The 71,641-nt window shown below is 46.8% G+C and overlaps 2 protein-coding genes, 2 long non-coding RNA genes and 1 pseudogene across 8 annotated transcripts; 3 read left to right on the plus strand and 2 right to left on the minus strand.

The window, feature by feature from the left end:
• Positions 1–7,463: 7,463 nt before the first annotated feature.
• On the minus strand, positions 7,464–12,104 carry LOC148378428 (uncharacterized). 2 transcript variants are annotated; one of them, XR_015855885.1, is made up of 6 exons: positions 11,754–12,104; positions 11,530–11,572; positions 11,329–11,406; positions 9,594–9,764; positions 9,393–9,470; positions 7,464–7,548 (listed from the first exon to the last, which is right to left on the minus strand). It is a non-coding gene; the product is annotated as an uncharacterized LOC148378428 (long non-coding RNA). The 2 variants fall into 2 exon arrangements; XR_015855884.1 differs by having other exon boundaries at positions 11,530–11,576.
• A 1,534-nt stretch (positions 12,105–13,638) lies between these two features.
• On the minus strand, positions 13,639–26,102 carry LOC148378429 (janus kinase and microtubule-interacting protein 3-like; annotated as a pseudogene). Its single transcript, XR_015855873.1, has 20 exons — positions 26,013–26,102; positions 22,436–22,465; positions 22,078–22,245; positions 21,889–21,965; positions 21,247–21,423; positions 18,655–18,897; positions 18,299–18,508; positions 16,099–16,239; positions 15,858–15,962; positions 15,600–15,711; positions 15,402–15,485; positions 15,119–15,181; positions 14,934–15,032; positions 14,731–14,828; positions 14,595–14,649; positions 14,409–14,474; positions 14,279–14,347; positions 14,125–14,202; positions 13,835–14,068; positions 13,639–13,755 (listed from the first exon to the last, which is right to left on the minus strand). The product of XR_015855873.1 is annotated as a janus kinase and microtubule-interacting protein 3-like (transcript).
• Positions 26,103–33,371: 7,269 nt separating this feature from the next.
• LOC148378430 (uncharacterized) lies at positions 33,372–35,476 on the plus strand. 2 transcript variants are annotated; one of them, XR_015855882.1, is made up of 4 exons: positions 33,423–33,518; positions 33,631–33,707; positions 34,175–34,351; positions 34,434–35,476. It is a non-coding gene; the product is annotated as an uncharacterized LOC148378430 (long non-coding RNA). The 2 variants fall into 2 exon arrangements; XR_015855881.1 differs by having other exon boundaries at positions 33,372–33,518; positions 34,175–35,476.
• A 2,410-nt stretch (positions 35,477–37,886) lies between these two features.
• On the plus strand, positions 37,887–40,692 carry LOC148378431 (janus kinase and microtubule-interacting protein 3-like). The gene is made up of 7 exons (XM_088367895.1): positions 37,887–38,000; positions 38,232–39,348; positions 39,433–39,503; positions 39,640–39,744; positions 39,889–40,200; positions 40,418–40,480; positions 40,567–40,692. Exons 5-7 carry the CDS (start codon positions 40,132–40,134, stop codon positions 40,690–40,692), a joined length of 258 nt encoding a protein of 85 aa, XP_088224021.1. The 5' UTR covers positions 37,887–38,000; positions 38,232–39,348; positions 39,433–39,503; positions 39,640–39,744; positions 39,889–40,131.
• A 19,380-nt stretch (positions 40,693–60,072) lies between these two features.
• Positions 60,073–63,306, plus strand: LOC148378432 (janus kinase and microtubule-interacting protein 3-like). Of its 2 annotated transcripts, XR_015855877.1 has the most exons (7): positions 60,073–60,186; positions 60,418–61,534; positions 61,619–61,689; positions 61,826–61,930; positions 62,075–62,386; positions 62,611–62,673; positions 62,760–63,306. XR_015855877.1 is itself a non-coding variant. In XM_088367905.1 (6 exons), the coding sequence occupies exons 4-6, from the start codon at positions 62,318–62,320 to the stop codon at positions 62,883–62,885; spliced, it is 258 nt and encodes an 85-aa protein (XP_088224031.1). In that variant the 5' UTR covers positions 60,073–60,186; positions 60,418–61,689; positions 61,826–61,930; positions 62,075–62,317; the 3' UTR covers positions 62,886–63,306. The 2 variants fall into 2 exon arrangements, 1 of the variants encoding a protein (XP_088224031.1); XM_088367905.1 differs by having other exon boundaries at positions 60,418–61,689.
• The last annotated feature ends 8,335 nt before the right edge of the window (positions 63,307–71,641 follow it).

The following is a 71,641-nucleotide window of genomic DNA, read 5'->3' on the forward strand; positions in this document are numbered from 1 at the left end:
CAACGGAGCGCCGCGACGCTTACTGGGGACAAGCTACACAATACGGTAGCGGCCGCATCGAAGCCCGACGTGGCGTGCGGATAGTCAGACACGGATAGAGCGGATCACCTTGTCCATGGAGCCGTCCCTCAGGCTGAGGACCAAGGCATTCAGTCGCTGGATCTCTCCATCTTTGATTTTGATCACTCTCATCAGCTCCATTTCATGCTGCCGCAGTAATGTCTCCCTGGTAATGGCTAACTCTTTCTGCTTCTCCTCATGGAGTTTGCTTTTGAGTTCCGTCATGGCGGCGGTGGCACGGTGGTGCTCCGCCCGCAGGTCCTGACTTCTCTCTCTCTCCAGGACAGCTGACATGACATGACTTAGACTTAGACAAACTTTATTGTCATCTTGTCTGCACATGGTGCATACAAAACGAAATTCCGTTGCATACGTCTTACAACAAAGTAGTGATATTGCAGTTGAATAGAAGTAACATATCCTATGAAAATATATATATATACATATATACTATATATATATATATATATATATTAAAAATAAGTATAAAGTGCAGCAGTGATAATTATGCAATAGTGCAAGTAGGCAAAACAGTATTCAAGAGTGTGCAGAGGAATGCTAAACCATGTATTAAACTTCTATTTAAAGGGTTTATACAAGTTCAGTAAAGTTGGTAGTGCGAGATAGTGCAAGATAGAGGTCCGTAGTGTCATAAAGTACAGTTCTGTGAATGTGTGATGCAGAGTTCAGTTTAGAGCTCAACAGTTCTAGTGTTCAACAGTCTGATGACAGCAGGGAAAAAGCTGTTGCAGAACCTGGTGGACCTGCAGCGGATGCTGCAAACCTCTTCCCAGAGGGCAGCAGGGAGAACAGTCCATGGTGGGGGTGTGATGGGTCATTGATGATGTTACGGGCACGGGACATGCAGCGCTGAGATGAAATGTCCTGAATGGAGGGAAGAGGAGCCCCTATGATCCTCTCTGCTGTCCTCACCACTCTCCTCACGTTCTTCCAATCGGAGGCGGTGCAGCCTCCACACCACACAGAGAGACAGCTTGTCAGAATGCTCTCTATGGTGCTCCTGTAGAACGTCCTCATGATGGGTGGGGGCAGGTGGGCTCTCCTCATCCTCCGCAGGAAGTACAAGCGCTTCTGTGCCCTCTTGACCAGTGCCGTAGTGTTCATAGTCCAGGTGAGGTCTTCTGTGATGTGGACCCCCAGGAATTTGGTGGTGCTGACCACCTCCACAGCTGAGCTGTTGATGATCAGTGGAGCGTGGTGAGGCTGTTTTTTCCTGAAGTCGACGATGATCTCCTTCATCTTCTCCTCATTCAGGATCAGGCTGTTTTCTCTGCACCAGCCCACCAGCTGCTCCACCTCCTCTCTGTAGTCCAGGTCGTTGTTGTCTCTGATGAGCCCCACCACCGTTGTGTCGTCTGCTGACTTCACGATGTGATTGGTGGTGAACCTGAGGACGCAGTCGTGTGTCATCAGGGTGCACAGCAGGGGGCTCAGGACGCAGCCCTGAAGGGAGCCTGTGCTGAGGGTGATGACATCAGAGGTGTTCTGTCCGACCCGGACTGACTGAGGTCTGTTGGTGAGGAAGTCTAGCAGCCAGTTGCGAAGGGGGGTGTTGAAGCCCAGGTGTTCCAATTTTCCTACCAGATGCTGTGGGATGATGGTGTTAAACGCTGAGCTGAAGTCCAGGAACAGCCTCCGCACATGGGTGTTCTTCTCCTCCAGGTGAGCCAGGCTCAGGTGAAGAACGGAGGAGATGGCGTCCTGAGTGGAGCGGTTTTGCCGGTCGGCAAACTGGAACGAGTCAAATAATAGGGGGAGTCTGGAAACGATGTGACCTTTAAGCAGCCTTTCGAAGCACTTCATCATAACCGGAGTCAGTGCAACAGGCCGGTAATCATTAAATGAGGTGATTTGAGGTTTCTTCGGCACCGGAATGATGGAGTCAGTCTTAAAGCACGCCGGCACTGTGGCTTGGCCCAGCGAGGTGTTAAAAATGTCTGTGATGACCCCAGCCAGATGACTTGCACATTCCCTGAACACACGCCCAGGAATGTTGTCGGGGCCAGGGGCCTTACAGGGGTTGACTCTCCTCAGGGTCTTCAACACATCGGCGGAGTCAAGGCAGAGTACCTCCTCTTCCTGATGGGGGACAGTTTTAACTGCTGGAGTGCCGTTTAGTGCCTCGAACCTCCCAAAGAAGTTATTTAGACCATTTAGAAAGTCAGCATCAACTACACCCACCGGGGGGGGGGAGGGTGAGTTGTAGTCTGTAATCGCCCGTATGCCTTGCCACATACTCCTGATGTTTTTGACGTCGTGGAAACGATCCTGAAATTTTCGACTGCGGTCTCGCTTCGCTATCCTGATGGCACGGTTCAAGTTGGCTCTCGCTGTCCTCAGTGTCTCCTTGTCGCCAGACTTGAAGGCAGAGTTCCGCGCTCGTAGCGTTTGACGTACCTCCTCAGTCATCCAGGGTCGTTGGTTGCCCCGGGTGATGATATTCTTAGTGGTGCTGACGTCCTCGGTGCATTTGTTGATGTAGGCTGACACAGTCATGGCACACGCATGTCTAATCTACATCGGGAAAACTGGGAGGGAGGGAGGCAGGCAGGGAGGCAGGCAGGGAGGCAGGCAGGGAGGCAGGCAGTGTCTGTCTGTTGAGGTTTTCACCTTGTTCTTCTCCTGCTGAAGTTCTAACTGGACGTCCATCAGTTTGGTTCTCAGCTCGTCATTGGCGGCCTGAAGGGCGTCCGTTCGCTCCGCCTTGGCCCGCCCTGCCGGAGCTCGTTTGGACATCTCTTACTCGAGTCTCGCCCGGTCGTCAGTCAGAGATCACAACATTTGTACCTGGAGAGCACAAACGCAGCGCTGTTTTCCACTGGCTTCGAACTCAACTTCAATCGGTACCGTAACTTACAACATCATAAACATAGAACTAGCTTGACTTATTCATTGAATAAATGGATTTGGTTCTTCAAAACTGCATCACGCAACATAGCGTGACCGAGACGGCCGTTATCCACCTGCGTGAAGTTATTTGGTGAAATGAATGAGATGTTTAAGACACCATCGTTCTGTCTCTATGTAGATGAAGGTAAATAATCGATTGCTGAAGGTCCAAAGGTGTTGTGATAAACAAATAAACATATTAGTGATTAGTGACATATTTGTGATAAACATATTAGGCAGGATAATCACATATGTTAACGTGACTGCCCACACTGTATTTATTTATGGTTATTTGTTAAATCGAGTACTGTTAGACATGAAATAGGAAGTGTTTAACATAAATGGAAGACGAAAGGGGTACTCACCATTGTAGCTCCTGCTGGTCAATGATACGAGCCTCTTCTTGCAGTGGAAAACATACAGCCAACAAACACCGTGGAACCTAAAGGAATGAAATTAAACATTAACATTTAGCCTCAACCAACATTCACAGATACAACGCAACGCAAACTACACAAACGTAAATCTTTTTAAACACAATGAGTTGTACTTACCGTGTACGCTCTAGACGGTCCACTTGCAAGCGGAAAATAAAGATATTTCTGTTGATAATCGTCGTGTTTGTATCCGGTGTCTCGCTCAAGGCCATTGCGCCCACAGATTTGAATTTTGGCGAGAGTTCAGCCTATTGACGTCATTTCCGCGGTGTAATACCCGCATATCTGAAACGGCAAAGTTAAGAGTAGAGTTAAATAAAGTTTTTAGTCAACGCAATAATTTACAACCGTTGACCAGTCGAAATAATCGTCGAAATTTGGCGTCTGTGGCTGGAAGCAGACGCCGAGTTCGACATTCCTCCCAAACGCCACACTCCCTTGCTTTTCAGGGCTAAAAAAAAACAGTTGTAATTACCTTGTACGCTCTAGACGGTCAAGTTGCAAGCTGAAAACAAAAATATTTGCCTTGTTAGTCATCGTGTTACTAACAGCTGTGTCTTGTTTGCCAGAACTGCCGCTTTCCTACTTCCTGTTGCAAGCCACGCCCACGGATTATAATTTTGCCGTGAGTTCCGCCTATTGACGTCATGTCCGCGTCACATGACTGCGACGTAATATTATCTAAAACTGTTTGTGCGGTATTGTGTTGTTCTGTGCGGTATTGTGTTATTCTGTGTGGCGTCGTGTTGTTCTGTGCGGCGTCGTGTTGTTCAGTGCGACGTCGTGTTGTTCAGTGCGGCATGGTGTTGTTCAGTGCGGCATGGTGTTGTTCAGTGCGGCATGGTGTTGTTCAGTGCGGCATAATGTTGTTCAGTGCGGCATAATGTTGTTCAGTGCGGCATGGTGTTGTTCAGTGCGGGATGGTGTTGTTCAGTGCAGGATGGTGTTGTTCAGTGCGGCATGGTGTTGTTCAGTGCGGAATGGTGTTGTTCAGTGCGGCATGGTGTTGTTCAGTGCGGCATGGTGTTGTTCAGTGCAGGATGGTGTTGTTCAATGCGGGATCGTGTTGTTCAGTGCGGCATGGTGTTGTTCAGTGCGGCATGGTGTTGTTCAGTGCGGCATAATGTTGTTCAGTGCGGCATGGTGTTGTTCAGTGCGGCATGGTGTTGTTCAGTGCGGCATGGTGTTGTTCAGTGCGGCATGGTGTTGTTCAGTGCGGCATAATGTTGTCCAGTGCGCCATAATGTTGTTCAGTGCGGCATGGTGTTGTTTAGTGCGGGATGGTGTTGTTCAGTGCAGGATGGTGTTGTTCAGTGCGGCATGGTGTTGTTCAATGCGGCATGGTGTTGTTCAGTGCGGGATGGTGTTGTTCAGTGCGGAATGGTGTTGTTCAGTGCGGCATAATGTTGTTCAGTGCGGCATGGTGTTGTTCAGTGCGGCATGGTGTTGTTCAGTGCGGCATGGTGTTGTTCAGTGCGGCATGGTGTTGTTCAGTGCGGAATGGTGTTGTTCAGTGCGGCATGGTGTTGTTCAGTGCGGGATGGTGTTCAATGCGGGATCGTGTTGTTCAGTGCGGGGTGGTGTTGTTCAGTGCAGGATGGTGTTGTTCAGTGCAGGATGGTGTTGTTCAGTGCGGCATGGTGTTGTTCAATGCAGGATCGTGTTGTTCAGTGCAGCATAATGTTGTTCAGTGCAGCATGGTGTTGTTCAGTGCGGCATGGTGTTGTTCAATGCGGCATGGTGTTGTTCAGTGCGGGATGGTGTTGTTCAGTGCGGCATGGTGTTTTTCAGTGCGGCATAATGTTGTTCAGTGCGGCATGGTGTTGTTCAGTGCGGCATGGTGTTGTTCAGTGCGACATAATGTTGTTCAGTGCGGCATAATGTTGTTCAGTGCGGCATGGTGTTGTTCAGTGCGGCATGGTGTTGTTCAGTGCGGCATGGTGTTGTTCAGTGCGGCATGGTGTTGTTCAGTGCAGGATGGTGTTGTTCAGTGCAGGATGGTGTTGTTCAATGCGGCATGGTGTTGTTCAGTGCGGGATGGTGTTGTTCAGTGCAGGATGGTGTTGTTCAGTGCGGCATGGTGTTGTTCAGTGCGGAATGGTGTTGTTCAGTGCGGCATGGTGTTGTTCAGTGCGGCATGGTGTTGTTCAGTGCAGGATGGTGTTGTTCAATGCGGGATGGTGTTGTTCAGTGCGGGATGGTGTTGTTCAGTGCAGGATGGTGTTGTTCAGTGCGGCATGGTGTTGTTCAATGCGGCATGGTGTTGTTCAGTGCAGGATGGTGTTGTTCAGTGCGGCATGGTGTTGTTCAATGCGGCATGGTGTTGTTCAATGCGGCATGGTGTTGTTCAGTGCGGCATGGTGTTGTTCAATGCGGCATGGTGTTGTTCAGTGCGGCATGGTGTTGTTCAGTGCAGCGTAATGTTGTTCAGTGCGGCATGGTGTTGTTCAGTGCGGAATGGTGTTGTTCAGTGCGGCATGGTGTTGTTCAGTGCAGGATGGTGTTGTTCAGTGCGGCATGGTGTTGCTCAGTGCGGCATGGTGTTGTTCAGTGCGGGATGGTGTTGTTCATTGCGGCATGGTGTTGTTCAGTGCGGCATGGTGTTGTTCAGTGCGGCATGGTGTTGTTCAGTGCGGCATAATGTTGTTCAGTGCGCCATAATGTTGTTCAGTGCGGCATGGTGTTGTTCAGTGCGGGATGGTGTTGTTCAGTGCAGGATGGTGTTGTTCAGTGCGGCATGGTGTTGTTCAATGCGGGATCGTGTTGTTCAGTGCGGCATGGTGTTGTTCAGTGCGGCATGGTGTTGTTCAGTGCGGCATGGTGTTGTTCAGTGCGGCATGGTGTTGTTCAGTGCGGCATAATGTTGTTCAGTGCGGCATAATGTTGTTCAGTGCGGCATAATGTTGTTCAGTGCGGGATGGTGTTGTTCAGTGCGGGATGGTGTTGTTCATTGCGGCATGGTGTTGTTCAGTGCGGCATGGTGTTGTTCAGTGCGGCATGGTGTTGTTCAGTGCGGGATGGTGTTGTTCAGTGCAGGATGGTGTTGTTCAGTGCGGCATGGTGTTGTTCAGTGCGGCATGGTGTTGTTCATTTCGGCATAATGTTGTTCAGTGCGGCATAATGTTGTTTAGTGCGGCATGGTGTTGTTCAGTGCGGGATGGTGTTGTTCAGTGCGTTATAATGTTGTTCAGTGCGGCATGGTGTTGTTCAGTGCGGCATGGTGTTGTTCAGTGCGGCATGGTGTTGTTCAGTGCGGCATAATGTTGTTCAGTGCGGCATAATGTTGTTCAGTGCGGCATGGTGTTGTTCAGTGCGGGATGGTGTTGTTCAGTGCGGGATGGTGTTGTTCAGTGCGGCATGGTGTTCAATGCGGAATGGTGTTGTTCAGTGCAGGATGGTGTTGTTCAGTGCGGCATGGTGTTGTTCAGTGCGGCATAATGTTGTTCAGTGCGGCATGGTGTTGTTCAGTGCGGCATGGTGTTGTTCAGTGTGGCATGGTGTTGTTCAGTGCGGCATAATGTTGTTCAGTGCGGCATGGTGTTGTTCAGTGCGGCATGGTGTTGTTCAGTGCGGCATAATGTTCAGTGCGGCATAATGTTGTTCAGTGCGGCATGGTGTTGTTCAGTGCGGGATGGTGTTGTTCAGTGCAGGATGGTGTTGTTCAGTGCGGCATGGTGTTCAGTGCGGGATGGTGTCTTTCAGTGCGGCATGGTGTCGTTCAGTGCGGCATGGTGTCTTTCAGTGCGGCATGGTGTCGTTCAGTGAGGCATGGTGTTGTTCAGTGCGGCATGGTGTTGTTTAGTGCGGCATGGTGTTGTTCAGTGCGGGATGGTGTTGTTCAGTGTGGCATGGTGTTCAGTGCGGCATGGTGTTGTTCAGTGCGGTATCGTGTTGTTCAGTGCGGTATCGTGTTTCTCAGTGCGGTATCGTGTTGTTCAGTGCAGTATCGTTGTGTTGTTCGTATTGTGTTTAACACTTAGCCTCTAACACTTAGCCTCTAACACTTAGCCTCTAGCATCTAGAAGGTAAATAAATAGGAAGGAAGGACTCACCGGTGACGTCTTCGCCCACGTCCAAGCGTTGTACTTTGTATTTTCATCCTTCTGACAGTGGAAAACATAGCCAACAAACACCGTGGAACCTAAACGAATGAAAGAAAACTATCATTTGGCCACAACCAACATTCACAGATACAACACAATGTGACGTGCGGGGTTGAGGTTAAAGGTTGAGTGAAGGGCCCTCGTTTTAAACTACTTTTTTGAAAAGGATTGGGAACAAGTAAGACGTATTTAATTTATTTAATGGGAAGTAGTAAGAGCTATTGAATTTAATCTATGTATTATATTCTATTGTATTGTATTCTGTTGTATTCTTTTGGATTGTATTCACACTAACCCCACTAAAACTTCAGCCCACAAAAACTCGCCTCTGGCGCCTAGCCTCTGGCACTTAGCCTCTAACACTTAGCCTTTAACACTTAGCCTTTAACACTTAGCCTTTAACACTTAGCCTAGAAGGTGAATAAATAGGGTTAAAGGTTGAGTGAAGGGACCTCGTTTTAAACTACTTTTTTGTAAAGGAGTGGGAACAAGTAAGACGTATTTAATTTATTTAATGGGAAGTAGTAAGACTTATTAAATTTATTTAATCTACTTTTCTTCCCAGGCAAAATTTGATGTGCTGCAATTCCAAATTTCCAAAGTGAATGAAGGAATGAAGTCCTTTAAATTATGATTTTGTATAAATACTAGGCATTAACACAAAATCGACGGCACAAAATGGGCAGACTTTACTTGTTTGAAAAGGACTGGTTACAAGACAGACTTTTTTAATTTATTTAATGGGAAGAAGACTTATTTAGTTTAATTGATCTATTTTTGTTCCCTGCCAAAATTCGATTTGCTGCAATTCCAAATTTCCAAAGTGAATGAAGGAAAGAAATCGTTTAAATTATGATTTAGTTTAAATACTAGGCATAGACACAAAATCTACGGCACAAAATGGGCAGACTTTACTTGTTTGAAGAGGACTGGTTACAAGACAGACTTTTCTGATTTATTTAATGGGAAGAAGACTTATTTAGTTTATTTAATCTATTTTTGTTCCCTGGCAAAATTGGATTTGCTGAAATTGTATTTTGCCAAATCTTGCCTTGAGACCTGATAGGAAGTATTAAACGCTTAGTTAAATCAATACAAGTTGGTAATAAGAGCGAGTAATGTTGGTTGAACCGATGAATGAAGGTTGAAAGCAATTTAAATTATGACTTTGTATAAATACTAGATATTAACAGAACATCTACTGCGCGAAATGGGCAGAGTTTACTTGTTTGAGAAGGAGTGGCTTATTCAAAACTAAGATTTATTTAATCTGTTTGTTCCCAGGCAAAATTGGATGTGATGCAATTCCAAATTTCACCACATGATGGTGCCCAATTTTGACTTCATAGGACATATTAAACACTTAGCTTGTTATTATGTTCAAGGTAATCAGATTTGTTTATTATTCTAATGGCCTCTTCAAAACTATTCTGGATTACTACTTTGGATCTATTCTACATTACTTGGCAACAACATACTCTGTAACAGATTAGGCAGTATAATCATATCTGTTAACTTGAGAGTGCCCACACTCAATCTACTTATCGTGATGTGTTAAATCAATTACTGTTAGACATTATTTGTCTGATAATCTACCAAATCTTTGAATTGAAGAATTTGTGATTTAATTAATAGCTTGTTGTTATGTTAAGGGTAATCAGACTTGTATATAATTCTAATGGCCTTCTTTTGAAAACTATTCTGAATTACAACTTTGGATCTTATATTACTTTGCAACAATCTACTCCGTGACAGATTAGGCAGTATAATCACATATGTTAACTTCAGTGCCCACACTGTATTTATTTATGGTTATTTGTTAAATCAAGTACTGTTAGACATGAAATAGGAAGTGTTTAACATAAATGTTATGGCTACTCACCATTGTAGCTCGCTCCTGGTCAATGATACGAGCCTCTTCTTGCAGTGGAAAACTTGCAGCCAACAAACACCGTGGAACCTAAAGGAATGAAATTAAACATTAACATTTCGCCTCGACCAATTTTCACACGTACAACGCAACGCGGCTACACTTCTGCTATTACAAACGTAAATCTCCTTAAACACAATGAGTGTTACTTACCGTGTACGCTCTAGACGGTCCAGTTGCAAGCAGAAAATAAAGATATTTCTGTTGATAATCGTCGCTGCTCAGTGGCTCACGGCCATCGCGCCAACAGATTTGAATTTTGGCGGAGGTTCGGGCAATTACGTCATATCCGCGGCATTTGACTGCGACGTAATACCCGCTTATCTGAAACGGCAGTTAAAAGTAGAGTTACATCAAGTTTTCTTGGAACCTAAACGAATGAAAGAAAACTATCATTTGGCCACAACCAACATTCACAGATACAACACAACGTGCGGGGTTGAGGTTAAAGATTGAGTGAAGGGCCCTCGTTTTAAACTACTGTTTTGAAAAGGAGTGGGAACAAGTAAGACGTATTTAATTTATTTAATGGGAAGTAGTAAGACTTATTAAATTTATTTAATCTACTTTTCTTCCCAGGCAAAATTTGATGTGCTGCAATTCCAAATTTCCAAAGTGAATGAAGGAATGAAGTCCTTTAAATTATGATTTTGTATAAATACTAGGCATTAACACAAAATCGACGGCACAAAATGGGCAGACTTTACTTGTTTGAAAAGGACTGGTTACAAGACAGACTTTTTTAATTTATTTAATGGGAAGAAGACTTATTTAGTTTAATTGATCTATTTTTGTTCCCTGCCAAAATTCGATTTGCTGCAATTCCAAATTTCCAAAGTGAATGAAGGAAAGAAGTCGTTTAAATTATGATTTTGTTTAAATACTAGGCATAGACACAAAATCTACGGCACAAAATGGGCAGACTTTACTTGTTTGAAGAGGACTGGTTACAAGACAGACTTTTCTGATTTATTTAATGGGAAGAGGACTTATTTAGTTTATTTAATCTATTTTTGTTCCCTGGCAAAATTGGATTTGCTGAAATTGTATTTTGCCAAATCTCGATTTGAGACCTGATAGGAAGTATTAAACGCTTAGTTAAATCAATACAAGTTGGTAATAAGAGCGAGTAATGTTGGTTGAACCGATGAATGAAGGTTGAAAGCAATTTAAATTATGACTTTGTATAAATGCTAGATATTAACAGAACATCTACTGCGCAAAATGGGCAGAGTTTACTTGTTTGAGAAGGAGTGGCTTATTCAAAACTAAGATTTATGTAATCTGTTTGTTCCCAGGCAAAATTGGATGTGATGCAATTCCAAATTTCACCACATGATGGTGCCCAATTTTGACTTCATAGGACATATTAAACACTTAGCTTGTTATTATGTTCAAGGTAATCAGATTTGTTTATCATTCTAATGGCCTCTTCAAAACTATTCTGGATTACTACTTTGGATCTATTCTACATTACTTGGCAACAACATACTCTGTAACAGATTAGGCAGTATAATCACATATGTTAACTTGAGAGTGCCCACACTCAATCTACTTATCGTGATGTGTTAAATCAATTACTGTTAGACATTATTTGTCTGATAATCTACCAAATCTTTGAATTGAAGAATTTGTGATTTAATTAATAGCTTGTTCAGGGTAATCAGACTTGTATATAATTCTAATGGCCTTCTTTTGAAAACTATTCTGAATTACAACTTTGGATCTTATATTACTTTGCAACAATCTACTCGGTGACAGATTAGGCAGTATAATCACATATGTTAACTTCAGTGCCCACACTGTATTTATTTATGGTTATTTGTTAAATCAAGTACTGTTAGACATGAAATAGGAAGTGTTTAACATAAATGTTATGGCTACTCACCATTGTAGCTCGCTCCTGGTCAATGATATGAGCCTCTTCTTGCAGTGGAAAACTTGCAGCCAACAAACACCGTGGAACCTAAAGGAATGAAATTAAACATTAACATTTCGCCCGGACCAACATTCACACGTACAACGCAACGCGGCTACACTTCTGCTATTACAAACGTAAATCTCCTTAAACACAACGAGTGTTACTTACCGTGTACGCTCTAGGCAAAATTGGATGTGATGCAATTCCAAATCTATCTGAAACGGCAGTTAAAAGTAGAGTTACATCAAGTTTTCTTTTTTAATCAACACAATCATTTACAACCGTTGACCAGAAAGAATCGTCGAAATTCGACGTCCCCCACAAACGCCACGCTCACTCGCTTTTCAGGGCAACAAAAGTACTTCTTTTTAAAAACGATGAGTTGTACTTACCGTGTACGCTCTGGACGGTCCAGTTGCAAGCAGAAAATAAAAATATTTCTCTTGTTAGTCGTATGTTACCATCCGCTGTGTCTTTGTCAACATCGCCGCCATTTTCCTACTTCCTGCTGCGAGCCACGCCCACGTATTTAAATTTGGGCGGAAGCTCTTTCCATTGGCGTCGTTTTCGCGTATAGCAAATCCGATTGGTTGGGAAGGGGGCACGGTTATGCAGCCGAGGAGTCCTGTGATCGGTGGGATGTAAAGTAGGCGTCGACGTCACGTCCGCGTCACGTGACCACGACGTGGCAGACGTCAAATAGCAACCGCTGTTTTGTTTAGTAGACTTACAGTTGTTATGCATTGACATAATGGCGCACACACCAAATAGATTTAAATAAATTAAATAATTCTTCTGCCCACTCTCTTTTAAACAAGTTAACTCTCCCCGCGGATTTGAATTCCGGCGAAAGTTACGCCCATCGACGTCACGTATGTCACGTGACCACGACGTGGCAGATGTCATATAGCAACCGCTGTTTTGTTTAGTAGATTTACAGTTGTTATGCATTGGCATAATGGTGTGCACTCAAAATAGATTTAAATAAATTAAATATTTCTTCTGCCTACTCCCTTTTAAACAAGTTAACTCTGCCCACGTCCATTGACGTCTTGTCTGCGTCACGTGACCACGACGTAGCGACGTCATATAGTAACCGCTGTTTTGACCAGTAGACTTAGTTATTATGCGTTGACATAATGGCGCACTGGTTAGCATGGCCACCTCTTAAGCATGATGATGCGGGTTCGACGCCTGATCAATGTTAGCATGGAGTGAGCTGAAGTGCATGGCGCTGAAGATTTGAATCTTTGAAATGCGCTGAGGTCTGACATATCAGGCAGAATGGTTTGCCATCACGTTCAACAAAAAATAGAAACTTTCCCACTCTGATTAAAACGTCCTGTGTTCATCTACGTATTTTCGTTTTGCTGTGCATCTTTTCCCTGCCATTTCGAGAGCCCAATTGACACTCATAGTTTAAAGAAATGTGTTTGCCCATCCTACTTTGTGGAATTTCACCACATGCGCTTTTGACCAAAATACCAAATTGAACTCAAGTGAAGCCAACACGCACAACCCCCCCCCCCCCCCCCCCCCCCCCCCACACACACACACACACAAATGTTGATATGAACATAGAAGAGCCGCATGCGGTTCGGGAGTTGCGGCTTGGCCAAACCTGTACTATACAACTTTATTTGTATAAAATTTTCACAACAGCTGTCACACAAACAAAGCGGGAAAAACCGAAGACGTGCGTGTTCCGCCCACGCTGGATTTATTTGCACCTTTGAAAAGACACCGTATTGCCGCAGATGTGGCAAAGAGTACTTTTGGGCATCTGAGACGGAAGGATGTCCAAAGCATCACGTCACCTGCTCTGGTAGGCATGGTGGTGGGACGTTGAGGTCAACCGCTTTGGGGTTGGCTGACTCTTTGATCGCAGGATGCCACACACTTGAAGACAGAAGCAGAAAAGCAGAGCTAAATGCAAAATGTACTCACCGGTGACTCCAATTTTTTTCCCCCCTGAAGAAACAGCTGGACGGGTGGCCCCGGCTGGCCAGTGGGACTCTTGTTATTCTGACCCTTTTTAGTGCGCGTTTGGGGCAACAACCGTTTTTTGTGGCGCTCTCTTCTGGTTCAAAAGTGCCCTGCATGTGAATTTGCTTTTCCTGCCTTCTGATTGGATGAGCGCCGGTGTGACGCGGTGCCTCTGTCACCGTGGCGGGGGGTATACGTTGGCATCGGAGCGTCTGCCAACGTCTGAGACCGGCTGGCAGTGTATCGGAGGTGTCGAGTGCGGTGCCGCTGGAGCTCACTCACCAGCTGGTGTTAGGGCCACAGAATGAAGGCCAAGGAGAAGAATAGAAAGAGAAACAGAAACTTCTCCTCCAATTGTTTGATTTGTCTCTTCTGAGCTTCGATGAATTCTTTCAGCTCTTTGTTCCTCTAGGACGGACAAATGGAAAGTGGCATTCAAAAGCCAGTAAGCGTGCAAGTAAGTGCCGGGCTGGCTTTGGGCCCTTACCTGTTGCGCGCTGTGCAGCAGATCCATTCTCTCTTGGAGGATGCAAGCGTCGCGCTCCCTCAACTCGCACATCAGGGCTCGCTTCCATTGGTCCACGGCGCTCCTAAGCTCTTCTCTCTGATCCGCCGTCAGCACGTCATTCACGCCAGCGTGGCTGGCTTTTTCGCCGTCCGTGGCGGGGCAGTCCCGCTGCGGTAGCGCCTCGTACAACATGGCCTCCAGCTCCAGGATCCTCTGGGCCGCAATCCTCGTCCATCAGTGGTCCGGCGGGAGATTTGAGGGCGGCTTACCTTATGAGCCTGGTCCATGGAACACTTCCTGAAGTCCAACTCTTCATCCAGGTAGCCCTTCTGCTTGCAGAACATATCCTAGCACAGCTCAAGGTCAGAATTGTTGGGGCACATTGCCGGAGTTCCCCTTGGCTGATGTCGCGTGTCTGTCTACCTTCTCACTTTCAATGTCCAACATCTTCTGTTGAAGTGCTGACTTGGTCACTTTGATGTATTCTAACCACTGAGGAAAGGCTGCTGTCACATAAGCAGAATGCGAGAGCGTGCGTGGACGTGCGCGTTACCTTCTCGGCTAGGGTGAGAAGGGTCCTGGCGTGAATCACGACCACCTGCTCCTCGTTGGTGAGATTCTGCAAGAGCCCAAAGGCACAGCGTCAACAAGCTTCTTTCAGCGCAAAGCCTTCCAAAAGTCACATTTGAGCCGCCGAGTCTCGTGGAGTGCGAACATAAGGAGTTCGACATACACTTACGGCGTTATAGCCCAGGATGTCCAGCTTCTTCATCAGATCACTGATGACGATGTCCGGGGGAAAGGCGCAAGGAGCAATGTAAGGTGTTCTGGGACCTCGGGTTAAGGTTAGGGTTGCGAGGGACGCCTTACGTACGCTCACGCCCTCGGCCTCGCAGTAGATCTGCAAAGGGCTGAGGCCGTCTGGGAAACGGACTTGCAGAAACTTCAAGACGGGGGAGCGCCACTCCCTCTCCTGAAAGGCAGAGGCATGCATCCGTCCGTCCGTCCGTCCGTCCGTCCGTCCGTCCGTCCGTCCGTCACATCTCTGGCCTCAACACGCTTGTGCGAGTCTTCCCACCTCCAGCTCCAGGATGCGGAACTCAAGCAGTTCGTTTTGGTCTCGGATATCCTGGATGTGCTCTTTCAGACGCGCTTCTTCCGCCTCCATCCGCCTGACCTGAAAAGACAGTCAGACCTCATCTGCGGGGCTTCCCGACAGGTGTGACGCCAAGCGACTCCGCCCAGCGCCTTTCTTTCCGTCACCTTTTCGGCCAACTGCTGATTGCTCTGACGCAGCAGCTGCTTCTCCTCCACCCACTTGACATTCTAGAAGAGACAAACGCGTGGACAGCTTTGGAATGTTGTGTCATTTTCATCCACAAATTCTTTGGTTGACTGGAAAATGACATTTGCTTTTCTCCGCATTTTCCCAGCCACGTTCGGGGTGGGGGGGGGGGGGGGTTGGTCCAGTAATGCCAGACGGATGAGTGACTGAAGAATGTAGCTATTTTGTCTGAGAAAAAGGTGTGCTCATTGATGAGCTTACCTGTCCTTGTTGCTTCAGCGCTGACTCCAGATCTGCTACTCTGCTTTGATAGTGACCCATTTCTACCATCAGCTTTTCTCTGGTCTGAAAGGAGGAGGAGGGAGGCTCCTCCTCCTCCTTTCAGACCAGAGAACACCCGAGGCTGGGTGAGAACGGGGAGGCTGCGACCCGGCCGGGGGTTGCGGGAAGGGGCGCCACCTTGATCTCCTTCTCGGCGTCGTAGTCCCCTTTCGCTGGTCTGGGCTAGCAGAGCGTAGGCTCGTTGCAGCGCTTGATATTCTTGCGTCAGCTGGCGGTAGCGAAGCTCCGCCTCTTCATGCACACACCAATGCAACACAGCACTAGTACCAGAATCAGTCAGACCGGCGACAAAGCACCCGCGACGCAAAGACGAGTCCGATTCCAGGCTGAAGAGGAATGTTTGGTGCCAATACGCTGGCAGAAATGGCGGGCTACCTCTTCGGGTTCCGTGTCGGGGGTTCTGTCGGTGTGAAAAGACAAGGACGATCCGTCCAAGTCCACCAACACGTCTTCGTCGTAGCCGTAAAATGTTTCGATGACCTGCGGGCGCGGAAGCAAACATCTCTCTGAACAAACTGAAGCGACACCTCACGATGAATCGACGAGAGGAACGATAGCGAGAAAAAGGCCATTTCATCTTGCGCAACACCAAGCAGCCGCAAACAAACAGACTCACCTTGCAGGACCTCACGCTTTGTTCCTCCTCAGAGATTCTCGACGTCGGTATCGTAGCAGCAAATCTCTCTCCTGTCGACACAAATAATCCGCCTTTGAGATTCTTTGGATGCAAAGGGAACGAACGGCTCCGGCGCAGAAACAAACGCGACTCACAATGACATTTCTGACATGAGCTCCTGTCTCCAGAGCCTGAAAAACACGTCACCGGCGATGATTGGAGGGACGCTCGTCTTTTCCAAAAGTGACAACTACAGGGTGTGTCAGGGTTTTCCAGATTATCTTTATCGTATCATTGTGTTGCTTTGACTTTGACTGCGACCTGTAATAAATAATATTATTTATCCCTTATTTATCCCTATCGCTTATCCCTTCCTACACAAAGTCGTAAAACACCCCTTGCTATGTTTTGACTAGAGGTCAAGGGCTTCCTCTATTCAATCCACTCTTACACCCACCCTGTTTCTCTTAATTAAAATGCTCGTGCAGGAGCCGAGAGTCAGACTTCATTCGTACAACGGATGGACTCTCCACCTGCAGGTGTCCAAAAGAACTTACTTGTCTCCCGTGTGGTTCTTGCAAAATAAGTTGGAGCGAGCGCAACTCTAACAGGGTGCATTTTGCCACTAGCTGCCTACGGACAATGACGTCGCGCTCGCGGCTCATGGTTGACGGGCTGAGCAGCCGGGCAAGTCCGTCGTTTTCAGCGCACAGCGAGTGGCAAAGGCGCTGACAAAACGGGAGCTTTGAGCTGCTGAAAACGGCAAAACAAGTCTAAAGCGTGTTCAAACGCGTGCGCACAATGCTCCTGCTTGAAAGGTCGGAATTTAAGGGGCCAATTTTTTGGATGGCGGCCGCCGGCCAAGCTTTGGACGGAAAAGGTTTCCTGGCGACAGCGAGCGAGCGCGGCGCTGCCGTACGTGCACCGAGTCGCCTGCCTGAAGACCTTGGACAAGTCGTCGATGATGTGCCGCTGCTCCACAACTTGAAGGAACTCCATTTCACCGTCCTGCTGGCCGCAACCGCGGTCCAGGTCATTGAGCGAACTAGGCCTTCTCTGTGGAACACAAATGCAGTGGACTCTGTTGGCACGCCGCCGTTGTCCGCGTCGACTTACCAAGCTTGCCATCTCCTCGTTCTCCTGGGTGACAAAGCGCACTTTGTTTTCAAGGCGACACAGCACCAGCGAGAGTTCTTCATTCTTCCTGCTCAGGCGTTTGTTTTTGTACAGGAGTGGCAGAAACTGGCTTTCTGTTTCTCTCAGTCGCTTTAGCTGCAAGCATGAAGTGCGGGATGTGAAAGACGCACAACACGCGGGCCAGAACGTATCCATTCCTTTTGCATCGGTTTGAACGGAATCGTGGCTTTGGCTCCCAATAAAAGACATCTACCAGGCAACCGACTCGCCGCGCCGCTCAACTAATAAGCAAGCGCAATGGGTGCCTCGCTGGATGGCGCGCATCAAACGTAGCGCAAACCTTCAAGCGTGCCGTCAATAAATTACCAGTTCATTGCGCTCTTCAGAAAGCAGGGCGTTTCGATCCTCCAGTTTCCTGATGACTGCGCTGAGCTCAGCGATTTTCAGATGAAACCGTCGCGTGTCCCGATCCTCCTGAGACTGAAAACGCCCCGCAACACACACACACAAGCACTCGTTCAAAGTTCAAAACTGTTTTTGTGCTACCTTCCTCCAGCAACGAACTAAGTCATGCGTACTGCAAGTGTGTGATGAGGTGGCTTACGCAATGAAGAGGATTGCTAGTAGCGGCGTTGACCCCACTTCCAGGGTAGTTTAGGCCCGCCCTTTGGGAATCCCTCAGGGCAGCGATCTGCTGCTCGGCAGCCTGAGTCTGCAGCTGAAGGCGGTGGACGTGGCCGGCCCCAGGGCTTCATCCAAAACACTAACCGCTCTGTCTTTCAGCTTGATCTCATCCGTCTGGATGTACAAACGGGGAGCGCTCAGGCAGGCGGGCAAACTCATTTGCCAGAATTGTGACAAAAACAAAGAGAGCAACCGGCCAATTTTTTTCTTGAATCGACTAGAACACCTTTGCTGTGACAAAAGCGAAGCGAGCAACCGGACATTTTCTTCTTGTGAAATAGAATAGAATAGAATGCCTTAGGTGTCATTGCACTGCAGGTATACAACGAAATTGGGAACATAGCCACGCACCGCGCATCTGATCAGTCCTACCAGTCGGCGGATCTCCCTCTCGCAGTCTCTCTTGGTTCGGCTCAGCTCCTCCCGATGCTGGTGATGAGCCGATCGGAGCTCGGCCGCTCGGGACTGCCAGGCCTGCTGGGCCGCTGCCAGGGCTTCTTCCGCGCTCCTGGTGGAGGCGACACCGCTCGGTCTCCCGACACCGCCGCGTCTCCTCCACCTCCGCCAGCAAAGCGCCCCCCCTCCTCACCTGAGCAGACATTGCGCCACACCGGGCCGTTGAGACCGCAACGGAGCGCCGCGACGCTTACTGGGGACAAGCTACACAATACGGTAGCGGCCGCATCGAAGCCCGACGTGGCGTGCGGATAGTCAGACACGGATAGAGCGGATCACCTTGTCCATGGAGCCGTCCCTCAGGCTGAGGACCGAGGCATTCAGTCGCTGGATCTCTCCATCTTTGATTTTGATCACTCTCATCAGCTCCATTTCATGCTGCCGCAGTAATGTCTCCCTGGTAATGGCTAACTCTTTCTGCTTCTCCTCATGGAGTTTGCTTTTGAGTTCCGTCATGGCGGCGGTGGCACGGTGGTGCTCCGCCCGCAGGTCCTGACTTCTCTCTCTCTCCAGACAGCTGACCTGACATGACTTAGACTTAGACAAACTTTATTGTCATCTTGTCTGCACATGGTGCATACAAAACGAAATTCCGTTGCATACGTCTTACAACAAAGTAGTGATATTGCAGTTGAATAGAAGTAACATATCCTATGAAAATATATATATATACATATATACTATATATATATATATATATATATATATATATATTAAAAATAAGTATAAAGTGCAGCAGTGATAATTATGCAATAGTGCAAGTAGGCAAAACAGTATTCAAGAGTGTGCAGAGGAATGCTAAACCATGTATTAAACTTCTATTTAAAGGGTTTATACAAGTTCAGTAAAGTTGGTAGTGCGAGATAGTGCAAGATAGAGGTCCGTAGTGTCATAAAGTACAGTTCTGTGAATGTGTGATGCAGAGTTCAGTTTAGAGCTCAACAGTTCTAGTGTTCAACAGTCTGATGACAGCAGGGAAAAAGCTGTTGCAGAACCTGGTGGACCTGCAGCGGATGCTGCAAACCTCTTCCCAGAGGGCAGCAGGGAGAACAGTCCATGGTGGGGGTGTGATGGGTCATTGATGATGTTACGGGCACGGGACATGCAGCGCTGAGATGAAATGTCCTGAATGGAGGGAAGAGGAGCCCCTATGATCCTCTCTGCTGTCCTCACCACTCTCCTCACGTTCTTCCAATCGGAGGCGGTGCAGCCTCCACACCACACAGAGAGACAGCTTGTCAGAATGCTCTCTATGGTGCTCCTGTAGAACGTCCTCATGATGGGTGGGGGCAGGTGGGCTCTCCTCATCCTCCGCAGGAAGTACAAGCGCTTCTGTGCCCTCTTGACCAGTGCCGTAGTGTTCATAGTCCAGGTGAGGTCTTCTGTGATGTGGACCCCCAGGAATTTGGTGGTGCTGACCACCTCCACAGCTGAGCTGTTGATGATCAGTGGAGCGTGGTGAGGCTGTTTTTTCCTGAAGTCGACGATGATCTCCTTCATCTTCTCCTCATTCAGGATCAGGCTGTTTTCTCTGCACCAGCCCACCAGCTGCTCCACCTCCTCTCTGTAGTCCAGGTCGTTGTTGTCTCTGATGAGCCCCACCACCGTTGTGTCGTCTGCTGACTTCACGATGTGATTGGTGGTGAACCTGAGGACGCAGTCGTGTGTCATCAGGGTGCACAGCAGGGGGCTCAGGACGCAGCCCTGAAGGGAGCCTGTGCTGAGGGTGATGACATCAGAGGTGTTCTGTCCGACCCGGACTGACTGAGGTCTGTTGGTGAGGAAGTCTAGCAGCCAGTTGCGAAGGGGGGTGTTGAAGCCCAGGTGTTCCAATTTTCCTACCAGATGCTGTGGGATGATGGTGTTAAACGCTGAGCTGAAGTCCAGGAACAGCCTCCGCACATGGGTGTTCTTCTCCTCCAGGTGAGCCAGGCTCAGGTGAAGAACGGAGGAGATGGCGTCCTGAGTGGAGCGGTTTTGCCGGTCGGCAAACTGGAACGAGTCAAATAATAGGGGGAGTCTGGAAACGATGTGACCTTTAAGCAGCCTTTCGAAGCACTTCATCATAACCGGAGTCAGTGCAACAGGCCGGTAATCATTAAATGAGGTGATTTGAGGTTTCTTCGGCACCGGAATGATGGAGGCAGTCTTAAAGCACGCCGGCACTGTGGCTTGGCCCAGCGAGGTGTTAAAAATGTCTGTGATGACCCCAGCCAGATGACTTGCACATTCCCTGAACACACGCCCAGGAATGTTGTCGGGGCCAGGGGCCTTACAGGGGTTGACTCTCCTCAGGGTCTTCAACACATCGGCGGAGTCAAGGCAGAGTACCTCCTCTTCCTGATGGGGGACAGTTTTAACTGCTGGAGTGCCGTTTAGTGCCTCGAACCTCCCAAAGAAGTTATTTAGACCATTTAGAAAGTCAGCATCAACTACACCCACCGGGGGGGGGGAGGGTGAGTTGTAGTCTGTAATCGCCCGTATGCCTTGCCACATACTCCTGATGTTTTTGACGTCGTGGAAACGATCCTGAAATTTTCGACTGCGGTCTCGCTTCGCTATCCTGATGGCACGGTTCAAGTTGGCTCTCGCTGTCCTCAGTGTCTCCTTGTCGCCAGACTTGAAGGCAGAGTTCCGCGCTCGTAGCGTTTGACGTACCTCCTCAGTCATCCAGGGTCGTTGGTTGCCCCGGGTGATGATATTCTTAGTGGTGCTGACGTCCTCGGTGCATTTGTTGATGTAGGCTGACACAGTCATGGCACACGCATGTCTAATCTACATCGGGAAAACTGGGAGGGAGGGAGGCAGGCAGGGAGGCAGGCAGGGAGGCAGGCAGGGAGGCAGGCAGTGTCTGTCTGTTGAGGTTTTCACCTTGTTCTTCTCCTGCTGAAGTTCTAACTGGACGTCCATCAGTTTGGTTCTCAGCTCGTCATTGGCGGCCTGAAGGGCGTCCGTTCGCTCCGCCTTGGCCCGCCCTGCCGGAGCTCGTTTGGACATCTCTTACTCGAGTCTCGCCCGGTCGTCAGTCAGAGATCACAACATTTGTACCTGGAGAGCACAAACGCAGCGCTGTTTTCCACTGGCTTCGAACTCAACTTCAATCGGTACCGTAACTTACAACATCATAAACATAGAACTAGCTTGACTTATTCATTGAATAAATGCATTTGGTTCTTCAAAACTGCATCACGCAACATAGCGTGACCGAGACGGCCGTTATCCACCTGCGTGAAGTTATTTGGTGAAATGAATGAGATGTTTAAGACACCATCGTTCTGTCTCTATGTAGATGAAGGTAAATAATCGATTGCTGAAGGTCCAAAGGTGTTGTGATAAACAAATAAACATATTAGTGATTAGTGACATATTTGTGATAAACATATTAGGCAGGATAATCACATATGTTAACGTGACTGCCCACACTATTTATTTATGGTTATTTGTTAAATCGAGTACTGTTAGACATGAAATAGGAAGTGTTTAACATAAATGGAAGACGAAAGGGGTACTCACCATTGTAGCTCCTGCTGGTCAATGATACGAGCCTCTTCTTGCAGTGGAAAGCATACAGCCAACAAACACCGTGGAACCTAAAGGAATGAAATTAAACATTAACATTTAGCCTCAACCAACATTCACAGATACAACGCAACGCAAACTACACAAACGTAAATCTTTTTAAACACAATGAGTTGTACTTACCGTGTACGCTCTAGACGGTCCACTTGCAAGCGGAAAATAAAGATATTTCTGTTGATAATCGTCGTGTTTGTATCCGGTGTCTCGCTCAAGGCCATTGCGCCCACAGATTTGAATTTTGGCGAGAGTTCAGCCTATTGACGTCATTTCCGCGGTGTAATACCCGCATATCTGAAACGGCAAAGTTAAGAGTAGAGTTAAATAAAGTTTTTAGTCAACGCAATAATTTACAACCGTTGACCAGTCGAAATAATCGTCGAAATTTGGCGTCTGTGGCTGGAAGCAGACGCCGAGTTCGACATTCCTCCCAAACGCCACACTCCCTTGCTTTTCAGGGCTAAAAAAAAACAGTTGTAATTACCTTGTACGCTCTAGACGGTCAAGTTGCAAGCTGAAAACAAAAATATTTGCCTTGTTAGTCATCGTGTTACTAACAGCTGTGTCTTGTTTGCCAGAACTGCCGCTTTCCTACTTCCTGTTGCAAGCCACGCCCACGGATTATAATTTTGCCGTGAGTTCCGCCTATTGACGTCATGTCCGCGTCACATGACTGCGACGTAATATTATCTAAAACTGTTTGTGCGGTATTGTGTTGTTCTGTGCGGTATTGTGTTATTCTGTGTGGCGTCGTGTTGTTCTGTGCGGCGTCGTGTTGTTCAGTGCGACGTCGTGTTGTTCAGTGCGGCATGGTGTTGTTCAGTGCGGCATGGTGTTGTTCAGTGCGGCATGGTGTTGTTCAGTGCGGCATAATGTTGTTCAGTGCGGCATAATGTTGTTCAGTGCGGCATGGTGTTGTTCAGTGCGGGATGGTGTTGTTCAGTGCAGGATGGTGTTGTTCAGTGCGGCATGGTGTTGTTCAGTGCGGAATGGTGTTGTTCAGTGCGGCATGGTGTTGTTCAGTGCGGCATGGTGTTGTTCAGTGCAGGATGGTGTTGTTCAATGCGGGATCGTGTTGTTCAGTGCGGCATGGTGTTGTTCAGTGCGGCATGGTGTTGTTCAGTGCGGCATAATGTTGTTCAGTGCGGCATGGTGTTGTTCAGTGCGGCATGGTGTTGTTCAGTGCGGCATGGTGTTGTTCAGTGCGGCATGGTGTTGTTCAGTGCGGCATAATGTTGTCCAGTGCGCCATAATGTTGTTCAGTGCGGCATGGTGTTGTTTAGTGCGGGATGGTGTTGTTCAGTGCAGGATGGTGTTGTTCAGTGCGGCATGGTGTTGTTCAATGCGGCATGGTGTTGTTCAGTGCGGGATGGTGTTGTTCAGTGCGGCATGGTGTTGTTCAGTGCGGCATAATGTTGTTCAGTGCGGCATGGTGTTGTTCAGTGCGGCATGGTGTTGTTCAGTGCGGCATGGTGTTGTTCAGTGCGGCATGGTGTTGTTCAGTGCGGAATGGTGTTGTTCAGTGCGGCATGGTGTTGTTCAGTGCGGGATGGTGTTCAATGCGGGATCGTGTTGTTCAGTGCGGGGTGGTGTTGTTCAGTGCAGGATGGTGTTGTTCAGTGCAGGATGGTGTTGTTCAGTGCGGCATGGTGTTGTTCAATGCAGGATCGTGTTGTTCAGTGCAGCATAATGTTGTTCAGTGCAGCATGGTGTTGTTCAGTGCGGCATGGTGTTGTTCAATGCGGCATGGTGTTGTTCAGTGCGGGATGGTGTTGTTCAGTGCGGCATGGTGTTTTTCAGTGCGGCATAATGTTGTTCAGTGCGGCATGGTGTTGTTCAGTGCGGCATGGTGTTGTTCAGTGCGACATAATGTTGTTCAGTGCGGCATAATGTTGTTCAGTGCGGCATGGTGTTGTTCAGTGCGGCATGGTGTTGTTCAGTGCGGCATGGTGTTGTTCAGTGCGGCATGGTGTTGTTCAGTGCAGGATGGTGTTGTTCAGTGCAGGATGGTGTTGTTCAATGCGGCATGGTGTTGTTCAGTGCGGGATGGTGTTGTTCAGTGCAGGATGGTGTTGTTCAGTGCGGCATGGTGTTGTTCAGTGCGGAATGGTGTTGTTCAGTGCGGCATGGTGTTGTTCAGTGCGGCATGGTGTTGTTCAGTGCAGGATGGTGTTGTTCAATGCGGGATGGTGTTGTTCAGTGCGGGATGGTGTTGTTCAGTGCAGGATGGTGTTGTTCAGTGCGGCATGGTGTTGTTCAATGCGGCATGGTGTTGTTCAGTGCAGGATGGTGTTGTTCAGTGCGGCATGGTGTTGTTCAATGCGGCATGGTGTTGTTCAATGCGGCATGGTGTTGTTCAGTGCGGCATGGTGTTGTTCAATGCGGCATGGTGTTGTTCAGTGCGGCATGGTGTTGTTCAGTGCAGCGTAATGTTGTTCAGTGCGGCATGGTGTTGTTCAGTGCGGAATGGTGTTGTTCAGTGCGGCATGGTGTTGTTCAGTGCAGGATGGTGTTGTTCAGTGCGGCATGGTGTTGCTCAGTGCGGCATGGTGTTGTTCAGTGCGGGATGGTGTTGTTCATTGCGGCATGGTGTTGTTCAGTGCGGCATGGTGTTGTTCAGTGCGGCATGGTGTTGTTCAGTGCGGCATAATGTTGTTCAGTGCGCCATAATGTTGTTCAGTGCGGCATGGTGTTGTTCAGTGCGGGATGGTGTTGTTCAGTGCAGGATGGTGTTGTTCAGTGCGGCATGGTGTTGTTCAATGCGGGATCGTGTTGTTCAGTGCGGCATGGTGTTGTTCAGTGCGGCATGGTGTTGTTCAGTGCGGCATGGTGTTGTTCAGTGCGGCATGGTGTTGTTCAGTGCGGCATAATGTTGTTCAGTGCGGCATAATGTTGTTCAGTGCGGCATAATGTTGTTCAGTGCGGGATGGTGTTGTTCAGTGCGGGATGGTGTTGTTCATTGCGGCATGGTGTTGTTCAGTGCGGCATGGTGTTGTTCAGTGCGGCATGGTGTTGTTCAGTGCGGGATGGTGTTGTTCAGTGCAGGATGGTGTTGTTCAGTGCGGCATGGTGTTGTTCAGTGCGGCATGGTGTTGTTCATTTCGGCATAATGTTGTTCAGTGCGGCATAATGTTGTTTAGTGCGGCATGGTGTTGTTCAGTGCGGGATGGTGTTGTTCAGTGCGTTATAATGTTGTTCAGTGCGGCATGGTGTTGTTCAGTGCGGCATGGTGTTGTTCAGTGCGGCATGGTGTTGTTCAGTGCGGCATAATGTTGTTCAGTGCGGCATAATGTTGTTCAGTGCGGCATGGTGTTGTTCAGTGCGGGATGGTGTTGTTCAGTGCGGGATGGTGTTGTTCAGTGCGGCATGGTGTTCAATGCGGAATGGTGTTGTTCAGTGCAGGATGGTGTTGTTCAGTGCGGCATGGTGTTGTTCAGTGCGGCATAATGTTGTTCAGTGCGGCATGGTGTTGTTCAGTGCGGCATGGTGTTGTTCAGTGCGGCATGGTGTTGTTCAGTGCGGCATAATGTTGTTCAGTGCGGCATGGTGTTGTTCAGTGCGGCATGGTGTTGTTCAGTGCGGCATAATGTTCAGTGCGGCATAATGTTGTTCAGTGCGGCATGGTGTTGTTCAGTGCGGGATGGTGTTGTTCAGTGCAGGATGGTGTTGTTCAGTGCGGCATGGTGTTCAGTGCGGGATGGTGTCTTTCAGTGCGGCATGGTGTCGTTCAGTGCGGCATGGTGTCTTTCAGTGCGGCATGGTGTCGTTCAGTGAGGCATGGTGTTGTTCAGTGCGGCATGGTGTTGTTTAGTGCGGCATGGTGTTGTTCAGTGCGGGATGGTGTTGTTCAGTGTAGCATGGTGTTCAGTGCGGCATGGTGTTGTTCAGTGCGGTATCGTGTTGTTCAGTGCGGTATCGTGTTTCTCAGTGCGGTATCGTGTTGTTCAGTGCAGTATCGTTGTGTTGTTCGTATTGTGTTTAACACTTAGCCTCTAACACTTAGCCTCTAACACTTAGCCTCTAGCATCTAGAAGGTAAATAAATAGGAAGGAAGGACTCACCGGTGACGTCTTCGCCCACGTCCAAGCGTTGTACTTTGTATTTTCATCCTTCTGACAGTGGAAAACATAGCCAACAAACACCGTGGAACCTAAACGAATGAAAGAAAACTATCATTTGGCCACAACCAACATTCACAGATACAACACAATGTGACGTGCGGGGTTGAGGTTAAAGGTTGAGTGAAGGGCCCTCGTTTTAAACTACTTTTTTGAAAAGGATTGGGAACAAGTAAGACGTATTTAATTTATTTAATGGGAAGTAGTAAGAGCTATTGAATTTAATCTATGTATTATATTCTATTGTATTGTATTCTGTTGTATTCTTTTGGATTGTATTCACACTAACCCCACTAAAACTTCAGCCCACAAAAACTCGCCTCTGGCGCCTAGCCTCTGGCACTTAGCCTCTAACACTTAGCCTTTAACACTTAGCCTTTAACACTTAGCCTTTAACAGTTAGCCTAGAAGGTGAATAAATAGGGTTAAAGGTTGAGTGAAGGGACCTCGTTTTAAACTACTTTTTTGTAAAGGAGTGGGAACAAGTAAGACGTATTTAATTTATTTAATGGGAAGTAGTAAGACTTATTAAATTTATTTAATCTACTTTTCTTCCCAGGCAAAATTTGATGTGCTGCAATTCCAAATTTCCAAAGTGAATGAAGGAATGAAGTCCTTTAAATTATGATTTTGTATAAATACTAGGCATTAACACAAAATCGACGGCACAAAATGGGCAGACTTTACTTGTTTGAAAAGGACTGGTTACAAGACAGACTTTTTTAATTTATTTAATGGGAAGAAGACTTATTTAGTTTAATTGATCTATTTTTGTTCCCTGCCAAAATTCGATTTGCTGCAATTCCAAATTTCCAAAGTGAATGAAGGAAAGAAGTCGTTTAAATTATGATTTTGTTTAAATACTAGGCATAGACACAAAATCTACGGCACAAAATGGGCAGACTTTACTTGTTTGAAGAGGACTGGTTACAAGACAGACTTTTCTGATTTATTTAATGGGAAGAAGACTTATTTAGTTTATTTAATCTATTTTTGTTCCCTGGCAAAATTGGATTTGCTGAAATTGTATTTTGCCAAATCTTGCCTTGAGACCTGATAGGAAGTATTAAACGCTTAGTTAAATCAATACAAGTTGGTAATAAGAGCGAGTAATGTTGGTTGAACCGATGAATGAAGGTTGAAAGCAATTTAAATTATGACTTTGTATAAATACTAGATATTAACAGAACATCTACTGCGCGAAATGGGCAGAGTTTACTTGTTTGAGAAGGAGTGGCTTATTCAAAACTAAGATTTATTTAATCTGTTTGTTCCCAGGCAAAATTGGATGTGATGCAATTCCAAATTTCACCACATGATGGTGCCCAATTTTGACTTCATAGGACATATTAAACACTTAGCTTGTTATTATGTTCAAGGTAATCAGATTTGTTTATTATTCTAATGGCCTCTTCAAAACTATTCTGGATTACTACTTTGGATCTATTCTACATTACTTGGCAACAACATACTCTGTAACAGATTAGGCAGTATAATCATATCTGTTAACTTGAGAGTGCCCACACTCAATCTACTTATCGTGATGTGTTAGGGTTAGGGTTAGGGTTAGCCGCGTTGCGTTGTACGTGTGAAAATTGGTCGAGGCGAAATGTTAATGTTTAATTTCATTCCTTTAGGTTCCACGGTGTTTGTTGGCTGCAAGTTTTCCACTGCAAGAAGAGGCTCGTATCATTGACCAGGAGCGAGCTACAATGGTGAGTAGCCATAACATTTATGTTAAACACTTCCTATTTCATGTCTAACAGTACTTGATTTAACAAATAACCATAAATAAATACAGTGTGGGCACTGAAGTTAACATATGTGATTATACTGCCTAATCTGTCACGGAGTAGATTGTTGCAAAGTAATATAAGATCCAAAGTTGTAATTCAGAATAGTTTTCAAAAGAAGGCCATTAGAATTATATACAAGTCTGATTACCCTTAACATAACAACAAGCTATTAATTAAATCACAAATTCTTCAATTCAAAGATTTGGTAGATTATCAGACAAATAATGTCTAACAGTAATTGATTTAACACATCACGATAAGTAGATTGAGTGTGGGCACTCTCAAGTTAACAGATATGATTATACTGCCTAATCTGTTACAGAGTATGTTGTTGCCAAGTAATGTAGAATAGATCCAAAGTAGTAATCCAGAATAGTTTTGAAGAGGCCATTAGAATAATAAACAAATCTGATTACCTTGAACATAATAACAAGCTAAGTGTTTAATATGTCCTATGAAGTCAAAATTGGGCACCATCATGTGGTGAAATTTGGAATTGCATCACATCCAATTTTGCCTGGGAACAAACAGATTAAATAAATCTTAGTTTTGAATAAGCCACTCCTTCTCAAACAAGTAAACTCTGCCCATTTCGCGCAGTAGATGTTCTGTTAATATCTAGTATTTATACAAAGTCATAATTTAAATTGCTTTCAACCTTCATTCATCGGTTCAACCAACATTACTCGCTCTTATTACCAACTTGTATTGATTTAACTAAGCGTTTAATACTTCCTATCAGGTCTCAAATCGAGATTTGGCAAAATACAATTTCAGCAAATCCAATTTTGCCAGGGAACAAAAATAGATTAAATAAACTAAATAAGTCTTCTTCCCATTAAATAAATCAGAAAAGTCTGTCTTGTAACCAGTCCTCTTCAAACAAGTAAAGTCTGCCCATTTTGTGCCGTAGATTTTGTGTCTATGCCTAGTATTTAAACAAAATCATAATTTAAACGACTTCTTTCCTTCATTCACTTTGGAAATTTGGAATTGCAGCAAATCGAATTTTGGCAGGGAACAAAAATAGATCAATTAAACTAAATAAGTCTTCTTCCGATTAAATAAATTAAAAAAGTCTGTCTTGTAACCAGTCCTTTTCAAACAAGTAAAGTCTGCCCATTTTGTGCCGTCGATTTTGTGTTAATGCCTAGTATTTATACAAAATCATAATTTAAAGGACTTCATTCCTTCATTCACTTTGGAAATTTGGAATTGCAGCACATCAAATTTTGCCTGGGAAGAAAAGTAGATTAAATAAATTTAATAAGTCTTACTACTTCCCATTAAATAAATTAAATACGTCTTACTTGTTCCCACTCCTTTACAAAAAAGTAGTTTAAAACGAGGTCCCTTCACTCAACCTTTAACCCTATTTATTCACCTTCTAGGCTAAGTGTTAAAGGCTAAGTGTTAAAGGCTAAGTGTTAAAGGCTAAGTGTTAGAGGCTAAGTGCCAGAGGAGAGTTTTTGTGGGCTGAAGTTTTAGTGGGGTTAGTGTGAATACAATCCAAAAGAATACAACAGAATACAATACAATAGAATATAATACATAGATTAAATTCAATAGCTCTTACTACTTCCCATTAAATAAATTAAATACGTCTTACTTGTTCCCAATCCTTGTCAAAAAAGTAGTTTAAAACGAGGGCCCTTCACTCAACCTTTAACCTCAACCCCGCACGTCACATTGTGTTGTATCTGTGAATGTTGGTTGTGGCCAAATGATAGTTTTCTTTCATTCGTTTAGGTTCCACGGTGTTTGTTGGCTATGTTTTCCACTGTCAGAAGGATGAAAATACAAAGTACAACGCTTGGACGTGGGCGAAGACGTCACCGGTGAGTCCTTCCTTCCTATTTATTTACCTTCTAGATGCTAGAGGCTAAGTGTTAGAGGCTAAGTGTTAGAGGCTAAGTGTTAAACACAATACGAACAACACAACGATACTGCACTGAACAACACGATACCGCACTGAGAAACACGATACCGCACTGAACAACACGATACCGCACTGAACAACACCATGCCGCACTGAACACCATGCCACACTGAACAACACCATCCCGCACTGAACAACACCATGCCGCACTAAACAACACCATGCCGCACTGAACAACACCATGCCTCACTGAACGACACCATGCCGCACTGAAAAACACCATGCCGCACTGAACGACACCATGCCGCACTGAAAGACACCATCCCGCACTGAACACCATGCCGCACTGAACAACACCATCCTGCACTGAACAACACCATCCCGCACTGAACAACACCATGCCGCACTGAACAACATTATGCCGCACTGAACATTATGCCGCACTGAACAACACCATGCCGCACTGAACAACACCATGCCGCACTGAACAACATTATGCCGCACTGAACAACACCATGCCGCACTGAACAACACCATGCCGCACTGAACAACACCATGCCGCACTGAACAACATTATGCCGCACTGAACAACACCATGCCGCACTGAACAACACCATCCTGCACTGAACAACACCATTCCGCATTGAACACCATGCCGCACTGAACAACACCATCCCGCACTGAACAACACCATCCCGCACTGAACAACACCATGCCGCACTGAACAACATTATGCCGCACTGAACAACATTATGCCGCACTGAACAACACCATGCCGCACTGAACAACACCATGCCGCACTGAACAACACCATGCCGCACTGAACAACATTATAACGCACTGAACAACACCATCCCGCACTGAACAACACCATGCCGCACTAAACAACATTATGCCGCACTGAACAACATTATGCCGAAATGAACAACACCATGCCGCACTGAACAACACCATGCCGCACTGAACAACACCATCCTGCACTGAACAACACCATCCCGCACTGAACAACACCATGCCGCACTGAACAACACCATGCCGCACTGAACAACACCATGCCGCAATGAACAACACCATCCCGCACTGAACAACACCATCCCGCACTGAACAACATTATGCCGCACTGAACAACATTATGCCGCACTGAACAACATTATGCCGCACTGAACAACACCATGCCGCACTGAACAACACCATGCCGCACTGAACAACACCATGCCGCACTGAACAACACCATGCCGCACTGAACAACACGATCCCGCATTGAACAACACCATGCCGCACTGAACAACCCCATCCTGCACTGAACAACACCATCCCGCACTGAACAACACCATGCCGCACTGAACAACATTATGGCGCACTGAACAACATTATGCCGCACTGAACAACACCATGCCGCACTGAACAACACCATGCCGCACTGAACAACACCATGCCGCAATGAACAACACCATCCCGCACTGAACAACACCATGCCGCACTGAGCAACACCATGCCGCACTGAACAACACCATCCTGCACTGAACAACACCATGCCGCACTGAACAACACCATTCCGCACTGAACAACACCATGCCGCACTGAACAACATTACGCTGCACTGAACAACACCATGCCGCACTGAACAACACCATGCCGCACTGAACAACACCATGCCGCATTGAACAACACCATGCCGCATTGAACAACACCATGCCGCACTGAACAACACCATCCTGCACTGAACAACACCATGCCGCATTGAACAACACCATGCCGCACTGAACAACACCATCCTGCACTGAACAACACCATCCCGCACTGAACAACACCATCCCGCATTGAACAACACCATCCTGCATTGAACAACACCATGCCGCACTGAACAACACCATGCCGCACTGAACAACACCATTCCGCACTGAACAACACCATGCCGCACTGAACAACACCATCCTGCACTGAACAACACCATCCCGCACTGAACAACACCATGCCGCATTGAACAACACCATCCTGCACTGAACAACACCATCCTGCACTGAACAACACCATGCCGCACTGAACAACACCATGCCGCACTGAACAACACCATGCCGCACTGAACAACACCATGCCGCACTGAACAACATTATGCCGCACTGAACAACATTATGTCGCACTGAACAACACCATGCCGCACTGAACAACACCATGCCGCACTGAACAACACCATGCCGCATTGAACAACACCATGCCGCACTGAACAACACCATGCTGCACTGAACAACATTATGCTGCACTGAACAACACGATCCTGCATTGAACAACACCATGCCGCACTGAACAACACCACCCCGCACTGAACAACACGATCCCGCATTGAACACCATCCCGCACTGAACAACACCATGCCGCACTGAACAACACCATTCCGCACTGAACAACACCATGCCGCACTGAACAACACCATGCCGCACTGAACAACACCATGCCGCACTGAACAACACCATGCCGCACTGAACAACATTATGCCGCACTGAACAACACCATGCCGCACTGAACAACACCATCCCGCACTGAACAACACCATGCCGCATTGAACAACACCATGCCGCACTGAACAACACCATCCTGCACTGAACAACACCATCCCGCACTAAACAACACCATGCCGCACTGAACAACATTATGGCGCACTGGACAACATTATGCCGCACTGAACAACACCATGCCGCACTGAACAACACCATGCCGCACTGAACAACACCATGCCGCACTGAACAACACCATGCCGCACTGAACAACATTATGCCGCACTGAACAACACCATGCCGCACTGAACAACACCATGCCGCACTGAACAACACGATCCCGCATTGAACAACACCATCCTGCACTGAACAACACCATGCCGCACTGAACAACACCATGCCGCACTGAAAAACACCATTCCGCACTGAACAACACCATGCCGCACTGAACAACACCATCCTGCACTGAACAACACCATCCCGCACTGAACAACACCATGCCGCACTGAACAACATTATGCCGCACTGAACAACATTATGCCGCACTGAACAACACCATGCCGCACTGAACAACACCATGCCGCACTGAACAACACCATGCCGCACTGAACAACACGACGTCGCACTGAACAACACGACGCCGCACAGAACAACACGACGCCGCACAGAATAACACAATACCGCACAGAACAACACAATACCGCACAAACAGTTTTAGATAATATTACGTCGCAGTCATGTGACGCGGACATGACGTCAATAGGCGGAACTCACGGCAAAATTATAATCCGTGGGCGTGGCTTGCAACAGGAAGTAGGAAAGCGGCAGTTCTGGCAAACAAGACACAGCTGTTAGTAACACGATGACTAACAAGGCAAATATTTTTGTTTTCAGCTTGCAACTTGACCGTCTAGAGCGTACAAGGTAATTACAACTGTTTTTTTTTAGCCCTGAAAAGCGAGGGAGTGTGGCGTTTGGGAGGAATGTCGAACTCGGCGTCTGCTTCCAGCCACAGACGCCAAATTTCGACGATTATTTCGACTGGTCAACGGTTGTAAATTATTGCGTTGACTAAAAACTTTATTTAACTCTACTCTTAACTTTGCCGTTTCAGATATGCGGGTATTACACCGCGGAAATGACGTCAATAGGCTGAACTCTCGCCAAAATTCAAATCTGTGGGCGCAATGGCCTTGAGCGAGACACCGGATACAAACACGACGATTATCAACAGAAATATCTTTATTTTCCGCTTGCAAGTGGACCGTCTAGAGCGTACACGGTAAGTACAACTCATTGTGTTTAAAAAGATTTACGTTTGTGTAGTTTGCGTTGCGTTGTATCTGTGAATGTTGGTTGAGGCTAAATGTTAATGTTTAATTTCATTCCTTTAGGTTCCACGGTGTTTGTTGGCTGTATGTTTTCCACTGCAAGAAGAGGCTCGTATCATTGACCAGCAGGAGCTACAATGGTGAGTACCCCTTTCGTCTTCCATTTATGTTAAACACTTCCTATTTCATGTCTAACAGTACTCGATTTAACAAATAACCATAAATAAATACAGTGTGGGCAGTCACGTTAACATATGTGATTATCCTGCCTAATATGTTTATCACAAATATGTCACTAATCACTAATATGTTTATTTGTTTATCACAACACCTTTGGACCTTCAGCAATCGATTATTTCCCTTCATCTACATAGAGACAGAACGATGGTGTCTTAAACATCTCATTCATTTCACCAAATAACTTCACGCAGGTGGATAACGGCGCTCTCGGTCACGCTATGTTGCGTGATGCAGTTTTGAAGAACCAAATGCATTTATTCAATGAATAAGTCAAGCTAGTTCTATGTTTATGATGTTGTAAGTTACGGTACCGATTGAAGTTGAGTTCGAAGCCAGTGGAAAACAGCGCTGCGTTTGTGCTCTCCAGGTACAAATGTTGTGATCTCTGACTGACGACCGGGCGAGACTCGAGTAAGAGATGTCCAAACGAGCTCCGGCAGGGCGGGCCAAGGCGGAGCGAACGGACGCCCTTCAGGCCGCCAATGACGAGCTGAGAACCAAACTGATGGACGTCCAGTTAGAACTTCAGCAGGAGAAGAACAAGGTGAAAACCTCAACAGACAGACACTGCCTGCCTCCCTGCCTGCCTCCCTGCCTGCCTCCCTGCCTGCCTCCCTCCCTCCCAGTTTTCCCGATGTAGATTAGACATGCGTGTGCCATGACTGTGTCAGCCTACATCAACAAATGCACCGAGGACGTCAGCACCACTAAGAATATCATCACCCGGGGCAACCAACGACCCTGGATGACTGAGGAGGTACGTCAAACGCTACGAGCGCGGAACTCTGCCTTCAAGTCTGGCGACAAGGAGACACTGAGGACAGCGAGAGCCAACTTGAACCGTGCCATCAGGATAGCGAAGCGAGACCGCAGTCGATAATTTCAGGATCGTTTCCACGACGTCAAAAACATCAGGAGTATGTGGCAAGGCATACGGGCGATTACAGACTACAACTCACCCTCCCCCCCCCCGGTGGGTGTAGTTGATGCTGACTTTCTAAATGGTCTAAATAACTTCTTTGGGAGGTTCGAGGCACTAAACGGCACTCCAGCAGTTAAAACTGTCCCCCATCAGGAAGAGGAGGTACTCTGCCTTGACTCCGCCGATGTGTTGAAGACCCTGAGGAGAGTCAACCCCTGTAAGGCCCCTGGCCCCGACAACATTCCTGGGCGTGTGTTCAGGGAATGTGCAAGTCATCTGGCTGGGGTCATCACAGACATTTTTAACACCTCGCTGGGCCAAGCCACAGTGCCGGCGTGCTTTAAGACTGCCTCCATCATTCCGGTGCCGAAGAAACCTCAAATCACCTCATTTAATGATTACCGGCCTGTTGCACTGACTCCGGTTATGATGAAGTGCTTCGAAAGGCTGCTTAAAGGTCACATCGTTTCCAGACTCCCCCTATTATTTGACCCGTTCCAGTTTGCCGACCGGCAAAACCGCTCCACTCAGGACGCCATCTCCTCCGTTCTTCACCTGAGCCTGGCTCACCTGGAGGAGAAGAACACCCATGTGCGGAGGCTGTTCCTGGACTTCAGCTCAGCGTTTAACACCATCATCCCACAGCATCTGGTAGGAAAATTGGAACACCTGGGCTTCAACACCCCCCTTCGCAACTGGCTGCTAGACTTCCTCACCAACAGACCTCAGTCAGTCCGGGTCGGACAGAACACCTCTGATGTCATCACCCTCAGCACAGGCTCCCTTCAGGGCTGCGTCCTGAGCCCCCTGCTGTGCACCCTGATGACACACGACTGCGTCCTCAGGTTCACCACCAATCACATCGTGAAGTCAGCAGACGACACAACGGTGGTGGGGCTCATCAGAGACAACAACGACCTGGACTACAGAGAGGAGGTGGAGCAGCTGGTGGGCTGGTGCAGAGAAAACAGCCTGATCCTGAATGAGGAGAAGATGAAGGAGATCATCGTCGACTTCAGGAAAAAACAGCCTCACCACGCTCCACTGATCATCAACAGCTCAGCTGTGGAGGTGGTCAGCACCACCAAATTCCTGGGGGTCCACATCACAGAAGACCTCACCTGGACTATGAACACTACGGCACTGGTCAAGAGGGCACAGAAGCGCTTGTACTTCCTGCGGAGGATGAGGAGAGCCCACCTGCCCCCACCCATCATGAGGACGTTCTACAGGAGCACCATAGAGAGCATTCTGACAAGCTGTCTCTCTGTGTGGTGTGGAGGCTGCACCGCCTCCGATTGGAAGAACGTGAGGAGAGTGGTGAGGACAGCAGAGAGGATCATAGGGGCTCCTCTTCCCTCCATTCAGGACATTTCATCTCAGCGCTGCATGTCCCGTGCCCGTAACATCATCAATGACCCATCACACCCCCACCATGGACTGTTCTCCCTGCTGCCCTCTGGGAAGAGGTTTGCAGCATCCGCTGCAGGTCCACCAGGTTCTGCAACAGCTTTTTCCCTGCTGTCATCAGACTGTTGAACACTAGAACTGTTGAGCTCTAAACTGAACTCTGCATCACACATTCACAGAACTGTACTTTATGACACTACGGACCTCTATCTTGCACTATCTCGCACTACCAACTTTACTGAACTTGTATAAACCCTTTAAATAGAAGTTTAATACATGGTTTAGCATTCCTCTGCACACTCTTGAATACTGTTTTGCCTACTTGCACTATTGCATAATTATCACTGCTGCACTTTATACTTATTTTTAATATATATATATATATATATATATATATATATATATAGTATATATGTATATATATATATTTTCATAGGATATGTTACTTCTATTCAACTGCAATATCACTACTTTGTTGTAAGACGTATGCAACGGAATTTCGTTTTGTATGCACCATGTGCAGACAAGATGACAATAAAGTTTGTCTAAGTCTAAGTCATGTCAGGTCAGCTGTCTGGAGAGAGAGAGAAGTCAGGACCTGCGGGCGGAGCACCACCGTGCCACCGCCGCCATGACGGAACTCAAAAGCAAACTCCATGAGGAGAAGCAGAAAGCGTTAGCCATTACCAGGGAGACATTACTGCGGCAGCATGAAATGGAGCTGATGAGAGTGATCAAAATCAAAGATGGAGAGATCCAGCGACTGAATGCCTTGGTCCTCAGCCTGAGGGACGGCTCCATGGACAAGGTGATCCGCTCTATCCGTGTCTGACTATCCGCACGCCACGTCGGGCTTCGATGCGGCCGCTACCGTATTGTGTAGCTTGTCCCCAGTAAGCGTCGCGGCGCTCCGTTGCGGTCTCAACGGCCCGGTGTGGCGCAATGTCTGCTCAGGTGAGGAGGGGGGGCGCTTTGCTGGCGGAGGTGGAGGAGACGCGGCGGTGTCGGGAGACCGAGCGGTGTCGCCTCCACCAGGAGCGCGGAAGAAGCCCTGGCAGCGGCCCAGCAGGCCTGGCAGTCCCGAGCGGCCGAGCTCCGATCGGCTCATCACCAGCATCGGGAGGAGCTGAGCCGAACCAAGAGAGACTGCGAGAGGGAGATCCGCCGACTGGTAGGACTGATCAGATGCGCGGTGCGTGACTATGTTCCCAATTTCGTTGTATACCTGCAGTGCAATGACACCTAAGGCATTCTATTCTATTCTATTTCACAAGAAGAAAATGTCCGGTTGCTCGCTTCGCTTTTGTCACAGCAAAGGTGTTCTAGTCGATTCAAGAACAAAATTGGCTGGTTGCTCTCTTTGTTTTTGTCACAATTCTGGCAAATGAGTTTGCCCGCCTGCCTGAGCGCTCCCCGTTTGTACATCCAGACGGATGAGATCAAGCTGAAAGACAGAGCGGTTAGTGTTTTGGATGAAGCCCTGGGGCCGGCCACGTCCACCGCCTTCAGCTGCAGACTCAGGCTGCCGAGCAGCAGATCGCTGCCCTGAGGGATTCCCAAAGGGCGGGCCTAAACTACCCTGGAAGTGGGGTCAACGCCGCTACTAGCAATCCTCTTCATTGCGTAAGCCACCTCATCACACACTTGCAGTACGCATGACTTAGTTCGTTGCTGGAGGAAGGTAGCACAAAAACAGTTTTGAACTTTGAACGAGTGCTTGTGTGTGTGTGTTGCGGGGCGTTTTCAGTCTCAGGAGGATCGGGACACGCGACGGTTTCATCTGAAAATCGCTGAGCTCAGCGCAGTCATCAGGAAACTGGAGGATCGAAACGCCCTGCTTTCTGAAGAGCGCAATGAACTGGTAATTTATTGACGGCACGCTTGAAGGTTTGCGCTACGTTTGATGCGCGCCATCCAGCGAGGCACCCATTGCGCTTGCTTATTAGTTGAGCGGCGCGGCGAGTCGGTTGCCTGGTAGATGTCTTTTATTGGGAGCCAAAGCCACGATTCCGTTCAAACCGATGCAAAAGGAATGGATACGTTCTGGCCCGCGTGTTGTGCGTCTTTCACATCCCGCACTTCATGCTTGCAGCTAAAGCGACTGAGAGAAACAGAAAGCCAGTTTCTGCCACTCCTGTACAAAAACAAACGCCTGAGCAGGAAGAATGAAGAACTCTCGCTGGTGCTGTGTCGCCTTGAAAACAAAGTGCGCTTTGTCACCCAGGAGAACGAGGAGATGGCAAGCTTGGTAAGTCGACGCGGACAACGGCGGCGTGCCAACAGAGTCCACTGCATTTGTGTTCCACAGAGAAGGCCTAGTTCGCTCAATGACCTGGACCGCGGTTGCGGCCAGCAGGACGGTGAAATGGAGTTCCTTCAAGTTGTGGAGCAGCGGCACATCATCGACGACTTGTCCAAGGTCTTCAGGCAGGCGACTCGGTGCACGTACGGCAGCGCCGCGCTCGCTCGCTGTCGCCAGGAAACCTTTTCCGTCCAAAGCTTGGCCGGCGGCCGCCATCCAAAAAATTGGCCCCTTAAATTCCGACCTTTCAAGCAGGAGCATTGTGCGCACGCGTTTGAACACGCTTTAGACTTGTTTTGCCGTTTTCAGCAGCTCAAAGCTCCCGTTTTGTCAGCGCCTTTGCCACTCGCTGTGCGCTGAAAACGACGGACTTGCCCGGCTGCTCAGCCCGTCAACCATGAGCCGCGAGCGCGACGTCATTGTCCGTAGGCAGCTAGTGGCAAAATGCACCCTGTTAGAGTTGCGCTCGCTCCAACTTATTTTGCAAGAACCACACGGGAGACAAGTAAGTTCTTTTGGACACCTGCAGGTGGAGAGTCCATCCGTTGTACGAATGAAGTCTGACTCTCGGCTCCTGCACGAGCATTTTAATTAAGAGAAACAGGGTGGGTGTAAGAGTGGATTGAATAGAGGAAGCCCTTGACCTCTAGTCAAAACATAGCAAGGGGTGTTTTACGACTTTGTGTAGGAAGGGATAAGCGATAGGGATAAATAAGGGATAAATAATATTATTTATTACAGGTCGCAGTCAAAGTCAAAGCAACACAATGATACGATAAAGATAATCTGGAAAACCCTGACACACCCTGTAGTTGTCACTTTTGGAAAAGACGAGCGTCCCTCCAATCATCGCCGGTGACGTGTTTTTCAGGCTCTGGAGACAGGAGCTCATGTCAGAAATGTCATTGTGAGTCGCGTTTGTTTCTGCGCCGGAGCCGTTCGTTCCCTTTGCATCCAAAGAATCTCAAAGGCGGATTATTTGTGTCGACAGGAGAGAGATTTGCTGCTACGATACCGACGTCGAGAATCTCTGAGGAGGAACAAAGCGTGAGGTCCTGCAAGGTGAGTCTGTTTGTTTGCGGCTGCTTGGTGTTGCGCAAGATGAAATGGCCTTTTTCTCGCTATCGTTCCTCTCGTCGATTCATCGTGAGGTGTCGCTTCAGTTTGTTCAGAGAGATGTTTGCTTCCGCGCCCGCAGGTCATCGAAACATTTTACGGCTACGACGAAGACGTGTTGGTGGACTCGGACGGATCGTCCTTGTCTTTTCACACCGACAGAACCCCCGACACGGAACCCGAAGAGGTAGCCCGCCATTTCTGCCAGCGTATTGGCACCAAACATTCCTCTTCAGCCTGGAATCGGACTCGTCTTTGCGTCGCGGGTGCTTTGTCGCCGGTCTGACTGATTCTGGTACTAGTGCTGTGTTGCATTGGTGTGTGCATGAAGAGGCGGAGCTTCGCTACCGCCAGCTGACGCAAGAATATCAAGCGCTGCAACGAGCCTACGCTCTGCTAGCCCAGACCAGCGAAAGGGGACTACGACGCCGAGAAGGAGATCAAGGTGGCGCCCCTTCCCGCAACCCCCGGCCGGGTCGCAGCCTCCCCGTTCTCACCCAGCCTCGGGTGTTCTCTGGTCTGAAAGGAGGAGGAGGAGCCTCCCTCCTCCTCCTTTCAGACCAGAGAAAAGCTGATGGTAGAAATGGGTCACTATCAAAGCAGAGTAGCAGATCTGGAGTCAGCGCTGAAGCAACAAGGACAGGTAAGCTCATCAATGAGCACACCTTTTTCTCAGACAAAATAGCTACATTCTTCAGTCACTCATCCGTCTGGCATTACTGGACCAACCCCCCCCCCCCCCCCCGAACGTGGCTGGGAAAATGCGGAGAAAAGCAAATGTCATTTTCCAGTCAACCAAAGAATTTGTGGATGAAAATGACACAACATTCCAAAGCTGTCCACGCGTTTGTCTCTTCTAGAATGTCAAGTGGGTGGAGGAGAAGCAGCTGCTGCGTCAGAGCAATCAGCAGTTGGCCGAAAAGGTGACGGAAAGAAAGGCGCTGGGCGGAGTCGCTTGGCGTCACACCTGTCGGGAAGCCCCGCAGATGAGGTCTGACTGTCTTTTCAGGTCAGGCGGATGGAGGCGGAAGAAGCGCGTCTGAAAGAGCACATCCAGGATATCCGAGACCAAAACGAACTGCTTGAGTTCCGCATCCTGGAGCTGGAGGTGGGAAGACTCGCACAAGCGTGTTGAGGCCAGAGATGTGACGGACGGACGGACGGACGGACGGATGCATGCCTCTGCCTTTCAGGAGAGGGAGTGGCGCTCCCCCATCTTGAAGTTTCTGCAAGTCCGTTTCCCAGACGGCCTCAGCCCTTTGCAGATCTACTGCGAGGCCGAGGGTGTGAGCGTAGGTAAGGCGTCCCTCGCAACCCTAACCTTAACCCGAGGTCCCAGAACACCTTACATTGCTCCTTGCGCCTTTCCCCCGGACATCGTCATCAGTGATCTGATGAAGAAGCTGGACATCCTGGGCTATAACGCCGTAAGTGTATGTCGAACTCCTTATGTTCGCACTCCACGAGACTCGGCGGCTCAAATGTGACTTTTGGAAGGCTTTGCGCTGAAAGAAGCTTGTTGACGCTGTGCCTTTGGGCTCTTGCAGAATCTCACCAACGAGGAGCAGGTGGTCGTGATTCACGCCAGGACCCTTCTCACCCTAGCCGAGAAGGTAACGCGCACGTCCACGCACGCTCTCGCATTCTGCTTATGTGACAGCAGCCTTTCCTCAGTGGTTAGAATACATCAAAGTGACCAAGTCAGCACTTCAACAGAAGATGTTGGACATTGAAAGTGAGAAGGTAGACAGACACGCGACATCAGCCAAGGGGAACTCCGGCAATGTGCCCCAACAATTCTGACCTTGAGCTGTGCTAGGATATGTTCTGCAAGCAGAAGGGCTACCTGGATGAAGAGTTGGACTTCAGGAAGTGTTCCATGGACCAGGCTCATAAGGTAAGCCGCCCTCAAATCTCCCGCCGGACCACTGATGGACGAGGATTGCGGCCCAGAGGATCCTGGAGCTGGAGGCCATGTTGTACGAGGCGCTACCGCAGCGGGACTGCCCCGCCACGGACGGCGAAAAAGCCAGCCACGCTGGCGTGAATGACGTGCTGACGGCGGATCAGAGAGAAGAGCTTAGGAGCGCCGTGGACCAATGGAAGCGAGCCCTGATGTGCGAGTTGAGGGAGCGCGACGCTTGCATCCTCCAAGAGAGAATGGATCTGCTGCACAGCGCGCAACAGGTAAGGGCCCAAAGCCAGCCCGGCACTTACTTGCACGCTTACTGGCTTTTGAATGCCACTTTCCATTTGTCCGTCCTAGAGGAACAAAGAGCTGAAAGAATTCATCGAAGCTCAGAAGAGACAAATCAAACAATTGGAGGAGAAGTTTCTGTTTCTCTTTCTATTCTTCTCCTTGGCCTTCATTCTGTGGCCCTAACACCAGCTGGTGAGTGAGCTCCAGCGGCACCGCACTCGACACCTCCGATACACTGCCAGCCGGTCTCAGACGTTGGCAGACGCTCCGATGCCAACGTATACCCCCCGCCACGGTGACAGAGGCACCGCGTCACACCGGCGCTCATCCAATCAGAAGGCAGGAAAAGCAAATTCACATGCAGGGCACTTTTGAACCAGAAGAGAGCGCCACAAAAAACGGTTGTTGCCCCAAACGCGCACTAAAAAGGGTCAGAATAACAAGAGTCCCACTGGCCAGCCGGGGCCACCCGTCCAGCTGTTTCTTCAGGGGGGAAAAAAATTGGAGTCACCGGTGAGTACATTTTGCATTTAGCTCTGCTTTTCTGCTTCTGTCTTCAAGTGTGTGGCATCCTGCGATCAAAGAGTCAGCCAACCCCAAAGCGGTTGACCTCAACGTCCCACCACCATGCCTACCAGAGCAGGTGACGTGATGCTTTGGACATCCTTCCGTCTCAGATGCCCAAAAGTACTCTTTGCCACATCTGCGGCAATACGGTGTCTTTTCAAAGGTGCAAATAAATCCAGCGTGGGCGGAACACGCACGTCTTCGGTTTTTCCCGCTTTGTTTGTGTGACAGCTGTTGTGAAAATTTTATACAAATAAAGTTGTATAGTACAGGTTTGGCCAAGCCGCAACTCCCGAACCGCATGCGGCTCTTTTATGTTCATATCAACATTTGTGTGTGTGTGTGTGTGTGGGGGGGGGGGGGGGGGGGGGGTTGTGCGTGTTGGCTTCACTTGAGTTCAATTTGGTATTTTGGTCAAAAGCGCATGTGGTGAAATTCCACAAAGTAGGATGGGCAAACACATTTCTTTAAACTATGAGTGTCAATTGGGCTCTCGAAATGGCAGGGAAAAGATGCACAGCAAAACGAAAATACGTAGATGAACACAGGACGTTTTAATCAGAGTGGGAAAGTTTCTATTTTTTGTTGAACGTGATGGCAAACCATTCTGCCTGATATGTCAGACCTCAGCGCATTTCAAAGATTCAAATCTTCAGCGCCATGCACTTCAGCTCACTCCATGCTAACATTGATCAGGCGTCGAACCCGCATCATCATGCTTAAGAGGTGGCCATGCTAACCAGTGCGCCATTATGTCAACGCATAATAACTAAGTCTACTGGTCAAAACAGCGGTTACTATATGACGTCGCTACGTCGTGGTCACGTGACGCAGACAAGACGTCAATGGACGTGGGCAGAGTTAACTTGTTTAAAAGGGAGTAGGCAGAAGAAATATTTAATTTATTTAAATCTATTTTGAGTGCACACCATTATGCCAATGCATAACAACTGTAAATCTACTAAACAAAACAGCGGTTGCTATATGACATCTGCCACGTCGTGGTCACGTGACATACGTGACGTCGATGGGCGTAACTTTCGCCGGAATTCAAATCCGCGGGGAGAGTTAACTTGTTTAAAAGAGAGTGGGCAGAAGAATTATTTAATTTATTTAAATCTATTTGGTGTGTGCGCCATTATGTCAATGCATAACAACTGTAAGTCTACTAAACAAAACAGCGGTTGCTATTTGACGTCTGCCACGTCGTGGTCACGTGACGCGGACGTGACGTCGACGCCTACTTTACATCCCACCGATCACAGGACCCCTCGGCTGCATAACCGTGCCCCCTTCCCAACCAATCGGATTTGCTATACGCGAAAACGACGCCAATGGAAAGAGCTTCCGCCCAAATTTAAATCCGTGGGCGTGGCTCGCAGCAGGAAGTAGGAAAATGGCGGCGATGTTGACAAAGACACAGCGGATGGTAACATACGACTAACAAGAGAAATATTTTTATTTTCTGCTTGCAACTGGACCGTCCAGAGCGTACACGGTAAGTACAACTCATCGTTTTTAAAAAGAAGTACTTTTGTTGCCCTGAAAAGCGAGTGAGCGTGGCGTTTGTGGGGGACGTCGAATTTCGACGATTCTTTCTGGTCAACGGTTGTAAATGATTGTGTTGATTAAAAAAGAAAACTTGATGTAACTCTACTTTTAACTGCCGTTTCAGATAGATTTGGAATTGCATCACATCCAATTTTGCCTAGAGCGTACACGGTAAGTAACACTCGTTGTGTTTAAGGAGATTTACGTTTGTAATAGCAGAAGTGTAGCCGCGTTGCGTTGTACGTGTGAATGTTGGTCCGGGCGAAATGTTAATGTTTAATTTCATTCCTTTAGGTTCCACGGTGTTTGTTGGCTGCAAGTTTTCCACTGCAAGAAGAGGCTCATATCATTGACCAGGAGCGAGCTACAATGGTGAGTAGCCATAACATTTATGTTAAACACTTCCTATTTCATGTCTAACAGTACTTGATTTAACAAATAACCATAAATAAATACAGTGTGGGCACTGAAGTTAACATATGTGATTATACTGCCTAATCTGTCACCGAGTAGATTGTTGCAAAGTAATATAAGATCCAAAGTTGTAATTCAGAATAGTTTTCAAAAGAAGGCCATTAGAATTATATACAAGTCTGATTACCCTGAACAAGCTATTAATTAAATCACAAATTCTTCAATTCAAAGATTTGGTAGATTATCAGACAAATAATGTCTAACAGTAATTGATTTAACACATCACGATAAGTAGATTGAGTGTGGGCACTCTCAAGTTAACATATGTGATTATACTGCCTAATCTGTTACAGAGTATGTTGTTGCCAAGTAATGTAGAATAGATCCAAAGTAGTAATCCAGAATAGTTTTGAAGAGGCCATTAGAATGATAAACAAATCTGATTACCTTGAACATAATAACAAGCTAAGTGTTTAATATGTCCTATGAAGTCAAAATTGGGCACCATCATGTGGTGAAATTTGGAATTGCATCACATCCAATTTTGCCTGGGAACAAACAGATTACATAAATCTTAGTTTTGAATAAGCCACTCCTTCTCAAACAAGTAAACTCTGCCCATTTTGCGCAGTAGATGTTCTGTTAATATCTAGTATTTATACAAAGTCATAATTTAAATTGCTTTCAACCTTCATTCATCGGTTCAACCAACATTACTCGCTCTTATTACCAACTTGTATTGATTTAACTAAGCGTTTAATACTTCCTATCAGGTCTCAAATCGAGATTTGGCAAAATACAATTTCAGCAAATCCAATTTTGCCAGGGAACAAAAATAGATTAAATAAACTAAATAAGTCCTCTTCCCATTAAATAAATCAGAAAAGTCTGTCTTGTAACCAGTCCTCTTCAAACAAGTAAAGTCTGCCCATTTTGTGCCGTAGATTTTGTGTCTATGCCTAGTATTTAAACAAAATCATAATTTAAACGACTTCTTTCCTTCATTCACTTTGGAAATTTGGAATTGCAGCAAATCGAATTTTGGCAGGGAACAAAAATAGATCAATTAAACTAAATAAGTCTTCTTCCCATTAAATAAATTAAAAAAGTCTGTCTTGTAACCAGTCCTTTTCAAACAAGTAAAGTCTGCCCATTTTGTGCCGTCGATTTTGTGTTAATGCCTAGTATTTATACAAAATCATAATTTAAAGGACTTCATTCCTTCATTCACTTTGGAAATTTGGAATTGCAGCACATCAAATTTTGCCTGGGAAGAAAAGTAGATTAAATAAATTTAATAAGTCTTACTACTTCCCATTAAATAAATTAAATACGTCTTACTTGTTCCCACTCCTTTTCAAAACAGTAGTTTAAAACGAGGGCCCTTCACTCAATCTTTAACCTCAACCCCGCACGTTGTGTTGTATCTGTGAATGTTGGTTGTGGCCAAATGATAGTTTTCTTTCATTCGTTTAGGTTCCAAGAAAACTTGATGTAACTCTACTTTTAACTGCCGTTTCAGATAAGCGGGTATTACGTCGCAGTCAAATGCCGCGGATATGACGTAATTGCCCGAACCTCCGCCAAAATTCAAATCTGTTGGCGCGATGGCCGTGAGCCACTGAGCAGCGACGATTATCAACAGAAATATCTTTATTTTCTGCTTGCAACTGGACCGTCTAGAGCGTACACGGTAAGTAACACTCATTGTGTTTAAGGAGATTTACGTTTGTAATAGCAGAAGTGTAGCCGCGTTGCGTTGTACGTGTGAAAATTGGTCGAGGCGAAATGTTAATGTTTAATTTCATTCCTTTAGGTTCCACGGTGTTTGTTGGCTGCAAGTTTTCCACTGCAAGAAGAGGCTCGTATCATTGACCAGGAGCGAGCTACAATGGTGAGTAGCCATAACATTTATGTTAAACACTTCCTATTTCATGTCTAACAGTACTTGATTTAACAAATAACCATAAATAAATACAGTGTGGGCACTGAAGTTAACATATGTGATTATACTGCCTAATCTGTCACGGAGTAGATTGTTGCAAAGTAATATAAGATCCAAAGTTGTAATTCAGAATAGTTTTCAAAAGAAGGCCATTAGAATTATATACAAGTCTGATTACCCTGAACAAGCTATTAATTAAATCACAAATTCTTCAATTCAAAGATTTGGTAGATTATCAGACAAATAATGTCTAACAGTAATTGATTTAACACATCACGATAAGTAGATTGAGTGTGGGCACTCTCAAGTTAACATATGTGATTATACTGCCTAATCTGTTACAGAGTATGTTGTTGCCAAGTAATGTAGAATAGATCCAAAGTAGTAATCCAGAATAGTTTTGAAGAGGCCATTAGAATGATAAACAAATCTGATTACCTTGAACATAATAACAAGCTAAGTGTTTAATATGTCCTATGAAGTCAAAATTGGGCACCATCATGTGGTGAAATTTGGAATTGCATCACATCCAATTTTGCCTGGGAACAAACAGATTACATAAATCTTAGTTTTGAATAAGCCACTCCTTCTCAAACAAGTAAACTCTGCCCATTTTGCGCAGTAGATGTTCTGTTAATATCTAGTATTTATACAAAGTCATAATTTAAATTGCTTTCAACCTTCATTCATCGGTTCAACCAACATTACTCGCTCTTATTACCAACTTGTATTGATTTAACTAAGCGTTTAATACTTCCTATCAGGTCTCAAATCGAGATTTGGCAAAATACAATTTCAGCAAATCCAATTTTGCCAGGGAACAAAAATAGATTAAATAAACTAAATAAGTCCTCTTCCCATTAAATAAATCAGAAAAGTCTGTCTTGTAACCAGTCCTCTTCAAACAAGTAAAGTCTGCCCATTTTGTGCCGTAGATTTTGTGTCTATGCCTAGTATTTAAACAAAATCATAATTTAAACGACTTCTTTCCTTCATTCACTTTGGAAATTTGGAATTGCAGCAAATCGAATTTTGGCAGGGAACAAAAATAGATCAATTAAACTAAATAAGTCTTCTTCCCATTAAATAAATTAAAAAAGTCTGTCTTGTAACCAGTCCTTTTCAAACAAGTAAAGTCTGCCCATTTTGTGCCGTCGATTTTGTGTTAATGCCTAGTATTTATACAAAATCATAATTTAAAGGACTTCATTCCTTCATTCACTTTGGAAATTTGGAATTGCAGCACATCAAATTTTGCCTGGGAAGAAAAGTAGATTAAATAAATTTAATAAGTCTTACTACTTCCCATTAAATAAATTAAATACGTCTTACTTGTTCCCACTCCTTTTCAAAACAGTAGTTTAAAACGAGGGCCCTTCACTCAATCTTTAACCCCAACCCCGCACGTTGTGTTGTATCTGTGAATGTTGGTTGTGGCCAAATGATAGTTTTCTTTCATTCGTTTAGGTTCCAAGAAAACTTGATGTAACTCTACTTTTAACTGCCGTTTCAGATAAGCGGGTATTACGTCGCAGTCATGTGCCGTGGATATGACGTAATTGCCCGAACCTCCGCCAAAATTCAAATCTGTTGGCGCGATGGCCGTGAGCCACTGAGCAGCGACGATTATCAACAGAAATATCTTTATTTTCTGCTTGCAACTGGACCGTCTAGAGCGTACACGGTAAGTAACACTCATTGTGTTTAAGGAGATTTACGTTTGTAATAGCAGAAGTGTAGCCGCGTTGCGTTGTACGTGTGAAAATTGGTCGAGGCGAAATGTTAATGTTTAATTTCATTCCTTTAGGTTCCACGGTGTTTGTTGGCTGCAAGTTTTCCACTGCAAGAAGAGGCTCGTATCATTGACCAGGAGCGAGCTACAATGGTGAGTAGCCATAACATTTATGTTAAACACTTCCTATTTCATGTCTAACAGTACTTGATTTAACAAATAACCATAAATAAATACAGTGTGGGCACTGAAGTTAACATATGTGATTATACTGCCTAATCTGTCACGGAGTAGATTGTTGCAAAGTAATATAAGATCCAAAGTTGTAATTCAGAATAGTTTTCAAAAGAAGGCCATTAGAATTATATACAAGTCTGATTACCCTTAACATAACAACAAGCTATTAATTAAATCACAAATTCTTCAATTCAAAGATTTGGTAGATTATCAGACAAATAATGTCTAACAGTAATTGATTTAACACATCACGATAAGTAGATTGAGTGTGGGCACTCTCAAGTTAACAGATATGATTATACTGCCTAATCTGTTACAGAGTATGTTGTTGCCAAGTAATGTAGAATAGATCCAAAGTAGTAATCCAGAATAGTTTTGAAGAGGCCATTAGAATAATAAACAAATCTGATTACCTTGAACATAATAACAAGCTAAGTGTTTAATATGTCCTATGAAGTCAAAATTGGGCACCATCATGTGGTGAAATTTGGAATTGCATCACATCCAATTTTGCCTGGGAACAAACAGATTAAATAAATCTTAGTTTTGAATAAGCCACTCCTTCTCAAACAAGTAAACTCTGCCCATTTCGCGCAGTAGATGTTCTGTTAATATCTAGTATTTATACAAAGTCATAATTTAAATTGCTTTCAACCTTCATTCATCGGTTCAACCAACATTACTCGCTCTTATTACCAACTTGTATTGATTTAACTAAGCGTTTAATACTTCCTATCAGGTCTCAAGGCAAGATTTGGCAAAATACAATTTCAGCAAATCCAATTTTGCCAGGGAACAAAAATAGATTAAATAAACTAAATAAGTCTTCTTCCCATTAAATAAATCAGAAAAGTCTGTCTTGTAACCAGTCCTCTTCAAACAAGTAAAGTCTGCCCATTTTGTGCCGTAGATTTTGTGTCTATGCCTAGTATTTAAACAAAATCATAATTTAAACGACTTCTTTCCTTCATTCACTTTGGAAATTTGGAATTGCAGCAAATCGAATTTTGCCAGGGAACAAAAATAGATCAATTAAACTAAATAAGTCTTCTTCCCATTAAATAAATTAAAAAAGTCTGTCTTGTAACCAGTCCTTTTCAAACAAGTAAAGTCTGCCCATTTTGTGCCGTCGATTTTGTGTTAATGCCTAGTATTTATACAAAATCATAATTTAAAGGACTTCATTCCTTCATTCACTTTGGAAATTTGGAATTGCAGCACATCAAATTTTGCCTGGGAAGAAAAGTAGATTAAATAAATTTAATAAGTCTTACTACTTCCCATTAAATAAATTAAATACGTCTTACTTGTTCCCACTCCTTTACAAAAAAGTAGTTTAAAACGAGGTCCCTTCACTCAACCTTTAACCCTATTTATTCACCTTCTAGGCTAAGTGTTAAAGGCTAAGTGTTAAAGGCTAAGTGTTAAAGGCTAAGTGTTAAAGGCTAAGTGTTAGAGGCTAAGTGCCAGAGGCTAGGCGCCAGAGGCGAGTTTTTGTGGGCTGAAGTTTTAGTGGGGTTAGTGTGAATACAATCCAAAAGAATACAACAGAATACAATACAATAGAATATAATACATAGATTAAATTCAATAGCTCTTACTACTTCCCATTAAATAAATTAAATACGTCTTACTTGTTCCCAATCCTTTTCAAAAAAGTAGTTTAAAACGAGGGCCCTTCACTCAACCTTTAACCTCAACCCCGCACGTCACATTGTGTTGTATCTGTGAATGTTGGTTGTGGCCAAATGATAGTTTTCTTTCATTCGTTTAGGTTCCACGGTGTTTGTTGGCTATGTTTTCCACTGTCAGAAGGATGAAAATACAAAGTACAACGCTTGGACGTGGGCGAAGACGTCACCGGTGAGTCCTTCCTTCCTATTTATTTACCTTCTAGATGCTAGAGGCTAAGTGTTAGAGGCTAAGTGTTAGAGGCTAAGTGTTAAACACAATACGAACAACACAACGATACTGCACTGAACAACACGATACCGCACTGAGAAACACGATACCGCACTGAACAACACGATACCGCACTGAACAACACCATGCCGCACTGAACACCATGCCACACTGAACAACACCATCCCGCACTGAACAACACCATGCCGCACTAAACAACACCATGCCGCACTGAACAACACCATGCCTCACTGAACGACACCATGCCGCACTGAAAGACACCATGCCGCACTGAACGACACCATGCCGCACTGAAAGACACCATCCCGCACTGAACACCATGCCGCACTGAACAACACCATCCTGCACTGAACAACACCATCCCGCACTGAACAACACCATGCCGCACTGAACAACATTATGCCGCACTGAACATTATGCCGCACTGAACAACACCATGCCGCACTGAACAACACCATGCCGCACTGAACAACATTATGCCGCACTGAACAACACCATGCCGCACTGAACAACACCATGCCGCACTGAACAACACCATGCCGCACTGAACAACATTATGCCGCACTGAACAACACCATGCCGCACTGAACAACACCATCCTGCACTGAACAACACCATTCCGCATTGAACACCATGCCGCACTGAACAACACCATCCCGCACTGAACAACACCATCCCGCACTGAACAACACCATGCCGCACTGAACAACATTATGCCGCACTGAACAACATTATGCCGCACTGAACAACACCATGCCGCACTGAACAACACCATGCCGCACTGAACAACACCATGCCGCACTGAACAACATTATAACGCACTGAACAACACCATCCCGCACTGAACAACACCATGCCGCACTAAACAACATTATGCCGCACTGAACAACATTATGCCGAAATGAACAACACCATGCCGCACTGAACAACACCATGCCGCACTGAACAACACCATCCTGCACTGAACAACACCATCCCGCACTGAACAACACCATGCCGCACTGAACAACACCATGCCGCACTGAACAACACCATGCCGCAATGAACAACACCATCCCGCACTGAACAACATTATGCCGCACTAAACAACATTATAACGCACTGAACAACATTATGGCGCACTGAACAACATTATGCCGCACTGAACAACACCATGCCGCACTGAACAACACCATGCCGCACTGAACAACACCATGCCGCAATGAACAACACCATCCCGCACTGAACAACACCATGCCGCACTGAGCAACACCATGCCGCACTGAACAACACCATCCCGCACTGAACAACACCATGCCGCACTGAACAACACCATTCCGCACTGAACAACACCATGCCGCACTGAACAACATTACGCTGCACTGAACAACACCATGCCGCACTGAACAACATTATAACGCACTGAACAACACCATCCCGCACTGAACAACACCATGCCGCACTAAACAACATTATGCCGCACTGAACAACACCATGCCGCACTGAACAACACCATCCTGCACTGAACAACACCATTCTGCATTGAACACCATGCCGCACTGAACAACACCATCCCGCACTGAACAACACCATCCCGCACTGAACAACACCATGCCGCACTGAACAACATTATGCCGCACTGAACAACATTATGCCGCACTGAACAACACCATGCCGCACTGAACAACACCATGCCGCACTGAACAACACCATGCCGCACTGAACAACATTATAACGCACTGAACAACACCATCCCGCACTGAACAACACCATGCCGCACTAAACAACATTATGCCGCACTGAACAACATTATGCCGAAATGAACAACACCATGCCGCACTGAACAACACCATGCCGCACTGAACAACACCATGCCGCACTGAACAACACGATCCCGCATTGAACAACACCATGCCGCACTGAACAACACCATCCTGCACTGAACAACACCATCCCGCACTGAACAACACCATGCCGCACTGAACAACATTATGGCGCACTGAACAACATTATGCCGCACTGAACAACACCATGCCGCACTGAACAACACCATGCCGCACTGAACAACACCATGCCGCAATGAACAACACCATCCCGCACTGAACAACACCATGCCGCACTGAGCAACACCATGCCGCACTGAACAACACCATCCCGCACTGAACAACACCATGCCGCACTGAACAACACCATTCCGCACTGAACAACACCATGCCGCACTGAACAACATTACGCTGCACTGAACAACACCATGCCGCACTGAACAACACCATGCCGCACTGAACAACACCATGCCGCATTGAACAACACCATGCCGCATTGAACAACACCATGCCGCACTGAACAACACCATCCTGCACTGAACAACACCATGCCGCATTGAACAACACCATGCCGCACTGAACAACACCATCCTGCACTGAACAACACCATCCCGCACTGAACAACACCATCCCGCATTGAACAACACCATCCTGCACTGAACAACACCATGCCGCACTGAACAACACCATGCCGCACTGAACAACACCATTCCGCACTGAACAACACCATGCCGCACTGAACAACACCATCCTGCACTGAACAACACCATCCCGCACTGAACAACACCATGCCGCATTGAACAACACCATCCTGCACTGAACAACACCATGCCGCACTGAACAACACCATGCCGCACTGAACAACACCATGCCGCACTGAACAACACCATGCCGCACTGAACAACACCATGCCGCACTGAACAACATTATGCCGCACTGAACAACATTATGTCGCACTGAACAACACCATGCCGCACTGAACAACACCATGCCGCACTGAACAACATTATGCCGCACTGAAAAACACCATGCCGCACTGAACAACACCATCCCGCACTGAACAACACCATGCCGCATTGAACAACACCATGCCGCACTGAACAACACCATGCTGCACTGAACAACATTATGCTGCACTGAACAACAAGATCCTGCATTGAACAACACCATGCCGCACTGAACAACACCATCCTGCACTGAACAACACCATCCTGCACTGAACAACACCACCCCGCACTGAACAACACGATCCCGCATTGAACACCATCCCGCACTGAACAACACCATGCCGCACTGAACAACACCATTCCGCACTGAACAACACCATGCCGCACTGAACAACACCATGCCGCACTGAACAACACCATGCCGCACTGAACAACACCATGCGACACTGAACAACATTATGCCGCACTGAACAACACCATGCCGCACTGAACAACACCATCCCGCACTGAACAACACCCTGCCGCATTGAACAACACCATGCCGCACCGAACAACACCATCCTGCACTGAACAACACCATCCCGCACTAAACAACACCATGCCGCACTGAACAACATTATGGCGCACTGGACAACATTATGCCGCACTGAACAACACCAACCCGCACTGAACAACACCATGCCGCACTGAACAACACCATGCCGCACTGAACAACACCATGCCGCACTGAACAACATTATGCCGCACTGAACAACACCATGCCGCACTGAACAACACCATGCCGCACTGAACAACACGATCCCGCATTGAACAACACCATCCTGCACTGAACAACACCATGCCGCACTGAACAACACCATGCCGCACTGAACAACACCATTCCGCACTGAACAGCACCATGCCGCACTGAACGACACCATCCTGCACTGAACAACACCATCCCGCACTGAACAACACCATGCCGCATTAAACAACACCATGCCGCACTGAACAACACCATCCTGCACTGAACAACACCATGCCGCACTGAACAACACCATGCCGCACTGAACAACACCATGCCGCACTGAACAACATTATGCCGCACTGAACAACATTATGCCGCACTAAACAACATTATGTCGCACTGAACAACATTATGCCGCACTAAACAACATTATGTCGCACTGAACAACACCATGCCGCACTGAACAACACCATGCTGCACTGAACAACATTATGCCGCACTGAACAACACGATCCCGCATTGAACAACACCATCCCGCAGTGAACAACACCATGCCGCATTGAACAACACCATGCCGCACTGAACAACACCATGCTGCACTGAACAACATTATGCTGCACTGAACAACACGATCCTGCATTGAACAACACCATGCCGCACTGAACAACACCATCCTGCACTGAACAACACCTTTCCACACTGAACAACACCATGCCGCACTGAACAACATTATGCCGCACTGAACAACACCATGCCGCACTGAACAACACCATGCCGCACTGAACAACACCATGCCGCACTGAACAACACCATGCCGCAATGAACAACACCATCCCGCACTGAACAACACCATGCCGCATTGAACAACACCATGCCGCACTGAACAACACCATCCCGCACTGAACAACACCACCCCGCACTGAACAACACGATCCCGCATTGAACAACACCATCCCGGACTGAACAACACCATGCCGCACTGAACAACACCATTCCGCACTGAACAACACCATGCCGCACTGAACAACACCATGCCGCACTGAACAACACCATGCCGCACTGAACAACACCATGCCGCACTGAACAACATTATGCCGCACTGAACAACACCATGCCGCACTGAACAACACCATCCCGCACTGAACAACACCATGCCGCATTGAACAACACCATGCCGCACTGAACAACACCATCCTGCACTGAACAACACCATCCCGCACTGAACAACACCATGCCGCACTGAACAACATTATGGCGCACTGAACAACATTATGCCGCACTGAACAACACCATGCCGCACTGAACAACACCATGCCGCACTGAACAACACCATGCCGCACTGAACAACATTATGCCGCACTGAACAACATTATGCCGTACTGAACAACACCATGCCGCACTGAACAACACCATGCCGCACTGAACAACACCATGCCGCACTGAACAACACGACGTCGCACTGAACAACACGACGCCGCACAGAACAACACGACGCCGCACAGAATAACACAATACCGCACAGAACAACACAATACCGCACAAACAGTTTTAGATAATATTACGTCGCAGTCATGTGACGCGGACATGACGTCAATAGGCGGAACTCACGGCAAAATTATAATCCGTGGGCGTGGCTTGCAACAGGAAGTAGGAAAGCGGCAGTTCTGGCAAACAAGACACAGCTGTTAGTAACACGATGACTAACAAGGCAAATATTTTTGTTTTCAGCTTGCAACTTGACCGTCTAGAGCGTACAAGGTAATTACAACTGTTTTTTTTTAGCCCTGAAAAGCGAGGGAGTGTGGCGTTTGGGAGGAATGTCGAACTCGGCGTCTGCTTCCAGCCACAGACGCCAAATTTCGACGATTATTTCGACTGGTCAACGGTTGTAAATTATTGCGTTGACTAAAAACTTTATTTAACTCTACTCTTAACTTTGCCGTTTCAGATATGCGGGTATTACACCGCGGAAATGACGTCAATAGGCTGAACTCTCGCCAAAATTCAAATCTGTGGGCGCAATGGCCTTGAGCGAGACACCGGATACAAACACGACGATTATCAACAGAAATATCTTTATTTTCCGCTTGCAAGTGGACCGTCTAGAGCGTACACGGTAAGTACAACTCATTGTGTTTAAAAAGATTTACGTTTGTGTAGTTTGCGTTGCGTTGTATCTGTGAATGTTGGTTGAGGCTAAATGTTAATGTTTAATTTCATTCCTTTAGGTTCCACGGTGTTTGTTGGCTGTATGTTTTCCACTGCAAGAAGAGGCTCGTATCATTGACCAGCAGGAGCTACAATGGTGAGTACCCCTTTCGTCTTCCATTTATGTTAAACACTTCCTATTTCATGTCTAACAGTACTCGATTTAACAAATAACCATAAATAAATACAGTGTGGGCAGTCACGTTAACGTATGTGATTATCCTGCCTAATATGTTTATCACAAATATGTCACTAATCACTAATATGTTTATTTGTTTATCACAACACCTTTGGACCTTCAGCAATCGATTATTTCCCTTCATCTACATAGAGACAGAACGATGGTGTCTTAAACATCTCATTCATTTCACCAAATAACTTCACGCAGGTGGATAACGGCCGTCTCGGTCACGCTATGTTGCGTGATGCAGTTTTGAAGAACCAAATGCATTTATTCAATGAATAAGTCAAGCTAGTTCTATGTTTATGATGTTGTAAGTTACGGTACCGATTGAAGTTGAGTTCGAAGCCAGTGGAAAACAGCGCTGCGTTTGTGCTCTCCAGGTACAAATGTTGTGATCTCTGACTGACGACCGGGCGAGACTCGAGTAAGAGATGTCCAAACGAGCTCCGGCAGGGCGGGCCAAGGCGGAGCGAACGGACGCCCTTCAGGCCGCCAATGACGAGCTGAGAACCAAACTGATGGACGTCCAGTTAGAACTTCAGCAGGAGAAGAACAAGGTGAAAACCTCAACAGACAGACACTGCCTGCCTCCCTGCCTGCCTCCCTGCCTGCCTCCCTGCCTGCCTCCCTCCCTCCCAGTTTTCCCGATGTAGATTAGACATGCGTGTGCCATGACTGTGTCAGCCTACATCAACAAATGCACCGAGGACGTCAGCACCACTAAGAATATCATCACCCGGGGCAACCAACGACCCTGGATGACTGAGGAGGTACGTCAAACGCTACGAGCGCGGAACTCTGCCTTCAAGTCTGGCGACAAGGAGACACTGAGGACAGCGAGAGCCAACTTGAACCGTGCCATCAGGATAGCGAAGCGAGACCGCAGTCGAAAATTTCAGGATCGTTTCCACGACGTCAAAAACATCAGGAGTATGTGGCAAGGCATACGGGCGATTACAGACTACAACTCACCCTTCCCCCCCCCGGTGGGTGTAGTTGATGCTGACTTTCTAAATGGTCTAAATAACTTCTTTGGGAGGTTCGAGGCACTAAACGGCACTCCAGCAGTTAAAACTGTCCCCCATCAGGAAGAGGAGGTACTCTGCCTTGACTCCGCCGATGTGTTGAAGACCCTGAGGAGAGTCAACCCCTGTAAGGCCCCTGGCCCCGACAACATTCCTGGGCGTGTGTTCAGGGAATGTGCAAGTCATCTGGCTGGGGTCATCACAGACATTTTTAACACCTCGCTGGGCCAAGCCACAGTGCCGGCGTGCTTTAAGACTGCCTCCATCATTCCGGTGCCGAAGAAACCTCAAATCACCTCATTTAATGATTACCGGCCTGTTGCACTGACTCCGGTTATGATGAAGTGCTTCGAAAGGCTGCTTAAAGGTCACATCGTTTCCAGACTCCCCCTATTATTTGACCCGTTCCAGTTTGCCGACCGGCAAAACCGCTCCACTCAGGACGCCATCTCCTCCGTTCTTCACCTGAGCCTGGCTCACCTGGAGGAGAAGAACACCCATGTGCGGAGGCTGTTCCTGGACTTCAGCTCAGCGTTTAACACCATCATCCCACAGCATCTGGTAGGAAAATTGGAACACCTGGGCTTCAACACCCCCCTTCGCAACTGGCTGCTAGACTTCCTCACCAACAGACCTCAGTCAGTCCGGGTCGGACAGAACACCTCTGATGTCATCACCCTCAGCACAGGCTCCCTTCAGGGCTGCGTCCTGAGCCCCCTGCTGTGCACCCTGATGACACACGACTGCGTCCTCAGGTTCACCACCAATCACATCGTGAAGTCAGCAGACGACACAACGGTGGTGGGGCTCATCAGAGACAACAACGACCTGGACTACAGAGAGGAGGTGGAGCAGCTGGTGGGCTGGTGCAGAGAAAACAGCCTGATCCTGAATGAGGAGAAGATGAAGGAGATCATCGTCGACTTCAGGAAAAAACAGCCTCACCACGCTCCACTGATCATCAACAGCTCAGCTGTGGAGGTGGTCAGCACCACCAAATTCCTGGGGGTCCACATCACAGAAGACCTCACCTGGACTATGAACACTACGGCACTGGTCAAGAGGGCACAGAAGCGCTTGTACTTCCTGCGGAGGATGAGGAGAGCCCACCTGCCCCCACCCATCATGAGGACGTTCTACAGGAGCACCATAGAGAGCATTCTGACAAGCTGTCTCTCTGTGTGGTGTGGAGGCTGCACCGCCTCCGATTGGAAGAACGTGAGGAGAGTGGTGAGGACAGCAGAGAGGATCATAGGGGCTCCTCTTCCCTCCATTCAGGACATTTCATCTCAGCGCTGCATGTCCCGTGCCCGTAACATCATCAATGACCCATCACACCCCCACCATGGACTGTTCTCCCTGCTGCCCTCTGGGAAGAGGTTTGCAGCATCCGCTGCAGGTCCACCAGGTTCTGCAACAGCTTTTTCCCTGCTGTCATCAGACTGTTGAACACTAGAACTGTTGAGCTCTAAACTGAACTCTGCATCACACATTCACAGAACTGTACTTTATGACACTACGGACCTCTATCTTGCACTATCTCGCACTACCAACTTTACTGAACTTGTATAAACCCTTTAAATAGAAGTTTAATACATGGTTTAGCATTCCTCTGCACACTCTTGAATACTGTTTTGCCTACTTGCACTATTGCATAATTATCACTGCTGCACTTTATACTTATTTTTAATATATATATATATATATATATAGTATATATGTATATATATATATTTTCATAGGATATGTTACTTCTATTCAACTGCAATATCACTACTTTGTTGTAAGACGTATGCAACGGAATTTCGTTTTGTATGCACCATGTGCAGACAAGATGACAATAAAGTTTGTCTAAGTCTAAGTCATGTCAGGTCAGCTGTCTGGAGAGAGAGAGAAGTCAGGACCTGCGGGCGGAGCACCACCGTGCCACCGCCGCCATGACGGAACTCAAAAGCAAACTCCATGAGGAGAAGCAGAAAGAGTTAGCCATTACCAGGGAGACATTACTGCGGCAGCATGAAATGGAGCTGATGAGAGTGATCAAAATCAAAGATGGAGAGATCCAGCGACTGAATGCCTTGGTCCTCAGCCTGAGGGACGGCTCCATGGACAAGGTGATCCGCTCTATCCGTGTCTGACTATCCGCACGCCACGTCGGGCTTCGATGCGGCCGCTACCGTATTGTGTAGCTTGTCCCCAGTAAGCGTCGCGGCGCTCCGTTGCGGTCTCAACGGCCCGGTGTGGCGCAATGTCTGCTCAGGTGAGGAGGGGGGGCGCTTTGCTGGCGGAGGTGGAGGAGACGCGGCGGTGTCGGGAGACCGAGCGGTGTCGCCTCCACCAGGAGCGCGGAAGAAGCCCTGGCAGCGGCCCAGCAGGCCTGGCAGTCCCGAGCGGCCGAGCTCCGATCGGCTCATCACCAGCATCGGGAGGAGCTGAGCCGAACCAAGAGAGACTGCGAGAGGGAGATCCGCCGACTGGTAGGACTGATCAGATGCGCGGTGCGTGGCTATGTTCCCAATTTCGTTGTATACCTGCAGTGCAATGACACCTAAGGCATTCTATTCTATTCTATTTCACAAGAAGAAAATGTCCGGTTGCTCGCTTCGCTTTTGTCACAGCAAAGGTGTTCTAGTCGATTCAAGAAAAAAATTGGCCGGTTGCTCTCTTTGTTTTTGTCACAATTCTGGCAAATGAGTTTGCCCGCCTGCCTGAGCGCTCCCCGTTTGTACATCCAGACGGATGAGATCAAGCTGAAAGACAGAGCGGTTAGTGTTTTGGGTGAAGCCCTGGGGCCGGCCACGTCCACCGCCTTCAGCTGCAGACTCAGGCTGCCGAGCAGCAGATCGCTGCCCTGAGGGATTCCCAAAGGGCGGGCCTAAACTACCCTGGAAGTGGGGTCAACGCCGCTACTAGCAATCCTCTTCATTGCGTAAGCCACCTCATCACACACTTGCAGTACGCATGACTTAGTTCGTTGCTGGAGGAAGGTAGCACAAAAACAGTTTTGAACTTTGAACGAGTGCTTGTGTGTGTGTGTTGCGGGGCGTTTTCAGTCTCAGGAGGATCGGGACACGCGACGGTTTCATCTGAAAATCGCTGAGCTCAGCGCAGTCATCAGGAAACTGGAGGATCGAAACGCCCTGCTTTCTGAAGAGCGCAATGAACTGGTAATTTATTGACGGCACGCTTGAAGGTTTGCGCTACGTTTGATGCGCGCCATCCAGCGAGGCACCCATTGCGCTTGCTTATTAGTTGAGCGGCGCGGCGAGTCGGTTGCCTGGTAGATGTCTTTTATTGGGAGCCAAAGCCACGATTCCGTTCAAACCGATGCAAAAGGAATGGATACGTTCTGGCCCGCGTGTTGTGCGTCTTTCACATCCCGCACTTCATGCTTGCAGCTAAAGCGACTGAGAGAAACAGAAAGCCAGTTTCTGCCACTCCTGTACAAAAACAAACGCCTGAGCAGGAAGAATGAAGAACTCTCGCTGGTGCTGTGTCGCCTTGAAAACAAAGTGCGCTTTGTCACCCAGGAGAACGAGGAGATGGCAAGCTTGGTAAGTCGACGCGGACAACGGCGGCGTGCCAACAGAGTCCACTGCATTTGTGTTCCACAGAGAAGGCCTAGTTCGCTCAATGACCTGGACCGCGGTTGCGGCCAGCAGGACGGTGAAATGGAGTTCCTTCAAGTTGTGGAGCAGCGGCACATCATCGACGACTTGTCCAAGGTCTTCAGGCAGGCGACTCGGTGCACGTACGGCAGCGCCGCGCTCGCTCGCTGTCGCCAGGAAACCTTTTCCGTCCAAAGCTTGGCCGGCGGCCGCCATCCAAAAAATTGGCCCCTTAAATTCCGACCTTTCAAGCAGGAGCATTGTGCGCACGCGTTTGAACACGCTTTAGACTTGTTTTGCCGTTTTCAGCAGCTCAAAGCTCCCGTTTTGTCAGCGCCTTTGCCACTCGCTGTGCGCTGAAAACGACGGACTTGCCCGGCTGCTCAGCCCGTCAACCATGAGCCGCGAGCGCGACGTCATTGTCCGTAGGCAGCTAGTGGCAAAATGCACCCTGTTAGAGTTGCGCTCGCTCCAACTTATTTTGCAAGAACCACACGGGAGACAAGTAAGTTCTTTTGGACACCTGCAGGTGGAGAGTCCATCCGTTGTACGAATGAAGTCTGACTCTCGGCTCCTGCACGAGCATTTTAATTAAGAGAAACAGGGTGGGTGTAAGAGTGGATTGAATAGAGGAAGCCCTTGACCTCTAGTCAAAACATAGCAAGGGGTGTTTTACGACTTTGTGTAGGAAGGGATAAGCGATAGGGATAAATAAGGGATAAATAATATTATTTATTACAGGTCGCAGTCAAAGTCAAAGCAACACAATGATACGATAAAGATAATCTGGAAAACCCTGACACACCCTGTAGTTGTCACTTTTGGAAAAGACGAGCGTCCCTCCAATCATCGCCGGTGACGTGTTTTTCAGGCTCTGGAGACAGGAGCTCATGTCAGAAATGTCATTGTGAGTCGCGTTTGTTTCTGCGCCGGAGCCGTTCGTTCCCTTTGCATCCAAAGAATCTCAAAGGCGGATTATTTGTGTCGACAGGAGAGAGATTTGCTGCTACGATACCGACGTCGAGAATCTCTGAGGAGGAACAAAGCGTGAGGTCCTGCAAGGTGAGTCTGTTTGTTTGCGGCTGCTTGGTGTTGCGCAAGATGAAATGGCCTTTTTCTCGCTATCGTTCCTCTCGTCGATTCATCGTGAGGTGTCGCTTCAGTTTGTTCAGAGAGATGTTTGCTTCCGCGCCCGCAGGTCATCGAAACATTTTACGGCTACGACGAAGACGTGTTGGTGGACTTGGACGGATCGTCCTTGTCTTTTCACACCGACAGAACCCCCGACACGGAACCCGAAGAGGTAGCCCGCCATTTCTGCCAGCGTATTGGCACCAAACATTCCTCTTCAGCCTGGAATCGGACTCGTCTTTGCGTCGCGGGTGCTTTGTCGCCGGTCTGACTGATTCTGGTACTAGTGCTGTGTTGCATTGGTGTGTGCATGAAGAGGCGGAGCTTCGCTACCGCCAGCTGACGCAAGAATATCAAGCGCTGCAACGAGCCTACGCTCTGCTAGCCCAGACCAGCGAAAGGGGACTACGACGCCGAGAAGGAGATCAAGGTGGCGCCCCTTCCCGCAACCCCCGGCCGGGTCGCAGCCTCCCCGTTCTCACCCAGCCTCGGGTGTTCTCTGGTCTGAAAGGAGGAGGAGGAGCCTCCCTCCTCCTCCTTTCAGACCAGAGAAAAGCTGATGGTAGAAATGGGTCACTATCAAAGCAGAGTAGCAGATCTGGAGTCAGCGCTGAAGCAACAAGGACAGGTAAGCTCATCAATGAGCACACCTTTTTCTCAGACAAAATAGCTACATTCTTCAGTCACTCATCCGTCTGGCATTACTGGACCAAACCCCCCCCCCCCCCCCCCCCCCCGAACGTGGCTGGGAAAATGCGGAGAAAAGCAAATGTCATTTTCCAGTCAACCAAAGAATTTGTGGATGAAAATGACACAACATTCCAAAGCTGTCCACGCGTTTGTCTCTTCTAGAATGTCAAGTGGGTGGAGGAGAAGCAGCTGCTGCGTCAGAGCAATCAGCAGTTGGCCGAAAAGGTGACGGAAAGAAAGGCGCTGGGCGGAGTCGCTTGGCGTCACACCTGTCGGGGAGCCCCGCAGATGAGGTCTGACTGTCTTTTCAGGTCAGGCGGATGGAGGCGGAAGAAGCGCGTCTGAAAGAGCACATCCAGGATATCCGAGACCAAAACGAACTGCTTGAGTTCCGCATCCTGGAGCTGGAGGTGGGAAGACTCGCACAAGCGTGTTGAGGCCAGAGATGTGACGGACGGACGGACGGACGGACGGATGCATGCCTCTGCCTTTCAGGAGAGGGAGTGGCGCTCCCCCGTCTTGAAGTTTCTGCAAGTCCGTTTCCCAGACGGCCTCAGCCCTTTGCAGATCTACTGCGAGGCCGAGGGCGTGAGCGTAGGTAAGGCGTCCCTCGCAACCCTAACCTTAACCCGAGGTCCCAGAACACCTTACATTGCTCCTTGCGCCTTTCCCCCGGACATCGTCATCAGTGATCTGATGAAGAAGCTGGACATCCTGGGCTATAACGCCGTAAGTGTATGTCGAACTCCTTATGTTCGCACTCCACGAGACTCGGCGGCTCAAATGTGACTTTTGGAAGGCTTTGCGCTGAAAGAAGCTTGTTGACGCTGTGCCTTTGGGCTCTTGCAGAATCTCACCAACGAGGAGCAGGTGGTCGTGATTCACGCCAGGACCCTTCTCACCCTAGCCGAGAAGGTAACGCGCACGTCCACGCACGCTCTCGCATTCTGCTTATGTGACAGCAGCCTTTCCTCAGTGGTTAGAATACATCAAAGTGACCAAGTCAGCACTTCAACAGAAGATGTTGGACATTGAAAGTGAGAAGGTAGACAGACACGCGACATCAGCCAAGGGGAACTCCGGCAATGTGCCCCAACAATTCTGACCTTGAGCTGTGCTAGGATATGTTCTGCAAGCAGAAGGGCTACCTGGATGAAGAGTTGGACTTCAGGAAGTGTTCCATGGACCAGGCTCATAAGGTAAGCCGCCCTCAAATCTCCCGCCGGACCACTGATGGACGAGGATTGCGGCCCAGAGGATCCTGGAGCTGGAGGCCATGTTGTACGAGGCGCTACCGCAGCGGGACTGCCCCGCCACGGACGGCGAAAAAGCCAGCCACGCTGGCGTGAATGACGTGCTGACGGCGGATCAGAGAGAAGAGCTTAGGAGCGCCGTGGACCAATGGAAGCGAGCCCTGATGTGCGAGTTGAGGGAGCGCGACGCTTGCATCCTCCAAGAGAGAATGGATCTGCTGCACAGCGCGCAACAGGTAAGGGCCCAAAGCCAGCCCGGCACTTACTTGCACGCTTACTGGCTTTTGAATGCCACTTTCCATTTGTCCGTCCTAGAGGAACAAAGAGCTGAAAGAATTCATCGAAGCTCAGAAGAGACAAATCAAACAATTGGAGGAGAAGTTTCTGTTTCTCTTTCTATTCTTCTCCTTGGCCTTCATTCTGTGGCCCTAACACCAGCTGGTGAGTGAGCTCCAGCGGCACCGCACTCGACACCTCCGATACACTGCCAGCCGGTCTCAGACGTTGGCAGACGCTCCGATGCCAACGTATACCCCCCGCCACGGTGACAGAGGCACCGCGTCACACCGGCGCTCATCCAATCAGAAGGCAGGAAAAGCAAATTCACATGCAGGGCACTTTTGAACCAGAAGAGAGCGCCACAAAAAACGGTTGTTGCCCCAAACGCGCACTAAAAAGGGTCAGAATAACAAGAGTCCCACTGGCCAGCCGGGGCCACCCGTCCAGCTGTTTCTTCAGGGGGGAAAAAAATTGGAGTCACCGGTGAGTACATTTTGCATTTAGCTCTGCTTTTCTGCTTCTGTCTTCAAGTGTGTGGCATCCTGCGATCAAAGAGTCAGCCAACCCCAAAGCGGTTGACCTCAACGTCCCACCACCATGCCTACCAGAGCAGGTGACGTGATGCTTTGGACATCCTTCCGTCTCAGATGCCCAAAAGTACTCTTTGCCACATCTGCGGCAATACGGTGTCTTTTCAAAGGTGCAAATAAATCCAGCGTGGGCGGAACACGCACGTCTTCGGTTTTTCCCGCTTTGTTTGTGTGACAGCTGTTGTGAAAATTTTATACAAATAAAGTTGTATAGTACAGGTTTGGCCAAGCCGCAACTCCCGAACCGCATGCGGCTCTTTTATGTTCATATCAACATTTGTGTGTGTGTGTGTGGGGGGGGGGGTTGTGCGTGTTGGCTTCACTTGAGTTCAATTTGGTATTTTGGTCAAAAGCGCATGTGGTGAAATTCCACAAAGTAGGATGGGCAAACACATTTCTTTAAACTATGAGTGTCAATTGGGCTCTCGAAATGGCAGGGAAAAGATGCACAGCAAAACGAAAATACGTAGATGAACACAGGACGTTTTAATCAGAGTGGGAAAGTTTCTATTTTTTGTTGAACGTGATGGCAAACCATTCTGCCTGATATGTCAGACCTCAGCGCATTTCAAAGATTCAAATCTTCAGCGCCATGCACTTCAGCTCACTCCATGCTAACATTGATCAGGCGTCGAACCCGCATCATCATGCTTAAGAGGTGGCCATGCTAACCAGTGCGCCATTATGTCAACGCATAATAACTAAGTCTACTGGTCAAAACAGCGGTTACTATATGACGTCGCTACGTCGTGGTCACGTGACGCAGACAAGACGTCAATGGACGTGGGCAGAGTTAACTTGTTTAAAAGGGAGTAGGCAGAAGAAATATTTAATTTATTTAAATCTATTTTGAGTGCACACCATTATGCCAATGCATAACAACTGTAAATCTACTAAACAAAACAGCGGTTGCTATATGACATCTGCCACGTCGTGGTCACGTGACATACGTGACGTCGATGGGCGTAACTTTCGCCGGAATTCAAATCCGCGGGGAGAGTTAACTTGTTTAAAAGAGAGTGGGCAGAAGAATTATTTAATTTATTTAAATCTATTTGGTGTGTGCGCCATTATGTCAATGCATAACAACTGTAAGTCTACTAAACAAAACAGCGGTTGCTATTTGACGTCTGCCACGTCGTGGTCACGTGACGCGGACGTGACGTCGACGCCTACTTTACATCCCACCGATCACAGGACCCCTCGGCTGCATAACCGTGCCCCCTTCCCAACCAATCGGATTTGCTATACGCGAAAACGACGCCAATGGAAAGAGCTTCCGCCCAAATTTAAATCCGTGGGCGTGGCTCGCAGCAGGAAGTAGGAAAATGGCGGCGATGTTGACAAAGACACAGCGGATGGTAACATACGACTAACAAGAGAAATATTTTTATTTTCTGCTTGCAACTGGACCGTCCAGAGCGTACACGGTAAGTACAACTCATCGTTTTTAAAAAGAAGTACTTTTGTTGCCCTGAAAAGCGAGTGAGCGTGGCGTTTGTGGGGGACGTCGAATTTCGACGATTCTTTCTGGTCAACGGTTGTAAATGATTGTGTTGATTAAAAAAGAAAACTTGATGTAACTCTACTTTTAACTGCCGTTTCAGATAGATTTGGAATTGCATCACATCCAATTTTGCCTAGAGCGTACACGGTAAGTAACACTCGTTGTGTTTAAGGAGATTTACGTTTGTAATAGCAGAAGTGTAGCCGCGTTGCGTTGTACGTGTGAATGTTGGTCCGGGCGAAATGTTAATGTTTAATTTCATTCCTTTAGGTTCCACGGTGTTTGTTGGCTGCAAGTTTTCCACTGCAAGAAGAGGCTCATATCATTGACCAGGAGCGAGCTACAATGGTGAGTAGCCATAACATTTATGTTAAACACTTCCTATTTCATGTCTAACAGTACTTGATTTAACAAATAACCATAAATAAATACAGTGTGGGCACTGAAGTTAACATATGTGATTATACTGCCTAATCTGTCACCGAGTAGATTGTTGCAAAGTAATATAAGATCCAAAGTTGTAATTCAGAATAGTTTTCAAAAGAAGGCCATTAGAATTATATACAAGTCTGATTACCCTGAACAAGCTATTAATTAAATCACAAATTCTTCAATTCAAAGATTTGGTAGATTATCAGACAAATAATGTCTAACAGTAATTGATTTAACACATCACGATAAGTAGATTGAGTGTGGGCACTCTCAAGTTAACATATGTGATTATACTGCCTAATCTGTTACAGAGTATGTTGTTGCCAAGTAATGTAGAATAGATCCAAAGTAGTAATCCAGAATAGTTTTGAAGAGGCCATTAGAATGATAAACAAATCTGATTACCTTGAACATAATAACAAGCTAAGTGTTTAATATGTCCTATGAAGTCAAAATTGGGCACCATCATGTGGTGAAATTTGGAATTGCATCACATCCAATTTTGCCTGGGAACAAACAGATTACATAAATCTTAGTTTTGAATAAGCCACTCCTTCTCAAACAAGTAAACTCTGCCCATTTTGCGCAGTAGATGTTCTGTTAATATCTAGTATTTATACAAAGTCATAATTTAAATTGCTTTCAACCTTCATTCATCGGTTCAACCAACATTACTCGCTCTTATTACCAACTTGTATTGATTTAACTAAGCGTTTAATACTTCCTATCAGGTCTCAAATCGAGATTTGGCAAAATACAATTTCAGCAAATCCAATTTTGCCAGGGAACAAAAATAGATTAAATAAACTAAATAAGTCCTCTTCCCATTAAATAAATCAGAAAAGTCTGTCTTGTAACCAGTCCTCTTCAAACAAGTAAAGTCTGCCCATTTTGTGCCGTAGATTTTGTGTCTATGCCTAGTATTTAAACAAAATCATAATTTAAACGACTTCTTTCCTTCATTCACTTTGGAAATTTGGAATTGCAGCAAATCGAATTTTGGCAGGGAACAAAAATAGATCAATTAAACTAAATAAGTCTTCTTCCCATTAAATAAATTAAAAAAGTCTGTCTTGTAACCAGTCCTTTTCAAACAAGTAAAGTCTGCCCATTTTGTGCCGTCGATTTTGTGTTAATGCCTAGTATTTATACAAAATCATAATTTGAAGGACTTCATTCCTTCATTCACTTTGGAAATTTGGAATTGCAGCACATCAAATTTTGCCTGGGAAGAAAAGTAGATTAAATAAATTTAATAAGTCTTACTACTTCCCATTAAATAAATTAAATACGTCTTACTTGTTCCCACTCCTTTTCAAAACAGTAGTTTAAAACGAGGGCCCTTCACTCAATCTTTAACCTCAACCCCGCACGTTGTGTTGTATCTGTGAATGTTGGTTGTGGCCAAATGATAGTTTTCTTTCATTCGTTTAGGTTCCAAGAAAACTTGATGTAACTCTACTTTTAACTGCCGTTTCAGATAAGCGGGTATTACGTCGCAGTCAAATGCCGCGGATATGACGTAATTGCCCGAACCTCCGCCAAAATTCAAATCTGTTGGCGCGATGGCCGTGAGCCACTGAGCAGCGACGATTATCAACAGAAATATCTTTATTTTCTGCTTGCAACTGGACCGTCTAGAGCGTACACGGTAAGTAACACTCATTGTGTTTAAGGAGATTTACGTTTGTAATAGCAGAAGTGTAGCCGCGTTGCGTTGTACGTGTGAAAATTGGTCGAGGCGAAATGTTAATGTTTAATTTCATTCCTTTAGGTTCCACGGTGTTTGTTGGCTGCAAGTTTTCCACTGCAAGAAGAGGCTCGTATCATTGACCAGGAGCGAGCTACAATGGTGAGTAGCCATAACATTTATGTTAAACACTTCCTATTTCATGTCTAACAGTACTTGATTTAACAAATAACCATAAATAAATACAGTGTGGGCACTGAAGTTAACATATGTGATTATACTGCCTAATCTGTCACGGAGTAGATTGTTGCAAAGTAATATAAGATCCAAAGTTGTAATTCAGAATAGTTTTCAAAAGAAGGCCATTAGAATTATATACAAGTCTGATTACCCTTAACATAACAACAAGCTATTAATTAAATCACAAATTCTTCAATTCAAAGATTTGGTAGATTATCAGACAAATAATGTCTAACAGTAATTGATTTAACACATCACGATAAGTAGATTGAGTGTGGGCACTCTCAAGTTAACAGATATGATTATACTGCCTAATCTGTTACAGAGTATGTTGTTGCCAAGTAATGTAGAATAGATCCAAAGTAGTAATCCAGAATAGTTTTGAAGAGGCCATTAGAATAATAAACAAATCTGATTACCTTGAACATAATAACAAGCTAAGTGTTTAATATGTCCTATGAAGTCAAAATTGGGCACCATCATGTGGTGAAATTTGGAATTGCATCACATCCAATTTTGCCTGGGAACAAACAGATTAAATAAATCTTAGTTTTGAATAAGCCACTCCTTCTCAAACAAGTAAACTCTGCCCATTTCGCGCAGTAGATGTTCTGTTAATATCTAGTATTTATACAAAGTCATAATTTAAATTGCTTTCAACCTTCATTCATCGGTTCAACCAACATTACTCGCTCTTATTACCAACTTGTATTGATTTAACTAAGCGTTTAATACTTCCTATCAGGTCTCAAGGCAAGATTTGGCAAAATACAATTTCAGCAAATCCAATTTTGCCAGGGAACAAAAATAGATTAAATAAACTAAATAAGTCTTCTTCCCATTAAATAAATCAGAAAAGTCTGTCTTGTAACCAGTCCTCTTCAAACAAGTAAAGTCTGCCCATTTTGTGCCGTAGATTTTGTGTCTATGCCTAGTATTTAAACAAAATCATAATTTAAACGACTTCTTTCCTTCATTCACTTTGGAAATTTGGAATTGCAGCAAATCGAATTTTGCCAGGGAACAAAAATAGATCAATTAAACTAAATAAGTCTTCTTCCCATTAAATAAATTAAAAAAGTCTGTCTTGTAACCAGTCCTTTTCAAACAAGTAAAGTCTGCCCATTTTGTGCCGTCGATTTTGTGTTAATGCCTAGTATTTATACAAAATCATAATTTAAAGGACTTCATTCCTTCATTCACTTTGGAAATTTGGAATTGCAGCACATCAAATTTTGCCTGGGAAGAAAAGTAGATTAAATAAATTTAATAAGTCTTACTACTTCCCATTAAATAAATTAAATACGTCTTACTTGTTCCCACTCCTTTACAAAAAAGTAGTTTAAAACGAGGTCCCTTCACTCAACCTTTAACCCTATTTATTCACCTTCTAGGCTAAGTGTTAAAGGCTAAGTGTTAAAGGCTAAGTGTTAAAGGCTAAGTGTTAGAGGCTAAGTGCCAGAGGCTAGGCGCCAGAGGCGAGTTTTTGTGGGCTGAAGTTTTAGTGGGGTTAGTGTGAATACAATCCAAAAGAATACAACAGAATACAATACAATAGAATATAATACATAGATTAAATTCAATAGCTCTTACTACTTCCCATTAAATAAATTAAATACGTCTTACTTGTTCCCAATCCTTTTCAAAAAAGTAGTTTAAAACGAGGGCCCTTCACTCAACCTTTAACCTCAACCCCGCACGTCACATTGTGTTGTATCTGTGAATGTTGGTTGTGGCCAAATGATAGTTTTCTTTCATTCGTTTAGGTTCCACGGTGTTTGTTGGCTATGTTTTCCACTGTCAGAAGGATGAAAATACAAAGTACAACGCTTGGACGTGGGCGAAGACGTCACCGGTGAGTCCTTCCTTCCTATTTATTTACCTTCTAGATGCTAGAGGCTAAGTGTTAGAGGCTAAGTGTTAGAGGCTAAGTGTTAAACACAATACGAACAACACAACGATACTGCACTGAACAACACGAAACCGCACTGAGAAACACGATACCGCACTGAACAACACGATACCGCACTGAACAACACCATGCCGCACTGAACACCATGCCACACTGAACAACACCATCCCGCACTGAACAACACCATGCCGCACTAAACAACACCATGCCGCACTGAACAACACCATGCCGCACTGAACGACACCATGCCGCACTGAAAGACACCATGCCGCACTGAACGACACCATGCCGCACTGAAAGACACCATCCCGCACTGAACACCATGCCGCACTGAACAACACCATCCTGCACTGAACAACACCATCCCGCACTGAACAACACCATGCCGCACTGAACAACATTATGCCGCACTGAACATTATGCCGCACTGAACAACACCATGCCGCACTGAACAACACCATGCCGCACTGAACAACATTATGCCGCACTGAACAACACCATGCCGCACTGAACAACACCATGCCGCTCTGAACAACACCATGCCGCACTGAACAACATTATGCCGCACTGAACAACACCATGCCGCACTGAACAACACCATCCTGCACTGAACAACACCATTCCGCATTGAACACCATGCCGCACTGAACAACACCATCCCGCACTGAACAACACCATCCCGCACTGAACAACACCATGCCGCACTGAACAACATTATGCCGCACTGAACAACATTATGCCGCACTGAACAACACCATGCCGCACTGAACAACACCATGCCGCACTGAACAACACCATGCCGCACTGAACAACATTATAACGCACTGAACAACACCATCCCGCACTGAACAACACCATGCCGCACTAAACAACATTATGCCGCACTGAACAACATTATGCCGAAATGAACAACACCATGCCGCACTGAACAACACCATGCCGCACTGAACAACACCATCCTGCACTGAACAACACCATCCCGCACTGAACAACACCATGCCGCACTGAACAACACCATGCCGCACTGAACAACACCATGCCGCAATGAACAACACCATCCCGCACTGAACAACATTATGCCGCACTGAACAACATTATGCCGCACTGAACAACACCATGCCGCACTGAACAACACCATGCCGCACTGAACAACACCATCCTGCACTGAACAACACCATGCCGCACTGAACAACACCATGCCGCACTGAACAACATTATGGCGCACTGAACAACATTATGCCGCACTGAACAACACCATGCCGCACTGAACAACACCATGCCGCACTGAAC

The sequence above is a fragment of the Syngnathus floridae genome, unplaced genomic scaffold, assembly GCF_059516105.1.
Source record: "Syngnathus floridae isolate MCC-2025c unplaced genomic scaffold, RoL_Sflo_1.0 HiC_scaffold_45, whole genome shotgun sequence".
NCBI lineage: Eukaryota > Metazoa > Chordata > Actinopteri > Syngnathiformes > Syngnathidae > Syngnathus > Syngnathus floridae.

What these genes read in the sequence shown, in the direction of transcription:
- LOC148378431 (XM_088367895.1), top strand. Translation starts at nt 40,132, where the DNA reads ATGGTAGAAATGGGTCACTATCAAAGCAGAGTAGCAGATCTGGAGTCA. An exon ending in CGCTGAAGCAACAAGGACAG is followed by an intron (nt 40,201 to 40,417) that starts GTAAGCTCATCA and finishes TGTCTCTTCTAG; the next exon opens with AATGTCAAGTGGGTGGAGGA. An exon ending in ATCAGCAGTTGGCCGAAAAG is followed by an intron (nt 40,481 to 40,566) that starts GTGACGGAAAGA and finishes CTGTCTTTTCAG; the next exon opens with GTCAGGCGGATGGAGGCGGA.
- LOC148378432 (XM_088367905.1), top strand. Translation starts at nt 62,318, where the DNA reads ATGGTAGAAATGGGTCACTATCAAAGCAGAGTAGCAGATCTGGAGTCA. An exon ending in CGCTGAAGCAACAAGGACAG is followed by an intron (nt 62,387 to 62,610) that starts GTAAGCTCATCA and finishes TGTCTCTTCTAG; the next exon opens with AATGTCAAGTGGGTGGAGGA. An exon ending in ATCAGCAGTTGGCCGAAAAG is followed by an intron (nt 62,674 to 62,759) that starts GTGACGGAAAGA and finishes CTGTCTTTTCAG; the next exon opens with GTCAGGCGGATGGAGGCGGA.